Here is a 71,892-nt window from a genome sequence, read left to right on the forward strand (position 1 = left end):
CGCAAAGACGATTGTGCCGCTCACAGTGCTCTCCTTAGCGCGGCTTCTGCCGAAAGACGCCCGGCAGCGGCTCTTACCTCCGGAGAGCATCCTACCTTCGTCTTTCGCGTCTTTTGTAGTCTACATCTTAGCAAAACGCTTTTCCACTATGTCTGGCTAGGAAAAACTGTGCCAGCACAGAAAACATCTCCCATCGTGTTCTAGAAGTTGCACGGATGTCTGCCAAGTGTTTGGCAGGAAGAAAAGAAAAGTTGTCCAAAACAGCTTCCAATCGAATGTTCCTGTGATTGGAAAAGTCAGGAGAGTGCAAAGGTACTGTTTTCTATCAGTTGGCAAGGTGCGCACACAATCCCAGTGTTGTACAGCTTGCTTCTTCACCTTCCCGAAGCTGCCGCTCTCGCCGGCTGCCGGAGCCCAAGAAGCGGCTTCTTCGCGCAAAGACGATTGTGCCGCTCACAGTGCTCTCCTTAGCGCGGCTTCTGCCGAAAGACGCCCGGCAGCGGCTCTTACCTCCGGAGAGCATCCTACCTTCGTCTTTCGCGTCTTTTGTAGTCTACATCTTAGCAAAACGCTTTTCCACTATGTCTGGCTAGGAAAAACTGTGCCAGCACAGAAAACATCTCCCATCGTGTTCTAGAAGTTGCACGGATGTCTGCCAAGTGTTTGGCAGGAAGAAAAGAAAAGTTGTCCAAAACAGCTTCCAATCGAATGTTCCTGTGATTGGAAAAGTCAGGAGAGTGCAAAGGTACTGTTTTCTATCAGTTGGCAAGGTGCGCACACAATCCCAGTGTTGTACAGCTTGCTTCTTCACCTTCCCGAAGCTGCCGCTCTCGCCGGCTGCCGGAGCCCAAGAAGCGGCTTCTTCGCGCAAAGACGATTGTGCCGCTCACAGTGCTCTCCTTAGCGCGGCTTCTGCCGAAAGACGCCCGGCAGCGGCTCTTACCTCCGGAGAGCATCCTACCTTCGTCTTTCGCGTCTTTTGTAGTCTACATCTTAGCAAAACGCTTTTCCACTATGTCTGGCTAGGAAAAACTGTGCCAGCACAGAAAACATCTCCCATCGTGTTCTAGAAGTTGCACGGATGTCTGCCAAGTGTTTGGCAGGAAGAAAAGAAAAGTTGTCCAAAACAGCTTCCAATCGAATGTTCCTGTGATTGGAAAAGTCAGGAGAGTGCAAAGGTACTGTTTTCTATCAGTTGGCAAGGTGCGCACACAATCCCAGTGTTGTACAGCTTGCTTCTTCACCTTCCCGAAGCTGCCGCTCTCGCCGGCTGCCGGAGCCGAAGAAGCGGCTTCTTCGCGCAAAGACGATTGTGCCGCTCACAGTGCTCTCCTTAGCGCGGCTTCTGCCGAAAGACGCCCGGCAGCGGCTCTTACCTCCGGAGAGCATCCTACCTTCGTCTTTCGCGTCTTTTGTAGTCTACATCTTAGCAAAACGCTTTTCCACTATGTCTGGCTAGTAAAAACTGTGCCAGCACAGAAAACATCTCCCATCGTGTTCTAGAAGTTGCACGGATGTCTGCCAAGTGTTTGGCAGGAAGAAAAGAAAAGTTGTCCAAAACAGCTTCCAATCGAATGTTCCTGTGATTGGAAAAGTCAGGAGAGTGCAAAGGTACTGTTTTCTATCAGTTGGCAAGGTGCGCACACAATCCCAGTGTTGTACAGCTTGCTTCTTCACCTTCCCGAAGCTGCCGCTCTCGCCGGCTGCCGGAGCCCAAGAAGCGGCTTCTTCGCGCAAAGACGATTGTGCCGCTCACAGTGCTCTCCTTAGCGCGGCTTCTGCCGAAAGACGCCCGGCAGCGGCTCTTACCTCCGGAGAGCATCCTACCTTCGTCTTTCGCGTCTTTTGTAGTCTACATCTTAGCAAAACGCTTTTCCACTATGTCTGGCTAGGAAAAACTGTGCCAGCACAGAAAACATCTCCGATCGTGTTCTAGAAGTTGCACGGATGTCTGCCAAGTGTTTGGCAGGAAGAAAAGAAAAGTTGTCCAAAACAGCTTCCAATCGAATGTTCCTGTGATTGGAAAAGTCAGGAGAGTGCAAAGGTACTGTTTTCTATCAATTGGCAAGGTGCGCACACAATCCCAGTGTTGTACAGCTTGCTTCTTCACCTTCCCGAAGCTGCCGCTCTCGCCGGCTGCCGGAGCCCAAGAAGCGGCTTCTTCGCGCAAAGACGATTGTGCCGCTCACAGTGCTCTCCTTAGCGCGGCTTCTGCCGAAAGACGCCCGGCAGCGGCTCTTACCTCCTGAGAGTGGCAGCTTCGGGAAGGTGAAGAAGCAAGCTGTACAACACTGGGATTGTGTGCGCACCTTGCCAATTGATAGAAAACAGTACCTTTGCACTCTCCTGACTTTTCCAATCACAGGAACATTCGATTGGAAGCTGTTTTGGACAACTTTTCTTTTCTTCCTGCCAAACACTTGGCAGACATCCGTGCAACTTCTAGAATACGATGGGAGATGTTTTCTGTGCTGGCACAGTTTTTCCTAGCCAGACATAGTGGAAAAGCGTTTTGCTAAGATGTAGACTACAAAAGACGCGAAAGACGAAGGTAGGATGCTCTCCGGAGGTAAGAGCCGCTGCCGGGCGTCATTCGGCAGAAGCCGCGCTAAGGAGAGCCCTGTGAGCGGCACAATCGTCTTTGCGCGAAGAAGCCGCTTCTTGGGCTCCGGCAGCCGGCGAGAGCGGCAGCTTCGGGAAGGTGAAGAAGCAAGCTGTACAACACTGGGATTGTGTGCGCACCTTGCCAACTGATAGAAAACAGTACCTTTGCACTCTCCTGACTTTTCCAATCACAGGAACATTCGATTGGAAGCTGTTTTGGACAACTTTTCTTTTCTTCCTGCCAAACACTTGGCAGACATCCGTGCAACTTCTAGAACACGATGGGAGATGTTTTCTGTGCTGGCACAGTTTTTCCTAGCCAGACATAGTGGAAAAGCGTTTTGCTAAGATGTAGACTACAAAAGACGCGAAAGACGAAGGTAGGATGCTCTCCGGAGGTAAGAGCCGCTGCCGGGCGTCTTTCGGCAGAAGCCGCGCTAAGGAGAGCCCTGTGAGCGGCACAATCGTCTTTGCGCGAAGAAGCCGCTTCTTGGGCTCCGGCAGCCGGCGAGAGCGGCAGCTTCGGGAAGGTGAAGAAGCAAGCTGTACAACACTGGGATTGTGTGCGCACCTTGCCAACTGATAGAAAACAGTACCTTTGCACTCTCCTGACTTTTCCAATCACAGGAACATTCGATTGGAAGCTGTTTTGGACAACTTTTCTTTTCTTCCTGCCAAACACTTGGCAGACATCCGTGCAACTTCTAGAACACGATGGGAGATGTTTTCTGTGCTGGCACAGTTTTTCCTAGCCAGACATAGTGGAAAAGCGTTTTGCTAAGATGTAGACTACAAAAGACGCGAAAGACGAAGGTAGGATGCTCTCCGGAGGTAAGAGCCGCTGCCGGGCGTCTTTCGGCAGAAGCCGCGCTAAGGAGAGCACTGTGAGCGGCACAATCGTCTTTGCGCGAAGAAGCCGCTTCTTGGGCTCCGGTAGCCGGCGAGAGCGGCAGCTTCGGAAAGGTGAAGAAGCAAGCTGTACAACACTGGGATTGTGTGCGCACCTTGCCAACTGATAGAAAACAGTACCTTTGCACTCTCCTGACTTTTCCAATCACAGGAACATTCGATTGGAAGCTGTTTTGGACAACTTTTCTTTTCTTCCTGCCAAACACTTGGCAGACATCCGTGCAACTTCTAGAACACGATGGGAGATGTTTTCTGTGCTGGCACAGTTTTTCCTAGCCAGACATAGTGGAAAAGCGTTTTGCTAAGATGTAGACTACAAAAGACGCGAAAGACGAAGGTAGGATGCTCTCCGGAGGTAAGAGCCGCTGCCGGGCGTCTTTCGGCAGAAGCCGCGCTAAGGAGAGCACTGTGAGCGGCACAATCGTCTTTGCGCGAAGAAGCCGCTTCTTGGGCTCCGGCAGCCGGCGAGAGCGGCAGCTTCGGGAAGGTGAAGAAGCAAGCTGTACAACACTGGGATTGTGTGCGCACCTTGCCAACTGATAGAAAACAGTACCTTTGCACTCTCCTGACTTTTCCAATCACAGGAACATTCGATTGGAAGCTGTTTTGGACAACTTTTCTTTTCTTCCTGCCAAACACTTGGCAGACATCCGTGCAACTTCTAGAACACGATGGGAGATGTTTTCTGTGCTGGCACAGTTTTTCCTAGCCAGACATAGTGGAAAAGCGTTTTGCTAAGATGTAGACTACAAAAGACGCGAAAGACGAAGGTAGGATGCTCTCCGGAGGTAAGAGCCGCTGCCGGGCGTCTTTCGGCAGAAGCCGCGCTAAGGAGAGCACTGTGAGCGGCACAATCGTCTTTGCGCGAAGAAGCCGCTTCTTGGGCTCCGGCAGCCGGCGAGAGCGGCAGCTTCGGGAAGGTGAAGAAGCAAGCTGTACAACACTGGGATTGTGTGCGCACCTTGCCAATTGATAGAAAACAGTACCTTTGCACTCTCCTGACTTTTCCAATCACAGGAACATTCGATTGGAAGCTGTTTTGGACAACTTTTCTTTTCTTCCTGCCAAACACTTGGCAGACATCCGTGCAACTTCTAGAACACGATGGGAGATGTTTTCTGTGCTGGCACAGTTTTTCCTAGCCAGACATAGTGGAAAAGCGTTTTGCTAAGATGTAGACTACAAAAGACGCGAAAGACGAAGGTAGGATGCTCTCCGGAGGTAAGAGCCGCTGCCGGGCGTCTTTCGGCAGAAGCCGCGCTAAGGAGAGCACTGTGAGCGGCACAATCGTCTTTGCGCGAAGAAGCCGCTTCTTGGGCTCCGGCAGCCGGCGAGAGCGGCAGCTTCGGGAAGGTGAAGAAGCAAGCTGTACAACACTGGGATTGTGTGCGCACCTTGCCAACTGATAGAAAACAGTATCTTTGCACTCTCCTGACTTTTCCAATCACAGGAACATTCGATTGGAAGCTGTTTTGGACAACTTTTCTTTTCTTCCTGCCAAACACTTGGCAGACATCCGTGCAACTTCTAGAACACGATGGGAGATGTTTTCTGTGCTGGCACAGTTTTTCCTAGCCAGACATAGTGGAAAAGCGTTTTGCTAAGATGTAGACTACAAAAGACGCGAAAGACGAAGGTAGGATGCTCTCCGGAGGTAAGAGCCGCTGCCGGGCGTCTTTCGGCAGAAGCCGCGCTAAGGAGAGCACTGTGAGCGGCACAATCGTCTTTGCGCGAAGAAGCCGCTTCTTGGGCTCCGGCAGCCGGCGAGAGCGGCAGCTTCGGGAAGGTGAAGAAGCAAGCTGTACAACACTGGGATTGTGTGCGCACCTTGCCAACTGATAGAAAACAGTACCTTTGCACTCTCCTGACTTTTCCAATCACAGGAACATTCGATTGGAAGCTGTTTTGGACAACTTTTCTTTTCTTCCTGCCAAACACTTGGCAGACATCCGTGCAACTTCTAGAACACGATGGGAGATGTTTTCTGTGCTGGCACAGTTTTTCCTAGCCAGACATAGTGGAAAAGCGTTTTGCTAAGATGTAGACTACAAAAGACGCGAAAGACGAAGGTAGGATGCTCTCCGGAGGTAAGAGCCGCTGCCGGGCGTCTTTCGGCAGAAGCCGCGCTAAGGAGAGCACTGTGAGCGGCACAATCGTCTTTGCGCGAAGAAGCCGCTTCTTGGGCTCCGGCAGCCGGCGAGAGCGGCAGCTTCGGGAAGGTGAAGAAGCAAGCTGTACAACACTGGGATTGTGTGCGCACCTTGCCAACTGATAGAAAACAGTACCTTTGCACTCTCCTGACGTTTCCAATCACAGGAACATTCGATTGGAAGCTGTTTTGGACAACTTTTCTTTTCTTCCTGCCAAACACTTGGCAGACATCCGTGCAACTTCTAGAACACGATGGGAGATGTTTTCTGTGCTGGCACAGTTTTTCCTAGCCAGACATAGTGGAAAAGCTTTTTGCCGAGGTGTAGATGAGAAGAGGAGCTAAAGACGAAGGTAGGATGCTCTCCGGAGGTAAGAGCCGCTGCCGGGCGTCTTTCGGCAGAAGCCGCGCTAAGGAGAGCCCTGTGAGCGGCACAATCGTCTTTGCGCGAAGAAGCCGCTTCTTGGGCTCCGGCAGCCGGCGAGAGCGGCAGCTTCGGGAAGGTGAAGAAGCAAGCTGTACAACACTGGGATTGTGTGCGCACCTTGCCAACTGATAGAAAACAGTACCTTTGCACTCTCCTGACTTTTCCAATCACAGGAACATTCGATTGGAAGCTGTTTTGGACAACTTTTCTTTTCTTCCTGCCAAACACTTGGCAGACATCCGTGCAACTTCTAGAACACGATGGGAGATGTTTTCTGTGCTGGCACAGTTTTTCCTAGCCAGACATAGTGGAAAAGCGTTTTGCTAAGATGTAGACGACAAGAGAGGCTAAAGAGTGGATGTTAGCAAATGACACCCATCTTCAAAAAAGGCAATTAAGAGGACTCGCCATAGTACAAACCAGCCAGCCTCTTTTTTATCCCCAGGAAGTTGATGAAGCAGCTCTTCCTGGAAATCCTTGCCAGGCACATGACAGATGACCAAATAATGTAGTTAGCATGATTTTTCAGGGGAATTTCATGCTGAACATCACTTTAAACTCCTCTGATGAATCAACTTGACTGGTAGATGAAGGGAATATTATCTGCCTGGGCTTCAGGGAGGTTTTTGACATACCTCTACATGGCATCACACATACATATGGAAGCAATAGTGCAAAGGGGAGGGAATCAGTGTCTTTTCAGTGATGCTGAGGGAAAAGACAAGAGGCAGTGGGCACACACTGAAATACAGGAGATTGCCTTTGAACATCAGTAAATGTTTCTTTACTGTCAGGGTGACTGAACCACGGCACAGACTGCCCAGAAAGATTGTGGAGCCTGGATCTTTGAAGACATTAAAAGTACACCCAGATAGAATCCTGGGCAAGAGGCTCTAGGTATCCTGGTTTAGGCAGGGGGGTTGGGCCTGGTTAGCCCCACCAACCCCTTCCACTCTCTTTCATTCTGTGCTAGTGAATTCTCTTCAAGATGCATTTCAAAGCACTGGCATGACAAAGTTCTGTGCAGACAGAGATCCAAATGGACATGGCATCTAAGTTCCTTAAGCAGTGTTCAAGAAGAATGTAAAACTCTGGCACAAGTGTCTCTTCCCTAACTGAATCCCTTTCATGGGAAAATTCCCAGCTCTAGAAAGATCTTCTGATACGCATGCTTAAGACTGACACTGGCTGAGCAAATTTCTCCCTATGTATATCTAAGACCAGTTAGGATCTTCACCCAAAGTGCTGTCAACATAGTCACAGAATGCCTATTGTTAAGAAGTGACAGCTTCCATCAGAATGGCAGCTATTGGTCCACAAAATGGATTAATGGATGGGAATTATCTACGTGGGTTAAAAACAAAAATAAAGAGTTGGTCTTTATTTATCAATTTCATGGCAATATTGATAAGGGAAGAAAAAGATCTAAGTCCTTGACTTTCTGGACTCGAGGAAAGATTTTAAAAATTCCTTGTAAAAATGTATGATCACAATCAGACTATTGAAACCATTTTAGTTGGGAACAAAGTTCCAAAATTGTCTAGATAGTGGCAAAGAAGCCAAGAAAATAGGAAAGAAACAAAAAGAGAGCAAAAGAGTCAGCTTCAGTGTACAAGCTCGTTCTAGAAGTAGTCTGCTGGGAAAAGGAACCCCCAGCTAAATTTCCAATGTATTCCTGCGCTTGATTCAGTAACTGGTCAATGTAAAAACCAATCCTTTTGTACAACTTCTTCCAGCAACAAAAACTCCAACAGGTTGACACTACCATCATGCCTGTTCCAGACATATTTAAAAGAGAAATGATGATTTTCTTGAAAACCTACTTACATAAAAGTTGCAAGATGGTGGAGGGATTCCCACATCCTCCTTCCTCCATCTGGCTTGAAAGTATATTTGATAAAATATGCAACAAAGCACATGATTTATAAGGGAGAGTCAAATGGATGATTTGGGAATCGATCTCTTGTTGATAGTAAACTTCATATCCACTCGGTGTGACCTTTTTAAAACAAAATGTGGAGCTGAGGCATGAATCTGCCACAACAATTGTAAAGCAAACATACACACTCCCCTTCATATGCCCCCCCCTCCACACACACCTAGGCACACACAGAGATCAGCATAGCAGATCATGAACACCTTGGAAAAGACTGAAATGCTAAATGCCTCTCTTGATGGGCAAAAGAGCTGGTGCAGTAATTCAAATGCCTGGTACAAAAATTCTGTTTAATATTTAGCTCCTATTTAAAACACAGCTTTTCATTTCATTCTATTTACAGAATATTTTCATTTCATTTGTTTCTTTAAAATTACTTAGTTCTCACCTGTTGTATGTCTAGGAATATTTTCTTCCAAAAATAGAAAAAAATAGATGATATCTTTTCAGCAGAAAACATTGGTTGATACAATTTTAAACCATCATGATATGGAAGAATTCTTCTGTCCCTCTCGAAGGTGGAAGAAGCATTTGGATCACAGATCATCTACAATGAAATACTTGACATGTTTAAGATGCTTTCAATCAATTTTGATTGTCAATTGCTTATTTGTTGTAAACAGTAATTTTTCAGTGAAGGGAAAGTGTGTGTGGTATATCTACATGATATGTTCAAAGGCAGTTCCTACTAATGGCCAGGCTGAATTCCAGTAAATAATGTCCCGAATGATATTTTGCCGCCTTCTTTGGCACTTCATGAAATCTTACCCCGATGAAGTGCTGAAACACAGAGATTTTCTCTTAGAGAGTGTCTCATGTTGTAACCTATCCCATGGATTTTATGCTGTAATTCTTATCTCTTTTAAAATTTACTATCTTCTGTACAGTTTTCATGAAACTTTCTGTTACAGTAGTGAATAGCACAGATAAATGTCATTTTGTACAACTTTGAATTTACCCCAAGAGCTGAGAGAAAACTTGATCCTATACTTCAATCCGAGTTTCTTCTATAGTCCAACTTTGTTTCTCTACCATCAAGCTTCTCCTTTGTTGCTGCTCCAAGCCCCGTCCAGGGTGACCTTGAATACTTTCAGGGATGGGACACCCACAACTTCTCTGGGCAACCTGTTCCAGTGTTCCAGCACTCCCACAGTAAAAAAGGCCTTCCTTTCATCTAATATGTGTAGGAAATCATAAATCTAGGCATAGAAGCTTGGAGTGCAAATTTGAAATTCTTTGGATTTGAAGCACATTTTATATGAATACTGACTTACAGATGACTAAAAGATGTTGATGGGCATTTGAGCTGACAAGTTTTGAAAAAGTGCACGGAAATTAAAATTGAAACCACTAAAATTAAAAACTCCTTGCCATTTTCTTTTTCCTCTCCTATTCAAAATTGCATATGTCAGATATCAGTGCTTCATGCAAACCTCTCAGATGCTCTCAGAGAAAAAGCTTTTCTTTCAGACTAAGTTGCGGTTGACGTAGAACACTAGCAGGAGTGAAAGATTTTCTGGGCATCGGGGCAGCCCGTTCTCCTTGGATTTGTGTGCAGAATGCATTTTATCCAAACTGGAAAATAGATCCCAGCTCTGTTCTATTCATCATCCTTACTTCATCAGGCCAGAAGATTCTGTGAAAAGTAGCCTGTGGACCTTGAAGACAGCGCATGTGAACCAGATGAGAGGTGATAGAGAAGTTGAGGGAGAGAAGAAAGAGCATGAGGCTGAAACCAGAAAGTATTTCTCCACGTGATCATGGAAGATTGCAGGAGCCACTTGGTACTATCAAACCAGCCCAACTTGGCACTTGTGCCACCTTGGGTCTGGGAGCCATGTTGCATATCGTGCATTTTAAGGAGCCAGCTGGCCACACCCAGCCATATGCCCCCAAACACAAACCAAGGCCCTTTTCTCTGGCAAACAAAACTCAACTGCCCCTCTTCTGGATGGCAGATTGCAGGAACCACTTGGTACTATCAAACCAGCCCAACTTGGCACTGGTGCCACCATGGGTCTGGTCACCATCCTGCCTATTGTAGCTTTTCAGGAGCCAGCCGGTCACTCTCAGCCATAGGCCCCCAAACACAAACCTCGGCCCGTTTCCCTGGCAAACAAAAGTAAGCTGCCCCGCTTCTGCATGGCAGATTGCAGGAGCTACTTAGTACTATCAAATCAGCCCGACTTGGCACAGGTGCCACCTTGGATCTGGGAACCATCCTGTGTATCGTGGATTTTCAGGGGCCAGCCGGCCACTCTCAGCCATATGCCCCCAAAAACAAACCACGGACCTTTTCTCTGGCAAACAAAAATCAGCTGCCCCACTTCTGGATGGCAGATTGCAGGAGCCACTTGGGACTATCACACCAGCACAACATGGCACTGCTGCCACCTTGGATCTGGGAACAATCCTGCGTATCGTACATATTCAGGAACCAGCCGAACACTCCCAGCCACAGGCCCCCAAACACAAACAACGGCCCTTTTCTCTGGCAAACAAAACTCAACTGCCCCTCTTCTGGATGGCAAATTGCAGGACGCACTTGGTACTACAAAAAGAGCCCGACTTGGCAGTGGTGCCACCTTGGCTCTGGGAACCATCCTGCGTATCGAGCATTTTAAGGAGCCAGCCGGCAATTCCCAGCCGTATGCCCCAAAAAGAAACCATGGACCTTTTCTCTGGCAAAAAAAACTCAGCTGTCCCGCTTCTGGATGGCAGATTGCAGGAGTTACTTTGAACCATACAACCAGCCTTACTTGGCACTGGTGCCACCTTGGATCTGGGAACCATCCTGCCTATCGTTGATTTTCAGGGGCCAGCCGGCCACTCTCAGCCATAGGCCCCCAAACACAAACCACAGCCCTTTTCTCTAGCAAACAAAATTCAACTGCCCCGCTTCTGGATGGCAAATTGCAGGAGCCACTGGGTACTACAAAAACAGCCTGACTTGGCACTGGTGCCACCTTGCGTCTGGTTACCATGCGGCGTATCGTGCATTTTAAGGAGCCAGGTGGCCACTCCCAGCCATATGCCCCCAAACACAACCCACGGCCCTTTTCTCTGGCAAACAAAACTCAGCTGCCCCGCTTCTGGATGGCAGATTGCAGGAGACACTTGGTACTATCAAACCAGCCCGACTTGGCACTGGTGCCACCTTGGGTCTGGGAACCATGCTGCGTATCGTGGATTTTCAGGAGCCAGCCGGCCACTGCCAGCCACAGGCCCCCAAACACAAACCACAGCCTTTTTCTCTGGCAAACAAAACTCAGCTGCCCCGCTTCTGGATGGCAGATTGCAGGAGCCACTTGGTACTATCAAACCAGCCCGACTTGGCACTGGTGCCACCTTGGGTCTGGGAACCATCCTGCCTATCGTGGATTTTAAGGAGCCAGCCGGCTACTCCCAGCCACAGGCCCCCAACAAAAACCACGGCCCTTTTTTCTCGCAAACAAAACTTAGCTGCCTCACTTCTGGATGGCAGATTGCAGGAGCCACTTGGTGTAATCAAACCAGCCCGACTTGGCACTGGTGCCACCTTGGGTCTGGGAACCATCCTGCGTATCGTGGATTCTAAGGAGCCAGCCGGCCACTCCCAGCCACAGGCCCCCAAACAAAATCAACGGCGCTGTTCCCTGGAAAACAAAACACGCCTGCCAACTTTTTGATGGAGTTTGCAGGAGCCACTTGGTACTATCAAACCAGCCCGACTTGGCACTGGTGCCACCTTGGGTCTGGGAACCATCCTGCGTATCGTGGATTCTAAGGAGCCAGCCGGCCACTCCTAGCCACAGGCCCCCAAACAAAAACCTAGGCCTATTTCTCTGGCAAACAAAAGTAAGCTGCCCTGCTTCTGGATGGCAGATTGCAGGAGACACTTGGTACTATCAAACCAGCCCAACTTGGCACTGGTGCCACCTTGGATCTGGGAACCATGCTCTGTATCGTGGATATTCAGGGGCCAGCCGGCCACTCTCAGCCATATGCCCCCAAAAACAAACCACGGACCTTTTCTCTGGCAAACAAAACTCAACTGCCCCACTTCTGGATGGCAGATTGCAGGAGCCACTTGGGACTATCACACCAGCACAACATGGCACTGCTGCCACCTTGGATCTGGGAACAATCCTGCGTATCGTACATATTCAGGAACCAGCCGAACACTCCCAGCCACAGGCCCCCAAACACAAACAACGGCCCTTTTCTCTGGCAAACAAAACTCAACTGCCCCTCTTCTGGATGGCAAATTGCAGGACGCACTTGGTACTACAAAAAGAGCCCGACTTGGCAGTGGTGCCACCTTGGCTCTGGGAACCATCCTGCGTATCGAGCATTTTAAGGAGCCAGCCGGCAATTCCCAGCCGTATGCCCCAAAAAGAAACCATGGACCTTTTCTCTGGCAAAAAAATCTCAGCTGTCCCGCTTCTGGATGGCAGATTGCAGGAGTTACTTTGAACCATACAACCAGCCTTACTTGGCACTGGTGCCACCTTGGATCTGGGAACCATCCTGCCTATCGTTGATTTTCAGGGGCCAGCCGGCCACTCTCAGCCATAGGCCCCCAAACACAAACCACAGCCCTTTTCTCTAGCAAACAAAATTCAACTGCCCCGCTTCTGGATGGCAAATTGCAGGAGCCACTGGGTACTACAAAAACAGCCTGACTTGGCACTGGTGCCACCTTGCGTCTGGTTACCATGCGGCGTATCGTGCATTTTAAGGAGCCAGGTGGCCACTCCCAGCCATATGCCCCCAAACACAACCCACGGCCCTTTTCTCTGGCAAACAAAACTCAGCTGCCCTGCTTCTGGATGGCAGATTGCAGGAGACACTTGGTACTATCAAACCAGCCCGACTTGGCACTGGTGCCACCTTGGGTCTGGGAACCATCCTGCGTATTGTGGATTGTCAGGAGACAGCCGACCACTCTCGGCCACAGAGCCCAATCAAAAACAAAGGTCCGTTTCCCTGGCAAAAAAAAATCAGCTGCCCCGCTTCTGGATGGGAGATTGCAGGAGCCACTGGGTACTATGAAACCAGCCCTACTTGGCACTGGTGCCACATTGCATCTGGGAACCATGCTGCGTATCGTGGATTTTCAGGAGCCAGCCGGCCACTGCCAGCCACAGGCCCCCAAACACAAACCACAGCCTTTTTCTCTGGCAAACAAAACTCAGCTGCCCCGCTTCTGGATGGCAGATTGCAGGAGCCACTTGGTACTATCAAACCAGCCCGACTTGGCACTGGTGCCACCTTGGGTCTGGGAACCATCCTGCCTATCGTGGATTCTAAGGAGCCAGCCGGCTACTCCCAGCCACAGGCCCCCAACAAAAACCACGGCCCTTTTTTCTCGCAAACAAAACTTAGCTGCCCCGCTTCTGGATGGCAGATTGCAGGAGCCACTTGGTACTATCAAACCAGCCCGACTTGGCACTGGTGCCACCTTGGGTCTGGGAACCATCCTGCGTATCGTGGATTCTAAGGAGCCAGCCGGCCACTCCTAGCCACAGGCCCCCAAACAAAAACCTAGGCCTATTTCTCTGGCAAACAAAAGTAAGCTGCCCTGCTTCTGGATGGCAGATTGCAGGAGACACTTGGTACTATCAAACCAGCCCAACTTGGCACTGGTGCCACCTTGGATCTGGGAACCATGCTCTGTATCGTGGATATTCAGGGGCCAGCCGGCCACTCTCAGCCATATGTCCCCAAACAGAAACCTCGGCCCGTTTCTCTGGCAAACAAAACTCAACTGCCCCTCTTCTGGATGGCAAATTGCAGGATGAACTTGATACTAAAACCGCAGGCCGACTTGGTAGTGGTGACACCTTGGGCCTGGGAACCATCATGCGTATCGAGCATTTTAAGGAGCCAGCCGGCCACTCCCAGCAATATGCCCCCAAAAACAATCCACGGAATTTTCCTCTGGCAAACAAAAATCAGCTGCCTCGCTTCTGGATGGCAGATTGCAGGAGCCACTTTGCACCATCAAACCAGCCCGACTTGGCACTGGTGCCACATTGCATCTGGGAACCATGCTGCCTAGCGTGGATTTTCAGGAGCCAGCCGGCCACTCTCAGCTATATGCCCCCAAACAAAACCCACGGCCCGTTTCCCTGGCAAACAAAATTAAGCTGCCCCGCTTCTGGATGGCAGATTGCAGGACGCACTTGGTAGTATCAAACCAGCAAAACTTGGCACTGGTGCCACCTTGGGTCTGGGAACCATCCTGTGTATCGTGGGTTCAAAGGAGCCAGCCGGTCACTCCCAGCCACAGGCCCCCAAATACAAACAATGTCGCTTTTCCCTGGAAAACAAAACTCGCCTGCCAACTTTTTGATGGCAGATTGCAGGAGCCACTTGGTACTATCAAACCAGCCCAACTTGGCACTGGTGCCACCATGGGTCTGGTAACCATCCTGCCTATTGTAGCTTTCCAGGAGCCAGCCGGACACTCCCAGCCATAGGTCCCCAGTCACAAACCTCGGCCCGTTTCCCTGGCAAACAAAAGTAAGCTACCCCGCTTCTGGATGGCAGATTGCAGGAGCCACTTGGTACTATCAAACCAGCCCAACTTGGCACTGGTGCCACCTTGGGTCTGGGAACCATGCTGCGTAACACAGATTCTAAGGCGCCAGTCGGCCACTACGAGCCACAAGCCCCCAAACACAAACAACGGCGCTATTCTCTGGCAAACAAAACTCAACTGCCCCTCTTCTGGATGGCAAATTGCAGGACGCACTTGGTACTATAAAAACAGCCCGACTTGGCACTGGTGCCCCCTTGGGTCTGGGAACCATCCTGCGTATCGATCTTTTTAATGAGACAGCCGGCCACTCCCAGCCATATGCCCCCAAACACAACCCACGGCCCTTTTCTCTGGCAAACAAAACTCAACTGCACCGCTTCTGGATGGCAGATTGCAGGAGCCACTTGGTACTATCAAACCAGCCCGACTTGGCACTGGTGCCACCTTGGGTCTGGGAACCATCCTGCGTATTGTGGGTTATCAGGAGCCAGCCGAACACTCTCGGCCACAGACCCCAATTAAAAACAACGGCCGGTTTCACAGGCAAACAAAACTCAGCTGCCCCGCTTCTGGATGGGAGATTGCAGGAGGCACTTGGTGTAATCAAACCAGCCCGACTTGGCACTGGTGCCACCTTGGGTCTGGGAACCATCCTGCGTATCGTGGATTCTAAGGAGCCAGCCGGCCACTCCTAGCCACAGGCCCCCAAACAAAAACCTAGGCCTATTTCTCTGGCAAACAAAAGTAAGCTGCCCTGCTTCTGGATGGCAGATTGCAGGAGACACTTGGTACTATCAAACCAGCCCGACTTGGCACTGGTGCCACCTTGGATCTGGGAACCATGCTCTGTATCGTGGATATTCAGGGGCCAGCCGGCCACTCTCAGCCATATGTCCCCAAACAGAAACCTCGGCCCGTTTCTCTCGCAAACAAAACTCAACTGCCCCTCTTCTGGATGGCAAATTGCAGGATGAACTTGATACTAAAACCGCAGGCCGACTTGGTAGTGGTGACACCTTGGGCCTGGGAACCATCATGCGTATCGAGCATTTTAAGGAGCCAGCCGGCCACTCCCAGCAATATGCCCCCAAAAACAATCCACGGAATTTTCCTCTGGCAAACAAAAATCAGCTGCCTCGCTTCTGGATGGCAGATTGCAGGAGCCACTTTGCACCATCAAACCAGCCCGACTTGGCACTGGTGCCACATTGCATCTGGGAACCATGCTGCCTAGCGTGGATTTTCAGGAGCCAGCCGGCCACTCTCAGCTATATGCCCCCAAACAAAACCCACGGCCCGTTTCCCTGGCAAACAAAATTAAGCTGCCCCGCTTCTGGATGGCAGATTGCAGGACGCACTTGGTACTATCAAACCAGCAAAACTTGGCACTGGTGCCACCTTGGGTCTGGGAACCATCCTGCGTATCGTGGGTTCAAAGGAGCCAGCCGGTCACTCCCAGCCACAGGCCCCCAAATACAAACAATGTCGCTTTTCCCTGGAAAACAAAACTCGCCTGCCAACTTTTTGATGGCAGATTGCAGGAGCCACTTGGTACTATCAAACCAGCCCAACTTGGCACTGGTGCCACCATGGGTCTGGTCACCATCCTGCCTATCGTAGCTTTCCAGGAGCCAGCCGGTCACTCCCAGCCATAGGTCCCCAGTCACAAACCTCGGCCCGTTTCCCTGGCAAACAAAAGTAAGCTACCCCGCTTCTGGATGGCAGATTGCAGGAGCCACTTGGTACTATCAAACCAGCCCAACTTGGCACTGGTGCCACCTTGGGTCTGGGAACCATGCTGCGTAACACAGATTCTAAGGCGCCAGTCGGCCACTACGAGCCACAAGCCCCCAAACACAAACAACGGCGCTATTCTCTGGCAAACAAAACTCAACTGCCCCTCTTCTGGATGGCAAATTGCAGGACGCACTTGGTACTATAAAAACAGCCCGACTTGGCACTGGTGCCCTCTTGGGTCTGGGAACCATCCTGGGTATCGATCTTTTTAATGAGACAGCCGGCCACTCCCAGCCATATGCCCCCAAACACAACCCACGGCCCTTTTCTCTGGCAAACAAAACTCAACTGCACCGCTTCTGGATGGCAGATTGCAGGAGCCACTTGGTACTATCAAACCAGCCCGACTTGGCACTGGTGCCACCTTGGGTCTGGGAACCATCCTGCGTATTGTGGGTTATCAGGAGCCAGCCGAACACTCTCGGCCACAGACCCCAATTAAAAACAACGGCCCGTTTCACAGGCAAACAAAACTCAGCTGCCCCGCTTCTGGATGGGAGATTGCAGGAGCCACTGGGTACTATGAAACCAGCCCTACTTGGCACTGATGCCACCTTGGGTCTGGGAACCATGCTGCGTATCATGGATTTTCAGGAGCCAGCCGGCCACTGCCAGCCACAGGCCCCGAAACACAAAAAACAGCCTTTTTCTCTGGCAAACAAAATTCAGCTGCCCCGCTTCTGGATGGCAGATTGCAGGAACCACTTGGTACTAACAAACCAGCCCGACTTGGCACTGATGCCACCTTGGGTCTGGGAACCATCCTGCGTATCGTGGATTCTAAGGAGCCAGCTGGCCACTCCCAGCCACAGGCCCCAAAACACACACAACGGTGCTTTTCCCTGGAAAACAAAACTCGCCTGCCAAACTTTTGATGGCAGATTGCAGGAGCCACTTGGTATTATCAAACCAGCCCAACTTGGCACTGGTGCCACCATGGGTCTGGTCACCATCCTGCCTATCGTAGCTTTTCAGGAGCCAGCCAGCCACCCCCAGCCAGAGGCCCCCAGACAAATATTTCGGCCCGTTTCCCTGGCAAACAAAAGTAAGCTGCCCTGCTTCTGGATGGCAGATTGCAGGAGCCACTTGGTACCATCAAACCAGCCCAACTTGGCACTGGTGCCAACTCAGGTCTGGGAACCATGCTGCGTATCGTGGGTTCTAAGGAGCCAGCTGGCCACTCCCAGCCACAGGCACCCAAACACAAACAACGGCGCTTTTCCCTGGAAAACAAAACTCGCCTGCCAACTTTTTGATGGCAGATTGCAGGAGCCACTTGGTACTATCAAACCAGCCCAACTTGGCACTGGTGCCACCATGGGTCTGGTCACCATCCTGCCTATCGTAGCTTTTCAGGAGCCAGCCGGTCACTCCCAGCCATAGGCCCCCAGACACAAACCTCGGCCCGTTTCCCTGGCAAACAAAAGTAAGCTGCCCCGCTTCTGCATGGCAGATTGCAGGAGCTACTTAGTACTATCAAACCAGCCCGACTTGGCACTGGTGACACCTCTGGTCTGGGAACCATCCTGCCTATCGTGGATTTTCAGGGGCCAGCCGGCCACTCTCAGCCATATGCCCCAAAAACAAACCACGGCCCTTTTCTCTGGCAAACAAAACTCAACTGCCCCTCTTCTGGATGGCAAATTTTAGGACGCACTTTGTACTACGAAAACCGCCCGACGTGGCACTGGTGCCACCTTGTGTCAGGGAACCATCCTGCATATCGAGCTTTTTAAGGAGCCAGCCGGCCACGCCCAGCCATACACCCCCAAAAACAAACCACGGACCATATCTCTTGGAAACAAAAATCCGCTGCCCCGCGTCTGGATGGCAGATTGCAGGAGCCACTTTGCACCATCAAACTAGCCCGACTTGGCACTGGTGCCAACTCAGGTCTGGGAACAATCCTGCATATCGTGGATTCTAAGGAGCCAGCCGGCCACTCCCTGCCACAGGCCCCCAAACAAAAACAACGGCGCTTTTCCCTGGAAAACAAAATTCGCCTGCCAGCATTTTGATGGCAGATTGCAGGAGCCACTTGGTACTATCAAACCAGCCCAACTTGGCACTGGTGCCACCATGGGTCTGGTCACCATCCTGCCTATCGTAGCTTTTCAGGACCTAGACGGTCACTCCCAGCCATAGGCCCCGTGACACAAAGCTCAGCCCGTTTCCCTGACAAAAAAAAGTAAGCTGCCCCGCTTCTGGATGGCAGATTGCAGGACGCACTTGGTACTATCAAACCAGCCCGACTTGGCACTGGTGCTACCTCAGGTCTGGGAACCATCCTGCGTATCGTGGAGTCTAAGGAGCCAGCCGGCCACTCCCAGCCTCAGGCCCCCAAACACAAACATCGGCGCTTTTCCCTGGAAAACAAAACTCGCCTGCCAACTTTTTGATGGCAGATTGCCGGAGCCACTTGGTACTATCAAACCAGCCCAACTTGGCACTGGTGCCACCTTGGGTCTGGGAACCATCCGGCGTATCGTGTGTTTAAAGGAGCCAGCCGGCCACTCCAGCCACAGGCCCGCAGACACAAACAACGGCGCTTTTCCCTGGAAAACAAAGCTTGCCTGCTGACTTTTGATGGCAGATTGCAGGAGCCACTTTGTACTTTGAAATCAGCCGAACATGGCTCTGGTGCCACCATGGGTCTGGTCACCATCCTGCCTATCGTAGCTTTTCAGGAGCCAGCCGGTCACTCCCAGCCATAGGCCCCCAGACACAAAGCTCGGCCCGTTTCCCTGGCAAACAAAAGTAAGCTACCCCGCTTCTGGATGGCAGATTGCAGGACGCACTTGGTACTATCAAACCAGCCCAACTTATCACTGGTGCCACCTCAGGTCAGGGAACCATCCTGCGTATTGTGGATTCTAAGGAGCCAGCCGGCCACTCCCAGCCACAGGCCCCCAAACACAAACAACGGCGCTTTTCCCTGGAAAACAAAACTCGCCTGCCAACTTTTTGATGGCAGATTGCAGGAGCCACTTGGTACTATCAAACCAGCCCAACTTGGCACTGGTGCCACCATGGGTCTGGTCACCTTCCTGCCTATCGTAGCTTTTCAGGAGCCAGCCGGTCACTCCCTGCCATAGGCCCCCAAACACAAACCTCGGCCCGTTTCCCTGGCAAACAAAAGTAAGCTGCCCCGCTTCTGGATGGCAGATTGCAGGACGCACTTGGTACTATCAAACCAGCCCGACTTGGCACTGGTGCTACCTCAGGTCTGGGAACCATCCTGCGTATCGTGGAGTCTAAGGAGCCAGCCGGCCACTCCCAGCCTCAGGCCCCCAAACACAAACATCGGCGCTTTTCCCTGGAAAACAAAACTCGCCTGCCAACTTTTTGATGGCAGATTACAGGAGCCACTTGGTACTATCAAACCAGCCCAACTTGGCACTGGTGCCACCATGGGTCTGGTCACCATCCTGCCTATCGTAGCTTTTCAGGAGCCAGCCGGTCACTCCCAGCCATAGACCCCAGACACAAACCTCGGCCCGTTTCCCTGGCAAAAAAAAGTAAGCTGCCCCGCTTCTGGATGGCAGATTGCAGGAGCCACTTTGCACCATCAAACTAGCCCGACTTGGCACTGGTGCCACCTCAGGTCTGGGAACCATCCTGCGTATCGTGGATTCTAAGGAGCCAGCCGGACACTCCCAGCCACAGGCCCTCAAACACAAACAGCGGCGCTTTTCCCTGGAAAACAAAACTCGCCTGCCAAATTTTGATGGCAGATTGCCGGAGCAACTTGGTACTATCAAACCAGCCCAACTTGGCACTGGTGCCACCATGGGTCTGGTCACCATCCTGCCTATCGTAGCTTTTCAGGAGCCATCCGGTCAATCCAAGCCATAGGCCCCCAGACAAAACCTCGGCCATTTTCCCTGGCAAACAAAAGTAAGCCACCCCGCTTCTGCATGGATGATTGCAGGAGCCACTTTGCAGCATCCAACTAGCCCGACTTGGCACTGGTGCCACGTCAGGTCTGGGAACCATCCTGCGTATCGTGGATTCCAATTATAAAGCCGGCCACTCCCAGCCACAGGCCCCCAAACACAAACAACGGCGCTTTCCCCTGGAAATCAAAACTCGCCTGCCAAATTTTTGATGGCAGATTGCAGGAGCCACTTGCTACTATCAAACCAGCCCAACTTGGCACTGGTGCCACCATGGGTCTGGTCACCATCCTGCCTATCGTAGCTTTTCAGGACCTAGACGGTCACTCCCAGCCATAGGCCCCCAGACACAAAGCTCGGCCCGTTTCCCTGGCAAACGAGTAAGCTGCCCCGCTTCTGGATGGCAGATTGCAGGAACCACTTGGTACTATCAAACCAGCCCAACTTGGCACTGGTGCCACCTCAGGTCTGGGAACCATCCTGCCTATCGTGGATTCTAAGGAGCCATCCGGCCACTCCCACCCACAGGCACCCAAACACAAACAACGGCGCTTTTCCCTGGAAAACAAAACTCGCCTGCCAACTTTTTGATGGCGGATTGCAGGAGCCACTTGGTACTATCAAACCAGTCCAACTTGGCACTGGTGCCACCATGGATATGGTCACCATCCTGCCTATCGTAGCTTTTCAGGACCTAGCAGGTCACTCCCAGCCATAGGCCCCCAGACACAAAGCTCTGCCCGTTTCCCTGGCAAACAAAAGTAAGCTGTCCCGCTTCTGGATGGCAGATTGCAGGATCCAATAGGTATTATCAAACCTGCCCGACTTGGCACTGGTGCCACCTCTGGTCTGGGAACCATGCTGCGTATCGTGGATTCTAATTAGCCAGCCGGCCACTCCCACCCACAGGCGCCCAAACACAAACAACGGCGCTTTCCCCTGGAAAACAAAACTCGCCTGCCAACTTTTTGATGGCAGATTGCAGGAGCCACTTGGTACTATCAAACCAGCCCAACTTGGCACTGGTGCCACCATGGGTCTGGTCACCATCCTGCCTATCGTAGCTTTTCAGGAGCCAGCCTGTCACTCCATGCCATAGGCCCCCAGACACAAACCTCGGCCCGTTTCCCTGGCAAACAAAAGTAAGCTGCCCCGCTTCTGGATGGAAGATTGCAGGAGCCACTTGGTACTATAAAACCAGCCCTACTTGGCACTGGTGCCACCTCTGGTCTGGGAACCATGCTGCGTATCGTGGATTCTAAGGAGCCAGCCGGCCACTCCCAGCCACAGGCCCCCAAACACAAACAACGGCGCTTTTCCCTGGAAAACAAAAATCGCCTGCCAACTTTTTGATGGCAGATTGCAGGAGCCACTTGGTACTATCAAACCAGCCCAACTTGGCACTGGTGCCACCTTGGGTCTGGTCACCATCCTGCCTATCGTAGCTTTTCAGGAGCCAGCCGGTCACTCTCAGCCATAGGCCCCCAGACACAAACCTCGGCCCGTTTCCCTGGCAAACAAAAGTAAGCTGCCCCGCTTCTGGACGGCAGATTGCAGGAATAACTTGGTACTATGAAACCAGCCCAACTTGGCACTGGTGCCACCTTGGGTCTGGGAACCATCCTGCGTATCGTGGATTCTAAGGAGCCAGCCGGTCACTCCCAGCCACAGGCCCCCAAACACAAACAACGGCGCTTTTCCCTGGAAAACAAAACTGGCCTGCCAATATTTTGATGGCAGATTGCAGGAGCCACTTGGTACTATCAAATCAGCCCAACATGCCACTGGTGCCACCATGGGTCTGGTCACCATCCTGCCTATCGTAGCTTTTCAGGAGCCAGCCGGTCCCTCCCTGCCATAGGCCCCCAGAGAAAAACCTCCGCCCGTTTCCCTGGCAAACAAAAGTAAGCTGCTCCGCTTCTGGATGGCAGATTGCAGGAGCCACTTTGCACCATCAAACTAGCCCGACTTGGTACTGGTGCCACCTCTGGTCTGGGAACCATCCTGCGTATCGTGGAGACTAAGGAACCAGACGGCCACTCCAGCCACAGGCCCCCAGACACAAACAACGGCGCTTTTCCCTGGAAAACAAAACTCGCCTGCCAAGTTTTTGATGGCAGATTGCAGGAGCCACTTGGTACTATCAAACCAGCCCAACTTGGCACTGGTGCCACCATGGGTCTGGTCACCATCCTGCCTATCGTAGCTTTTCAGGAGCCAGCCGGTCACTCGCAGCCATAGGCCCCCAGACACAAAGCTCGGCCCGTTTCCCTGGCAAACAAAAGTAAGCTACCCCGCTTCTGGATGGCAGATTGCAGGAGCCACTTTGCACCATCAAACTAGCCCGACTTGGCACTGGTGCCACCTCAGGTCTGGGAATGAGCCTGGGTATGGTGGATTCTAAGGAGCCAGCCGGCCACTCCCAGCCACAGGCCCCCAAACACAAACAACGGCGCTTTCCCCTGGAAAACAAAACTCGCCTGCCAACTTTTTGATGGCAGATTGCAGGAGTCACTTGGTACTATCCAACCAGCCCAACTTGGCACTGGTGCCACCATGGGTCTGGTCACCTTCCTGCCTATCGTACCTTTTCAGGAGCCAGCCGGTCACTCCCAGCCATAGGCCCCCAGACACAAAGCTCGGCCCGTTTCCCTGGCAAACAAAAGTAAGCTGCCCCGCTTCTGGATGGCAGATTGCAGGAGCCACTTTACACCATCAAACTAGCCCGACTTGGCACTGGTGCCACCTCAGGTCTGGGAACCATGCTGCGTATCGTGGATTCTAATTAGCCAGCCGGTCAGTCCCTGCCATAGGCCCCCAAACACAAACAAGGGCGCTATTCACTGGAAAACAAAACTCGCCTGCCAAATTTTGATGGCAGATTGCCGGAGCCACTTGGTACTATCAAACCAGCCCAACTTGACAGTGGTGCCACCATGGGTCTGGTCACCATCCTGCCTATCGTAGCTTTTCAGGAGCCAACCGGTCACTCCCAGCCATAGGCCCTTAGACACAAACCTCGGCCCGTTTCCCTGGCAAACAAAAGTTAGCTGCCCCGCTTCTGGATGGCAGATTGCAGGACGCACTTGGTACTATCAAACCAGCCCGACTTGGCACTGGTGCCACGACAAGTCTGGGAACCATCCTGCGTATCGTGGATTCTAAGGAGCCAGCCGGCCACTCCCTGCCACAGGCACCCAAACACAAACAACGGCGCTTTTCCCTGGAAAACAAAACTCGCCTGCCAACTTTTTGATGGCGGATTGCAGGAGCCACTTGGTACTATCAAACCAGCCCAACTTGGCACTGGTGCCACCATGGATGTGGTCACCATCCTGCCTATCGTAGCTTTTCAGTACCTAGCAGGTCACTCCCAGCCATAGGCGCCCAGACACAAAGCTCGGCCCGTTTCCCTGGCAAACAAAATTAAGCTGCCCCGCTTCTGGATGGCAGATTGCATGAACCACTTGGTAGTATAAAACCAGCCCGACTTGGCACTGGTGCCACCTCTGGTCTGGGAACCATCCTGTGTATCGTGGATTCTAAGGAGCCAGCCGGTCACTCCCAGCCACAGGCCCCCAAACACAAACAACAGCGCTTTTCCCTGGAAAACAAAACTCGCCTGCCAACATTTTGATGGCAGATTGCAGGAGCCACTTGGTACTATCAAATCAGCCCAACTTGGCACTGGTGCCACCTTGGGTCTGGTCACCATCCTGCCTATCGTAGCTGTTCAGGCGCCACCCGGTCACTCCCAGCCATAGGCCCCCAGAGAAAAACCTCGGCCCGTTTCCCTGGCAAAGAAAAGTAAGCTACCCCGCTTCTGGATGGCAGATTGCAGGAGCCACTTTGCACCATCAAACTGGCCCGACTTGTCACTGGTGCCACCTCAAGTCTGGGAACCATCCTGCGTATCGTGGATTCCAATTAGCAAGCCGGCCACTCCCAGCCACAGGCCCCCAAACACAAACAACGGCGCTTTTCCCTGGAAAACAAAACTCGCCTGCCAAATTTTTGATGGCAGATTGCAGGAGCCACTTGGTACTATCAAACCAGCCCAACTTGGCACTGGTGCCACCATGGGTCTGGTCACCATCCTGCCTATCGTAGCTTTTCAGGACCTAGACGGTCACTCCCAGCCATAGGCCCCGTGACACAAAGCTCAGCCCGTTTCCCTGACAAAAAAAAGTAAGCTGTCCCGCTTCTGGATGGCAGATTGCAGGACGCACTTGGTAGTATCAAACCAGCCCGACTTGGCACTGGCGCCACCTCACGTCTGGGAACCATCCTGCGTATCGTGGATTCTAAGCAGCCAGCCGGCCACTCCCAGCCACAGGCCCCCAAACACAAACAACGGCGCTTTTCCCTGGAAAACAAAACTCGCCTGCCAAGTTTTTGATGGCAGATTGCAGGAGCCACTTGGTACTATCAAACCAGCCCAACTTGGCACTGGTGCCACCATGGGTCTGGTCACCATCCTGCCTATCGTAGCTTTTCAGGAGCCAGCCGGTCACTCGCAGCCATAGGCCCCCAGACACAAAGCTCGGCCCGTTTCCCTGGCAAACAAAATTAAGCTGCCCCGCTTCTGGATGGCAGATTGCATGAACCACTTGGTAGTATAAAACCAGCCCGACTTGGCACTGGTGCCACCTCTGGTCTGGGAACCATCCTGTGTATCGTGGATTCTAAGGAGCCAGCCGGTCACTCCCAGCCACAGGCCCCCAAACACAAACAACAGCGCTTTTCCCTGGAAAACAAAACTCGCCTGCCAACATTTTGATGGCAGATTGCAGGAGCCACTTGGTACTATCAAATCAGCCCAACTTGGCACTGGTGCCACCTTGGGTCTGGTCACCATCCTGCCTATCGTAGCTGTTCAGGCGCCACCCGGTCACTCCCAGCCATAGGCCCCCAGAGAAAAACCTCGGCCCGTTTCCCTGGCAAAGAAAAGTAAGCTACCCCGCTTCTGGATGGCAGATTGCAGGAGCCACTTTGCACCATCAAACTGGCCCGACTTGTCACTGGTGCCACCTCAAGTCTGGGAACCATCCTGCGTATCGTGGATTCCAATTAGCAAGCCGGCCACTCCCAGCCACAGGCCCCCAAACACAAACAACGGCGCTTTTCCCTGGAAAACAAAACTCGCCTGCCAACTTTTTGATGGCAGATTGCAGGAGCCACTTGGTACTATCAAACCAGCCCAACTTGGCACTGGTGCCACCATGGGTCTGGTCACCATCCTGCCTATCGTAGCTTTTCAGGACCTAGACGGTCACTCCCAGCCATAGGCCCCGTGACACAAAGCTCAGCCCGTTTCCCTGACAAAAAAAAGTAAGCTGTCCCGCTTCTGGATGGCAGATTGCAGGACGCACTTGGTAGTATCAAACCAGCCCGACTTGGCACTGGCGCCACCTCACGTCTGGGAACCATCCTGCGTATCGTGGATTCTAAGCAGCCAGCCGGCCACTCCCAGCCACAGGCCCCCAAACACAAACAACGGCGCTTTTCCCTGGAAAACAAAACTCGCCTGCCAAGTTTTTGATGGCAGATTGCAGGAGCCACTTGGTACTATCAAACCAGCCCAACTTGGCACTGGTGCCACCATGGGTCTGGTCACCATCCTGCCTATCGTAGCTTTTCAGGAGCCAGCCGGTCACTCGCAGCCATAGGCCCCCAGACACAAAGCTCGGCCCGTTTCCCTGGCAAACAAAAGTAAGCTACCCCGCTTCTGGATGGCAGATTGCAGGAGCCACTTTGCACCATCAAACTAGCCCGACTTGGCACTGGTGCCACCTCAGGTCTGGGAATGAGCCTGGGTATGGTGGATTCTAAGGAGCCAGCCGGCCACTCCCAGCCACAGGCCCCCAAACACAAACAACGGCGCTTTCCCCTGGAAAACAAAACTCGCCTGCCAACTTTTTGATGGCAGATTGCAGGAGCCACTTGGTACTATCCAACCAGCCCAACTTGGCACTGGTGCCACCATGGGTCTGGTCACCTTCCTGCCTATCGTAGCTTTTCAGGAGCCAGCCGGTCACTCCCAGCCATAGGCCCCCAGACACAAAGCTCGGCCCGTTTCCCTGGCAAACAAAAGTAAGCTGCCCCGCTTCTGGATGGCAGATTGCAGGAGCCACTTTACACCATCAAACTAGCCCGACTTGGCACTGGTGCCACCTCAGGTCTGGGAACCATGCTGCGTATCGTGGATTCTAATTAGCCAGCCGGTCAGTCCCTGCCATAGGCCCCCAAACACAAACAAGGGCGCTATTCACTGGAAAACAAAACTCGCCTGCCAAATTTTGATGGCAGATTGCCGGAGCCACTTGGTACTATCAAACCAGCCCAACTTGACAGTGGTGCCACCATGGGTCTGGTCACCATCCTGCCTATCGTAGCTTTTCAGGAGCCAGCCGGTCACTCCCAGCCATAGGCCCCCAGACAAAAACCTCGACCCGTTTCCCTGGCAAACAAAAGTAAGTTATCCCGCATGTGGATGGCAGATTGCAGGAGCCAGTTTTCTCCATCAAACCAGCAAAACTTGGCACTGGTACCACCACTGGTCTGGGAACCATCCTCCGTATCGTGGATTCTAAGGAGCCAGCCGGCCACTCCCAGCCACAGGCCCCCAAACACAAACAACGGCGCTTTTCCCTGGATAACAAACTCGCCTGCCAACTTTTTGATGGCAGATTGCAGGAGCCACTAGGTACTATCAAACCAGCCCAACTTGGCACTGGTGCCACCATGGGTCTGGTCACCATCCTGCCTATCGTAGCTTTTCAGGAGCCAACCGGTCACTCCCAGCCATAGGCCCTTAGACACAAACCTCGGCCCGTTTCCCTGGCAAACAAAAGTTAGCTGCCCCGCTTCTGGATGGCAGATTGCAGGACGCACTTGGTACTATCAAACCAGCCCGACTTGGCACTGGTGCCACGACAAGTCTGGGAACCATCCTGCGTATCGTGGATTCTAAGGAGCCAGCCGGCCACTCCCTGCCACAGGCACGCAAACACAAACAACGGCGCTTTTCCCTGGAAAACAAAACTCGCCTGCCAACTTTTTGATGGCGGATTGCAGGAGCCACTTGGTACTATCAAACCAGCCCAACTTGGCACTGGTGCCACCATGGATGTGGTCACCATCCTGCCTATCGTAGCTTTTCAGTACCTAGCAGGTCACTCCCAGCCATAGGCGCCCAGACACAAAGCTCGGCCCGTTTCCCTGGCAAACAAAATTAAGCTGCCCCGCTTCTGGATGGCAGATTGCATGAACCACTTGGTAGTATAAAACCAGCCCGACTTGGCACTGGTGCCACCTCTGGTCTGGGAACCATCCTGTGTATCGTGGATTCTAAGGAGCCAGCCGGTCACTCCCAGCCACAGGCCCCCAAACACAAACAACAGCGCTTTTCCCTGGAAAACAAAACTCGCCTGCCAACATTTTGATGGCAGATTGCAGGAGCCACTTGGTACTATCAAATCAGCCCAACTTGGCACTGGTGCCACCTTGGGTCTGGTCACCATCCTGCCTATCGTAGCTGTTCAGGCGCCACCCGGTCACTCCCAGCCATAGGCCCCCAGAGAAAAACCTCGGCCCGTTTCCCTGGCAAAGAAAAGTAAGCTACCCCGCTTCTGGATGGCAGATTGCAGGAGCCACTTTGCACCATCAAACTGGCCCGACTTGTCACTGGTGCCACCTCAAGTCTGGGAACAATCCTGCGTATCGTGGATTCCAATTAGCAAGCCGGCCACTCCCAGCCACAGGCCCCCAAACACAAACAACGGCGCTTTTCCCTGGAAAACAAAACTCGCCTGCCAAATTTTTGATGGCAGATTGCAGGAGCCACTTGGTACTATCAAACCAGCCCAACTTGGCACTGGTGCCACCATGGGTCTGGTCACCATCCTGCCTATCGTAGCTTTTCAGGACCTAGACGGTCACTCCCAGCCATAGGCCCCGTGACACAAAGCTCAGCCCGTTTCCCTGACAAAAAAAAGTAAGCTGTCCCGCTTCTGGATGGCAGATTGCAGGACGCACTTGGTAGTATCAAACCAGCCCGACTTGGCACTGGCGCCACCTCACGTCTGGGAACCATCCTGCGTATCGTGGATTCTAAGCAGCCATCCGGCCGCTCCCACCCACAGGCCCCCAAACACAAACAACGGCGCTTTTCCCTGGAAAACAAAACTCGCCTGCCAACTTTTTGATGGCAGATTGCAGGAGCCACTTGGTACTATCAAACCAGCCCAACTTGGCACTGGTGCCACCATGGGTCTGGTCACCATCCTGCCTATCATAGCTTTTCAGGAGCCAGCCGGTCACTCCCAGCCATAGGCCCCCAGACACAAACCTCGGCCCGTTTCCCTGGCAAACAAAAGCAAGCTGCCCCGCTTCTGGATGGCAGATTGCAGGAGCCACTTCGCACCATCAAACTAGCCCGACTTGGCACTGGTGCCACCTCAGGTCTGGGAACCATGCTGCGTATCGTGGATTCTAATTAGCCATCCGGCCACTCCCACCCACAGGCCCCCAAACACAAACAACGGCGCTTTTCCCTGGAAAACAAAACTCGCCTGCCAAATTTTGATGGCAGATTGCCGGAGCCACTTGGTACTATCAAACCAGCCCAACTTGGCACTGGTGCCACCATGGGTCTGGTCACCATCCTGCCTATCGTAGCTTTTCAGGAGCCAGCCGGCAACTCCCTGCCACAGGCCCCCAAACACAAACAACGGCGCTTTTCCCTGGATAACAAAATTCGCCTGCCAATTTTTTGATGGCAGATTGCAGGAGCCACTTGGTACTATCAAATCAGCCCAACTTGGCACTGGTGCCACCATGGGTCTGGTCACCATACTGCCTATCGTAGCTTTTCAGGAGCCAACCGGTCACTCCCAGCCATAGGCCCCCAGACACAAACCTCGGCCCGTTTCCCTGGCAAACAAAAGTAAGCTGCCCCGCTTCTGGATGGCAGATTGCAGGAGCCACTTGGTACTATCAAACCAGCCCAACTTGGCACTGGTGCCACCTCTGGTCTGGGAACCATGCTGAGTATCGTGGATTCTAAGGAGCCATCCGGCCACTCCCAGCCACAGGCCCCCAGACACAAACAACGGCGCTTTTCCCTGGAAAACAAAACTCGCCTGCCAAGTTTTTGATGGCAGATTGCAGGAGCCACTTGGTACTATCAAACCAGCCCAACTTGGCACTGGTGCCGTCATGGGTCTGGTCACCATCCTGCCTATCGTAGCTTTTCACGAGCCAGCCGGTCACTTCCAGGCTTAGGCCCCCAGACACAATCCTCGGACCGTTTCCCTGGCAAACAAAAGTAAGCTGCCCCGCTTCTGGATGGCAGATTGCAGGAACCACTTGGTACTATCAAACCAGCCCAACTTGGCACTGGTGCCACCATGGGTCTGGGAACCATCCTGCGTATCGTGGATTCTAAGGAGCCATCCGGCCACTCCCACCCACAGGCCCCCAAACACAAACAACGGCGCTTTTCCCTGGAAAACAAAAGTAAGCTGCCCCGCTTCTGGATGGCAGATTGCAGGAGCCACTTTGCACCATCCAACTAGCCCGACTTGGCACTGGTGCCACCTCAGGTCTGGGAACCATCCTGCGTATCGTGGATTCTAATTAGCCATCCGGCCACTTCCACCCACAGGCCCCTAAACACAAACAACGGCGCTTTTCCCTGGAAAACAAAACTCGCCTGCCAATTTTTGATGGCAGATTGCAGGAGCCACTTGGTACTATCAAACCAGCCCAACTTGGCACTGGTGCCACCATGGGTCTGGTCACCATCCTGCCTATCGTAGCTTTTCAGGAGCCAGCCGGTCACTCCCAGCCATAGGCCCCCAGACACAAAGCTCGGCCCGTTTCCCTGGCAAGGAAAAGTAAGCTGTCCCGCTTCTGGATGGCAGATTGCAGGAGCCACTTTGCACCATCAAACTAGCCCGACTTGGCACTGGTGCCACCTCAGGTCTGGGAATGAGCCTGGGTATCGTGGATTCTAAGGAGCCAGCCGGCCACTCCCAGCCACAGGCCCCCAAACACAAACAACGGCGCTTTTCCCTGGAAAACAAAACTCGCCTGCCAACTTTTTGATGGCAGATTGCAGGAGCCACTTGGTACTATCAAACCAGCCCAACTTGGCACTGGTGCCACCTTGGGTCTGGTCACCATCCTGCCTATCGTAGCTTTTCAGGAGCCAGCCGGTCACTCCCAGCCATAGGCCCCAGACACAAACCTCGGCCCGTTTCCCTGGCAAACAAAAGCAAGCTGCCCCGCTTCTGGATGGCAGATTGCAGGAGCCACTTTGCACCATCAAACTAGCCCGACTTGGCACTGGTGCCACCTCAGGTCTGGGAACCATGCTGCGTATCGTGGATTCTAATTAGCCATCCGGCCACTCCCAGCCACAGGCCCCCAAACACAAACAACGGCGCTTTTCCCTGGAAAACAAAACTCGCCTGCCAAATTTTGATGGCAGATTGCCGGAGCCACTTGGTACTATCAAACCAGCCCACCTTGACACTGGTGCCACCATGGGTCTGGTCACCATCCTGCCTATCGTAGCTTTTCAGGAGCCAGCCGGTCACTCCCAGCCATAGGCCCCCAGACACAAAGCTCGGCCCGTTTCCCTGGCAAACAAAAGTAAGCTGCCCCGCTTCTGGATGGCAGATTGCAGGAGCCACTTTTCACCATCAAACCAGCCCAACTTGGCACTGGTGCCACCACTGGTCTGGGAACCATCCTGCGTATCATGGATTCTAAGGAGCCCGCCGGCCACTCCCAGCCACAGGCCCCCAAACACAAACAACGGCGCTTTTCCCTGGATAACAAACTCGCCTGCCAAGTTTTTGATGGCAGATTGCAGGAGCCACTTGGTACTATCAAACCAGCCCAACTTGGCACTGGTGCCACCATGGGTCTGGTCACCATCCTGCCTATCGTAGCTTTTCAGGAGCCAGCCGGTCACTCCCAGCCATAGGCCCCGAGACACAAACCTCGGCCCGTTTCCCTGGCAAACAAAAGTAAGCTGCCCCGCTTCTGGATGGCAGATTGCAGGACGCACTTGGTACTATCAAACCAGCCCAACTTGGCACTGGTGCCACCTCTGGTCTGGGAACCATCCTGCGTATCGTGGATTCTAAGGAGCCAGCCGGCCACTCCCAGCCATAGGCCCCCAAAAAAAAACAACGGCACTTTTCCCTGGAAAACAAAACTTGCCTGCCAAATTTTTGATGGCAGATTGCAGGAGCCACTTGGTACTATCAAACCAGCCCAACTTGGCACTGGTGCCACCATGGGTCTGGTCACCATCCTGCCTATCGTAGCTTTTCAGGAGCCAGCCGGTCACTCCCAGCCGTAGGCCCACAGACACAAAGCTCGGCCCGTTTCCCTGACAAACAAAAGTAAGCTGTCCCGCTTCTGGATGGCAGATTGCAGGACGCACTTGGTACTATCAAACCAGCCCGACTTGGCACTGGTGCCACCTCTGGTCTGGGAACCATCCTGCGTATGGTAGATTCTAAGCAGCCAGCCGGCCACTCCCAGCCACAGGCCCCCAAACACAAACAACGGCGCTTTTCCCTTGAAAACAAAACTCGTCTGCCAACTTTTTGATGGCAGATTGCCGGAGCCACTTGGTACTATCAAACCAGCCCAACTTGGCACTAATGCCACCATGGGTCTCGTCACCATCCTGCCTATCGTAGCTTTTCAGGAGCCAGCCGGCCACTCCCTGCCACAGGCCCCCAAACACAAACAACGGCGCTTTTCCCTGGAAAACAAAATTCGCCTGCCAACTTTTTGATGGCAGATTGCAGGAGCCACTTGGTACAATCAAATCAGCCCAACTTGGCACTGGTGCCACCATGGGTCTGGTCACCATCCTGCCTATTGTAGCTTTTCAGGAGCCAGCCGGTCACTCCCAGCCATAGGCCCCCAGACACAAACCTCGGCCCGTTTCCCTGGCCAACAAATGTAAGCTGCCCCGCTTCTGGATGGCAGATTGCAGGAACCACTTGGTACTATCAAACCAGCCCAACTTGGCACTGGTGCCACCTTTGGTCTGGGAACCATGCTGAGTATCGTGGATTCTAAGGAGCCAGCCGGCCAGTCCCAGCCACAGGCCCCCAAACAAAAACAACGGCGCTTTTCCCTGGAAAACAAAACTCGCCTGCCAAGTTTTTGATGGCAGATTGCAGGAGCCACTTGGTACTATCAAACCAGCCCAACTTGGCACTGGTGCCGTCATGGGTCTGGTCACCATCCTGCCTATCGTAGCTTTTCACGAGCCAGCCGGTCACTTCCAGGCTTAGGACCCCAGACACAAACCTCGGACCGTTTCCCTGGCAAACAAAAGTAAGCTGCCCCGCTTCTGGATGGCAGATTGCAGGACGCACTTGGTACTATCAAACCAGCCCAACTTGGCACTGGTGCCACCATGGGTCTGGGAACCATCCTGTGTATCGTGGATTCTAATTAGCCATCCGTCCACTCCAGGCGATAGGGCCCCAGGCACAAACAACGGCGCTTTTCCCTGGATAACAAACTCGCCTGCCAACTTTTTGATGGCAGATTGCAGGAGCCACTTGGTACTATCAAACCAGCCCAACTTGGCACTGGTGCCACCATGGGTCTGGTCACCATCCTGCCTATCGTAGCTTTTCAGGAGCCAGCCGGTCACTCCCAGCCATATGCCCCGAGACACAAACCTCGGCCCGTTTCCCTGGCAAACAAAAGTAAGCTACCCCACTTCTGGATGGCAGATTGCAGGACGCACTTGGTACTATCAAACCAGCCCAACTTGGCACTGGTGCCACGTCAAGTCTAGGAACCATCCTGCGTATCGTGGATTCTAAGGAGCCAGCCGGCCACTCCCAGCCATAGGCCCCCAAACAAAAACAACGGCGCTTTTCCCTGGTAAAGAAAACTTGCCTGCCAACTTTTTGATGGCAGATTGCAGGAGCCACTTGGTACTATCAAACCAGCCCAACTTGGCACTGGTGCCACCATGGGTCTGGTCACCATCCTGCCTATCGTAGCTTTTCAGGAGCCAGCCGGTCACTCCCAGCCATAGGCCCCCAGACACAAAGCTCGGCCCGTTTCCCTGGCAAACAAAAGTAAGCTGCCCCGATTCTGGATGGCAGATTGCAGGAGCCACTTGGTACTATCAAACCAGCCCGACTTGGCACTGGTGCCACCTCTGGTCTGGGAACCATCCTGCGTATCGTGGATTCTAAGGAGCCAGCCGACCACTCCCAGCCACAGGCCGCCAAACACAAACAACGGCGCTTTTCCCTGGAAAACAAAACTCGCCTGCCAACTTTTTGATGGCAGATTGCAGGAGCCACTTGCTACTATCAAACCAGCCCAACTTGGCACTGGTGCCGCCATGGGTCTGGTCACCATCCTGCCTATCGTAGCTTTTCACGAGCCAGCCGGTCACTCCCAGCCATAGGCCCCCAGACAAAAACCTCGGCCCGTTTCCCTGGCAAACAAAAGTAAGCTGCCCCGCTTCTGGATGGCAGATTGTAGGACGCACTTGTTACTATCTAACCCGCCCGACTTGGCACTGGTGCCACCACTGGTCTGGGAACCATCCTGCGTATCGTGGATTCTAAAGAGCCAGCCGGCCACTCCCAGCCACAGGCACCCAAACACAAACAACGGCGCTTTTCCCTGGAAAACAAAACTCGCCTGCCAACTTTTTGATGGCAGATTGCAGGAGCCACTTGGTACTATCAAACCAGCCCAACTTGGCACTGCTGCCACCATGGGTCTGGTCACCATCCTGCCTATCGTAGCTTTTCAGGAGCCAGCCGGTCACTCCCAGCCATAGGCCCCCAGACAAAAACCTCGGCCCGTTTCCCTGGCAAACAAAAGTAAGCTGCCCCGCTTCTGGATGGCAGATTGCAGGATCCACTTGGTACTATCAAACCAGCCCGACTTGGCACTGGTGCCACCTCTGGTCTGGGAACCATCCTGCGTATCGTGGATTTTATGGAGCCAGCCGGTCAGTCCCAGCCATAGGCCCCCAAACACAAACAACGATCCGTTTCCCTGGCAAACAAAAGTAAGCTGCCCCGCTTCTGGATGGCAGATTGCAGGAACCACTTGGTAGTATCAAACCAGCCCAACTTGGCACTGGTGGCACCTCTTGTCTGGGAACCATGCTGCGTATCGTGGTTTCTAAGGAGCCAGCCGGCCACTCCCAACCATAGACCCCCAGACACAAACCTCGGCCCGTTTCCCTGGAAAACAAAAGTAAGCTACCCCGATTCTGGATGGCAGATTGCAGGAGCCACTTGGTACTATCAAATCAGCCCAACTTGGCACTGGTGCCACCATGGGTCTGGTAAACATCCTGCCTATCGTAGCTTTTCAGGAGCCAGCCGGCCACTCTCAGCCATATGCCCCCAAAAACAAACCACGTCCCTTTTCTCTGGCAAACAAAACTCAACTGCCCCTCTTCTGGATGGCAAATTTTAGGACGCACTTTGTACTACGAAAACCGCCCGACGTGGCACTGGTGCCACCTTGTGTCAGGGAACCATCCTGCATATCGAGCTTTTTAAGGAGCCAGCCGGCCACACCCAGCCATAAACCCCCAAAAACAAACCACGGACCATTTCTCTTGGAAACAAAAATCCGCTGCCCCGCGTCTGTATGGCAGATTGCAGGAGCCACTTTGCACCATCAAACCAGCCCGACTTGGCACTGGTGCCACCTTGGGTCTGGGAACAATCCTGCATATCGTGGATTCTAAGGAGCCAGCCGGCCACTCCCAGCCACAGGCCCCCAAACACAAACAACGGCGCTTTTCCCTGGAAAACAAAATTCGCATGCCAAATTTTGATGGCAGATTGCAGGAGCCACTTGGTACTATCAAATCATCCCAACTTGGCACTGGTGCCACTCTGGGTCTGGGAACCATCCTGCCTATTGTAGCATTTCAGGAGCCAGCCGGTCACTCCCAGCCATAGGCCCCCAGACACAAACCTCGGACCGTTTCCCTGGCAAACAAAATTAAGCTGCCCTGATTCTGGATGGCAGATTGCAGGAGCCACTTGGTTGTGTCAAACCAGCCCGACTTGGCACTGGTGCCACCTTGGGTCTGGGAACCATCCTGCGTATCGTGGATTCTAAGCAGCCACCCGGCCACTCTGAGCCACAGGCCCCCAAACAAAAACTACGGCGCTTTTCCCTGGAAAACAAAACTCGCCTGCCAACTTTTTGATGGCAGATTGCAGGAGCCACTTGGTACTATCAAACCAGCCCAACATTGGCACTGGTGCCACCACTGGTCTGGGAACCATCCTGCCTATCGTAGCTTTTCACGAGCCAGCCGGTCACTCCCAGCCATAGACCCCCAGACACAAACCTCGGCCCGTTTCCCTGGCAAACAAAAGTAAGCTGCCCCGCTTTTGGATGGCAGATTGCAGGAGCCACGTTGCACCATCAAACCAGCCCCACTTGGCACTGGTGCCACCTTGGGTCTGGGAACAAGTTGGGCTGGTTTGATAGTACCAAGTGGCTCCTGCAATCTGCCATCCAGAAGCGGGACAGCTTACTTTTGTTTCCCAGGGAAACGGGCCGAGGTATTTGTCTGGGGGCCTATGGCTGGGAGTGACCGGCTGACTACTGAAAAGCTACGATAGGCAGGATGGTTACCAGACTCATGGTGCCACCAGTGCCAAGTCGGGCTGGTTTGATAATACTAAATAGCTCCTGCAATCTGCCATCCAGACGCGGGGCAGCGGATTTTTGTTTGCTGGAGGAAAGTTCCGTGGTTTTTTTTTTGGGGGTATATGACTGGACGTGGCCGGCTGGCTCCATAAAAAGCTCTATACACAGGATTGTTCCCTGACCCAAGGTGGCATCAGTGCCAAGTCGGGCTGTTTTCGTAGTACCAAGTGCGTCCTGCAATTTGCCATCCAGAAGCGGGGCAGCCTACTTTTGTTTGCCAGGGAAACGTGCCGAGGTATTTGTCTGGGGGCCTATGGCTGGGAGTGAGCGGCTGGCTCCTGAAAAGCTACGATAGGCAGGATGGTGACCAGACCCATGGTGGCACCAGTGCCAAGTTGGGCTGGTTTGATAGTACCAAGTGGCTCCTGCAATCTGCCATCAAGAAGTTGGCAGGCGAGTTTTGTTTTCCAGGGAAAAGCGCCGTTGTTTTTGTTTAGAGGCCTGTGGCTGGGAGTGGCCGCCTGTCCTCGTAGAATCTACGTTACGCAGCATGGTTCCCAGACCAGAGGTGGCACCAGGGCCAAGTCGGGCTGGTTTGTAAGTACCAACTGCATCCTGCAATCTGCCATCCAAAAGCGGGGCAGCTTACTTTTGTTTGCCAGGGAAACGGGCCGAGGTTTGTGTCCGGGGGCCTATGGCAGGGAGTGACCGGCTGGCTCCTGAAAAGCTACGATAGGCAGGATGTTTACCAGACCCATGGTGGCACCAGTGCCAAGTTGGGCTGATTTGATAGTACCAAGTGGCTCCTGCAATCTGCCATCCAGAATCGGGGTAACTTACTTTTGTTTTCCTGGGAAACGGGCCGAGGTTTGTGTCTGGGGGTCTATGGCTGGGAGTGACCGGCTGGCTCCTGAAAAGCTACGATAGGCAGGATGGTTCCCAGACCAGAGGTGGCACCAGTGCCAAGTTGGGCTGGTTTGATAGTACCAAGTGGCTCCTGCAATCTGCCATCAAAAAGTTGGCAGGCGAGTTTTGTTTTCCAGGGAAAAGCGCCGTTGTTTGTGTTTGGGGGCCTGTGGCTCAGAGTGGCCGGGTGGCTGCTTAGAATCCACGTTACGCAGGATGGTTCCCAGACCCAAGGTGGCACCAGTTCCAAGTCGGGCTGGTTTGACACAACCAAGTGGCTCCTGCAATCTGCCATCCAGAATCGGGGCAGCTTAATTTTGTTTGCCAGGGAAACGGTCCGAGGTTTGTGTCTGGGGGCCTATGGCTGGGAGTGACCGGCTGGCTCCTGAAATGCTACAATAGGCAGGATGGTTCCCAGACCCATAGTGGCACCAGTGCCAAGTTGGGATGATTTGATAGTACCAAGTGGCTCCTGCAATCTGCCATCAAAATGCTGGCAGGCGAATTTTGTTTTCCAGGGAAAAGCGCCATTGTTTTTGTTTGGGGGCCTATGGCAGGGAGTGGCCGGCTGGCTCCTTAGAATCCACGATATGCAGGATTGTTCCCAGACCCAAGGTGGCACCAGTGCCAAGTCGGGCTGGTTTGATGGTGCAAAGTGGCTCCTGCAATCTGCCATCCAGACGCGGGGCAGCGGATTTTTGTTTCCAAGAGAAATGGTCCGTGGTTTGTTTTTGGGGGTATATGGCTGGGCGTGGCCGGCTGGCTCCTTAAAAAGCTCGATATGCAGGATGGTTCCCTGACACAAGGTGGCACCAGTGCCACGTCGGGCGGTTTTCGTAGTACAAAGTGCGTCCTAAAATTTGCCATCCAGAAGAGGGGCAGTTGAGTTTTGTTTGCCAGAGAAAAGGGCCGTGGTTTGTTTTTGGGGCATATGGCTGAGAGTGGCCGGCTGGCCCCTGAAAATCCACGATAGGCAGGATGGTTCCCAGACCAGAGGTGTCACCAGTGCCAAGTCGGGCTGGTTTGATAGTACTAAGTAGCTCCTGCAATCTGCCATCCAGAAGCGGGGCAGCTTACTTTTGTTTGCCAGGGAAACGGGCCGAGGTTTGTGTCTGGGGGCCTATGGCTGGGAGTGACCGGCTGGCTCCTGAAAAGCTACGATAGGCAGGATGGTGACCAGACCCATGGTGGCACCAGTGCCAAGTTGGGCTGGTTTGATAGTACCAAGTGGCTCCTGCAATCTGCCATCAAAAAGTTGGCAGGCGAGTTTTGTTTTCCAGGGAAAAGCGCCGTTGTTTGTGTTTGGGGGCCTGTGGCTGGGAGTGGCCAGCTGGCTCCTTAGAACCCACGATAGGCAGGATGGTTCCCAGACCTGAGTTGGCACCAGTGCCAAGTTGGGCTCGTTTGATGGTACCAAGTGGCTCCTGCAATCTGCCATCCAGAAGCGGGGCAGCTTACTTTTGTTTGCCAGGGAAACGGGCCGAAATATTTGTCTGGGGGCCTCTGGCTGGGGGTGGCTGGCTGGCTCCTGAAAAGCTACGATAGGCAGGATGGTGACCAGACCCATGGTGGCACCAGTGCCAAGTTGGGCTGGTTTGATAATACCAAGTGGCTCCTGCAATCTGCCATCAAAAGTTTGGCAGGCGAGTTTTGTTTTCCAGGGAAAAGCACCGTTGTGTGTGTTTTGGGGCCTGTGGCTGGGAGTGGCCAGCTGGCTCCTTAGAATCCACGATACGCAGGATGGTTCCCAGACCCAAGGTGGCATCAGTGCCAAGTCGGGCTGGTTTGTTAGTACCAAGTGGTTCCTGCAATCTGCCATCCAGAAGCGGGGCAGCTGAATTTTGTTTGCCAGACAAAAAGGCTGTTGTTTGTGTTTCGGGGCCTGTGGCTGGCAGTGGCCGGCTGGCTCCTGAAAATCCATGATACGCAGCATGGTTCCCAGATGCAATGTGGCACCAGTGCCAAGTAGGGCTGGTTTCATAGTACCCAGTGGCTCCTGCAATCTCCCATCCAGAAGCGGGGCAGCTGAGTTTTGTTTGCCTGTGAAACGGGCCGTTGTTTTTAATTGGGGTCTGTGGCCGAGAGTGTTCGGCTGGCTCCTGACAACCCACAATACGCAGGATGGTTCCCAGACCCAAGGTGGCACCAGTGCCAAGTCGGGCTGGTTTGATAGTACCAAGTGGCTCCTGCAATCTGCCATCCAGAAGCGGTGCAGTTGAGTTTTGTTTGCCAGAGAAAAGGGCCGTGGGTTGTGTTTGGGGGCATATGGCTGGGAGTGGCCGGCTGTCTCATTAAAAAGATCGATACGCAGGATGGTTCCCAGACCCAAGGGGGCACCAGTGCCAAGTCGGGCTGTTTTTTATAGTACCAAGTGCGTCCTGCAATTTGCCATCCAGAAGAGGGGCAGTTGAGTTTTGTTTGCCAGAGAATAGCGCCGTTGTTTGTGTTTGGGGGCTTGTGGCTCGTAGTGGCCGACTGGCGCCTTAGAATCTGTGTTACGCAGCATGGTTCCCAGACCCAAGGTGGCACCAGTGCCAAGTTGGGCTGGTTTGATAGTACCAAGTGGCTCCTGCAATCTGCCATCCAGAAGCGGGGTAGCTTACTTTTGTTTGCCAGGGAAACGGGCCGAGGTTTGTGACTGGGGACCTATGGCTGGGAGTGAGCGGCTGGCTCCTGGAAAGCTACGATAGGCAGGATGGTTACCAGACCCATGGTGGCACCAGTGCCAAGTTGGGCTGGTTTGATAGTACCAAGTGGCTCCTGCAATCTGCCATCAAAAAGTTGGCAGGCGAGTTTTGTTTTCCAGGGAAAAGCGACATTGTTTGTATTTGGGGGCCTGTGGCTGGGAGTGACCGGCTGGCTCCTTTGAACCCACGATACGCAGGATGGTGCCCAGACCCAAGGTGGCACCAGTGCCAAGTTTTGCTGGTTTGATACTACCAAGTGCGTCCTGCAATCTGCCATCCAGAAGCGGGGCAGCTTAATTTTGTTTGCCAGGGAAACGGGCCGTGGGTTTTGTTTGGGGGCATATAGCTGAGAGTGGCCGGCTGGCTCCTGAAAATCCACGCTAGGCAGCATGGTTCCCAGATGCAATGTGGCACCAGTGCCAAGTCGGGCTGGTTTGATGGTGCAAAGTGGCTCCTGCAATCTGCCATCCAGAAGCGAGGCAGCTGATTTTTGTTTGCCAGAGGAAAATTCCGTGGATTGTTTTTGGGGGCATATTGCTGGGAGTGGCCGGCTGGCTCCTTAAAATGCTCGATACGCATGATGGTTCCCAGGCCCAAGGTGTCACCACTACCAAGTCGGCCTGCGGTTTTAGTATCAAGTTCATCCTGCAATTTGCCATCCAGAAGAGGGGCAGTTGAGTTTTGTTTGCCAGAGAAACGGGCCGAGGTTTCTGTTTGGGGACATATGGCTGAGAGCGGCCGGCTGGCCCCTGAATATCCACGATACAGAGCATGGTTCCCAGATCCAAGGTGGCACCAGTGCCAAGTTGGGCTGGTTTGATAGTACCAAGTGTCTCCTGCAATCTGCCATCCAGAAGCAGGGCAGCTTACTTTTGTTTGCCAGAGAAATAGGCCTAGGTTTTTGTTTGGGGGCCTGTGGCTAGGAGTGGCCGGCTGGCTCCTTAGAATCCACGATACGCAGGATGGTTCCCAGACCCAAGGTGGCACCAGTGCCAAGTCGGGCTGGTTTGATAGTACCAAGTGGCTCCTGCAAACTCCATCAAAAAGTTGGCAGGCGTGTTTTGTTTTCCAGGGAACAGCGCCGTTGATTTTGTTTGGGGGCCTGTGGCTAGGAGTGGCCGGCTGGCTCCTTAGAATCCACGATACGCAGGATGGTTCCCAGACCCAAGGTGGCACCAGTGCCAAGTCGGGCTGGTTTGATTACACCAAGTGGCTCCTGCAATCTGCCATCCAGAAGTGAGGCAGCTAAGTTTTGTTTGCGAGAAAAAAAGGGCCGTGGTTTTTGTTGGGGGCCTGTGGCTGGGAGTAGCCGGCTGGCTCCTTAAAATCCACGATAGGCAGGATGGTTCCCAGACCCAAGTTGGCACCAGTGCCAAGTCGGGCTGGTTTGATAGTACCAAGTGGCTCCTGCAATCTGCCATCCAGAAGCGGGGCAGCTGAGTTTTGTTTGCCAGAGAAAAAGGCTGTGGTTTGTGTTTGGGGGCCTATGGCTGGCAGTGGCCGGCTGGCTCCTGAAAATCCACGATACGCAGCATGGTTCCCAGACCCAAGGTGGCACCAGTGCCAAGTGGGGCTCGTTTGACAGTGTCAAGTGCCTCCTGCAATCTCCCATCCAGAAGCGGGGCAGCTGAGTTTTTTTTGCCAGGGAAACGGACCTTTGTTTTTGATTGGGCTCTGTGGCCGAGAGTGGTCGGCTGTCTCCTGACAATCCACAATACGCAGGATGGTTCCCAGACCCAAGGTGGCACCAGTGCCAAGTCGGGCTGGTTTGATAGTACCCAAGTGTCTCCTGCAATCTGCCATCCAGAAGCGGGGCAGCTGAGTTTTGTTTGCCAGAGAAAAGGGCCGTGGTTGTGTTTGGGGGCATATGGCTGGGAGTGGCCACCTGGCTCCTTAAAATGCACGATACGCCGCATGGTAACCAGACGCAAGGTGGCACCAGTGCCAAGTCAGGCTGTTTTTGTAGTACCCAGTGGCTCCTGCAATTTGCCATCCAGAAGCGGGGCAGTTGAATTTTGTTTGCTAGAGAAAAGGGCTGTGGTTTGTGTTTGGGGGCCTATGGCTGAGAGTGGCCGGCTGGCCCCTGAAAATCAACGATAGGCAGGATGGTTCCCAGATCCAAGGTGGCACCAGTGCCAAGTAAGGCTGGTTGTATGGTTCAAAGTAACTCCTGCAATCTGCCATCCAGAAGCGGGACAGCTGAGTTTTTTTGCCAGAGAAAAGGTCCATGGTTTCTTTTTGGGGCATACGGCTGGGAATTGCCGGCTGGCTCCTTAAAATGCTCGATACGCAGGATGGTTCCCAGAGCCAAGGTGGCACCACTGCCAAGTCGGGCTCTTTTTGTAGTACCAAGTGCGTCCTGCAATTTGCCATCCAGAAGAGGGGCAGTTGAGTTTTGTTTGCCAGAGAAAAGGGCCGTTGTTTGTGTTTGGGGGCCTGTGGCTGGGAGTGTTCGGCTGGTTCCTGAATATGTACGATACGCAGGATTGTTCCCAGATCCAAGGTGGCAGCAGTGCCATGTTGTGCTGGTGTGATAGTCCCAAGTGGCTCCTGCAATCTGCCATCCAGAAGTGGGGCAGCTGATTTTTGTTTGCCAGAGAAAAGGTCCGTGGTTTGTTTTTGGGGGCATATGGCTGAGAGTGGCCGGCTGGCCCCTGAAAATCCACGATACACAGGATGGTTCCCAGATCCAAGGTGGCACCTGTGCCAAGTCGGGCTGATTTGATAGTACTAAGTAGCTCCTGCAATCTGCCATGCAGAAGCGGGGCAGCTTACTTTTGTTTGCCAGGGAAACGGGCCGAGGTTTGTGTTTGGGGGCCTATGGCTGAGAGTGACCGGCTGGCTCCTGAAAAGCTACAATAGGCAGGATGGTGACCAGACCCATGGTGGCACCAGTGCCAAGTTGGGCTGGTTTGATAGTACCAAGTGGTTCCTGCAATCTGCCATCCAGAAGCAGGGCAGCTGAGTTTTGTTTGCCAGAGAAAAGGGCCTTGGTTTGTGTTTGGGGGCATATGGCTGGGTGTGGCCAGCTGGCTCCTTAAAATGCACGATATGCAACATGGCTCCCAGACCCAAGGTGGCACAAGTGCCAAGTTGGGCTGGTTTGATAGTACCAAGTGGCTCCTGCAATCTTCCATGATCACGTGGAGAAATACTTTCTGGTTTCAGCCTCATGCTCTTTCTTCTCTCCCTCAACTTCTCTATCACCTCTCATCTGGTTCACATGCGCTGTCTTCAAGGTCCACAGGCTACTTTTCACAGAATCTTCTGGCCTGATGAAGTAAGGATGATGAATAGAACAGAGCTGGGATCTATTTTCCAGTTTGGATAAAATGCATTCTGCCACAAATCCAAGGAGAACGGGCTGCCCCGATGCCCAGAAAATCTTTCACTCCTGCTAGTGTTCTACGTCAACCGCAACTTAGTCTGAAAGAAAAGCTTTTTCTCTGAGAGCATCTGAGAGGTTTGCATGAAGCACTGATATCTGACATATGCAATTTTGAATAGGAGAGGAAAAAGAAAATGGCAAGGAGTTTTTAATTTTAGTGGTTTCAATTTTAATTTCCGTGCACTTTTTCAAAACTTGTCAGCTCAAATGCCCATCAACATCTTTTAGTCATCTGTAAGTCAGTATTCATATAAAATGTGCTTCAAATCCAAAGAATTTCAAATTTGCACTCCAAGCTTCTATGCCTAGATTTATGATTTCCTACACATATTAGATGAAAGGAAGGCCTTTTTTACTGTGGGAGTGCTGGAACACTGGAACAGGTTGCCCAGAGAAGTTGTGGGTGTCCCATCCCTGAAAGTATTCAAGGTCACCTTGGACGGGGCTTGGAGCAGCAACAAAGGAGAAGCTTGATGGTAGAGAAACAAAGTTGGACTATAGAAGAAACTCGGATTGAAGTATAGGATCAAGTTTTCTCTCAGCTCTTGGGGTAAATTCAAAGTTGTACAAAATGACATTTATCTGTGCTATTCACTACTGTAACAGAAAGTTTCATGAAAACTGTACAGAAGATAGTAAATTTTAAAAGAGATAAGAATTACAGCATAAAATCCATGGGATAGGTTACAACATGAGACACTCTCTAAGAGAAAATCTCTGTGTTTCAGCACTTCATCGGGGTAAGATTTCATGAAGTGCCAAAGAAGGCGGCAAAATATCATTCGGGACATTATTTACTGGAATTCAGCCTGGCCATTAGTAGGAACTGCCTTTGAACATATCATGTAGATATACCACACACACTTTCCCTTCACTGAAAAATTACTGTTTACAACAAATAAGCAATTGACGATCAAAATTGATTGAAAGCATCTTAAACATGTCAAGTATTTCATTGTAGATGATCTGTGATCCAAATGCTTCTTCCACCTTCGAGAGGGACAGAAGAATTCTTCCATATCATGATGGTTTAAAATTGTATCAACCAATGTTTTCTGCTGAAAAGATATCATCTATTTTTTTCTATTTTTGGAAGAAAATATTCCTAGACATACAACAGGTGAGAACTAAGTAATTTTAAAGAAACAAATGAAATGAAAATATTCTGTAAATAGAATGAAATGAAAAGCTGTGTTTTAAATAGGAGCTAAATATTAAACAGAATTTTTGTACCAGGCATTTGAATTACTGCACCAGCTCTTTTGCCCATCAAGAGAGGCATTTAGCATTTCAGTCTTTTCCAAGGTGTTCATGATCTGCTATGCTGATCTCTGTGTGTGCCTAGGTGTGTGTGGAGGGGGGGGCATATGAAGGGGAGTGTGTATGTTTGCTTTACAATTGTTGTGGCAGATTCATGCCTCAGCTCCACATTTTGTTTTAAAAAGGTCACACCGAGTGGATATGAAGTTTACTATCAACAAGAGATCGATTCCCAAATCATCCATTTGACTCTCCCTTATAAATCATGTGCTTTGTTGCATATTTTATCAAATATACTTTCAAGCCAGATGGAGGAAGGAGGATGTGGGAATCCCTCCACCATCTTGCAACTTTTATGTAAGTAGGTTTTCAAGAAAATCATCATTTCTCTTTTAAATATGTCTGGAACAGGCATGATGGTAGTGTCAACCTGTTGGAGTTTTTGTTGCTGGAAGAAGTTGTACAAAAGGATTGGTTTTTACATTGACCAGTTACTGAATCAAGCGCAGGAATACATTGGAAATTTAGCTGGGGGTTCCTTTTCCCAGCAGACTACTTCTAGAACGAGCTTGTACACTGAAGCTGACTCTTTTGCTCTCTTTTTGTTTCTTTCCTATTTTCTTGGCTTCTTTGCCACTATCTAGACAATTTTGGAACTTTGTTCCCAACTAAAATGGTTTCAATAGTCTGATTGTGATCATACATTTTTACAAGGAATTTTTAAAATCTTTCCTCGAGTCCAGAAAGTCAAGGACTTAGATCTTTTTCTTCCCTTATCAATATTGCCATGAAATTGATAAATAAAGACCAACTCTTTATTTTTGTTTTTAACCCACGTAGATAATTCCCATCCATTAATCCATTTTGTGGACCAATAGCTGCCATTCTGATGGAAGCTGTCACTTCTTAACAATAGGCATTCTGTGACTATGTTGACAGCACTTTGGGTGAAGATCCTAACTGGTCTTAGATATACATAGGGAGAAATTTGCTCAGCCAGTGTCAGTCTTAAGCATGCGTATCAGAAGATCTTTCTAGAGCTGGGAATTTTCCCATGAAAGGGATTCAGTTAGGGAAGAGACACTTGTGCCAGAGTTTTACATTCTTCTTGAACACTGCTTAAGGAACTTAGATGCCATGTCCATTTGGATCTCTGTCTGCACAGAACTTTGTCATGCCAGTGCTTTGAAATGCATCTTGAAGAGAATTCACTAGCACAGAATGAAAGAGAGTGGAAGGGGTTGGTGGGGCTAACCAGGCCCAACCCCCCTGCCTAAACCAGGATACCTAGAGCCTCTTGCCCAGGATTCTATCTGGGTGTACTTTTAATGTCTTCAAAGATCCAGGCTCCACAATCTTTCTGGGCAGTCTGTGCCGTGGTTCAGTCACCCTGACAGTAAAGAAACATTTACTGATGTTCAAAGGCAATCTCCTGTATTTCAGTGTGTGCCCACTGCCTCTTGTCTTTTCCCTCAGCATCACTGAAAAGACACTGATTCCCTCCCCTTTGCACTATTGCTTCCATATGTATGTGTGATGCCATGTAGAGGTATGTCAAAAACCTCCCTGAAGCCCAGGCAGATAATATTCCCTTCATCTACCAGTCAAGTTGATTCATCAGAGGAGTTTAAAGTGATGTTCAGCATGAAATTCCCCTGAAAAATCATGCTAACTACATTATTTGGTCATCTGTCATGTGCCTGGCAAGGATTTCCAGGAAGAGCTGCTTCATCAACTTCCTGGGGATAAAAAAGAGGCTGGCTGGTTTGTACTATGGCGAGTCCTCTTAATTGCCTTATTTGAAGATGGGTGTCATTTGCTAACATCCACTCTTTAGCCTCTCTTGTCGTCTACATCTTAGCAAAACGCTTTTCCACTATGTCTGGCTAGGAAAAACTGTGCCAGCACAGAAAACATCTCCCATCGTGTTCTAGAAGTTGCACGGATGTCTGCCAAGTGTTTGGCAGGAAGAAAAGAAAAGTTGTCCAAAACAGCTTCCAATCGAATGTTCCTGTGATTGGAAAAGTCAGGAGAGTGCAAAGGTACTGTTTTCTATCAGTTGGCAAGGTGCGCACACAATCCCAGTGTTGTACAGCTTGCTTCTTCACCTTCCCGAAGCTGCCGCTCTCGCCGGCTGCCGGAGCCCAAGAAGCGGCTTCTTCGCGCAAAGACGATTGTGCCGCTCACAGGGCTCTCCTTAGCGCGGCTTCTGCCGAAAGACGCCCGGCAGCGGCTCTTACCTCCGGAGAGCATCCTACCTTCGTCTTTAGCTCCTCTTCTCATCTACACCTCGGCAAAAAGCTTCTCCACTATGTCTGGCTAGGAAAAACTGTGCCAGCACAGAAAACATCTCCCATCGTGTTCTAGAAGTTGCACGGATGTCTGCCAAGTGTTTGGCAGGAAGAAAAGAAAAGTTGTCCAAAACAGCTTCCAATCGAATGTTCCTGTGATTGGAAAAGTCAGGAGAGTGCAAAGGTACTGTTTTCTATCAGTTGGCAAGGTGCGCACACAATCCCAGTGTTGTACAGCTTGCTTCTTCACCTTCCCGAAGCTGCCGCTCTCGCCGGCTGCCGGAGCCCAAGAAGCGGCTTCTTCGCGCAAAGACGATTGTGCCGCTCACAGTGCTCTCCTTAGCGCGGCTTCTGCCGAAAGACGCCCGGCAGCGGCTCTTACCTCCGGAGAGCATCCTACCTTCGTCTTTCGCGTCTTTTGTAGTCTACATCTTAGCAAAACGCTTTTCCACTATGTCTGGCTAGGAAAAACTGTGCCAGCACAGAAAACATCTCCCATCGTGTTCTAGAAGTTGCACGGATGTCTGCCAAGTGTTTGGCAGGAAGAAAAGAAAAGTTGTCCAAAACAGCTTCCAATCGAATGTTCCTGTGATTGGAAAAGTCAGGAGAGTGCAAAGGTACTGTTTTCTATCAGTTGGCAAGGTGCGCACACAATCCCAGTGTTGTACAGCTTGCTTCTTCACCTTCCCGAAGCTGCCGCTCTCGCCGGCTGCCGGAGCCCAAGAAGCGGCTTCTTCGCGCAAAGACGATTGTGCCGCTCACAGTGCTCTCCTTAGCGCGGCTTCTGCCGAAAGACGCCCGGCAGCGGCTCTTACCTCCGGAGAGCATCCTACCTTCGTCTTTCGCGTCTTTTGTAGTCTACATCTTAGCAAAACGCTTTTCCACTATGTCTGGCTAGGAAAAACTGTGCCAGCACAGAAAACATCTCCCATCGTGTTCTAGAAGTTGCACGGATGTCTGCCAAGTGTTTGGCAGGAAGAAAAGAAAAGTTGTCCAAAACAGCTTCCAATCGAATGTTCCTGTGATTGGAAAAGTCAGGAGAGTGCAAAGGTACTGTTTTCTATCAGTTGGCAAGGTGCGCACACAATCCCAGTGTTGTACAGCTTGCTTCTTCACCTTCCCGAAGCTGCCGCTCTCGCCGGCTGCCGGAGCCCAAGAAGCGGCTTCTTCGCGCAAAGACGATTGTGCCGCTCACAGTGCTCTCCTTAGCGCGGCTTCTGCCGAAAGACGCCCGGCAGCGGCTCTTACCTCCGGAGAGCATCCTACCTTCGTCTTTCGCGTCTTTTGTAGTCTACATCTTAGCAAAACGCTTTTCCACTATGTCTGGCTAGGAAAACCCGTGCCAGCACAGAAAACATCTCCCATCGTTTTCTAGAAGTTGCACGGATGTCTGCCAAGTGTTTGGGAGGAAGAAAAGAAAAGTTGTCCAAAACAGCTTCCAATCGAATGTTCCTGTGATTGGAAAAGTCAGGAGAGTGCAAAGGTACTGTTTTCTATCAGTTGGCAAGGTGCGCACACAATCCCAGTGTTGTACAGCTTGCTTCTTCACCTTCCCGAAGCTGCCACTCTCAGGAGGTAAGAGCCGCTGCCGGGCGTCTTTCGGCAGAAGCTGCGCTAAGGAGAGCACTGTGAGCGGCACAATCGTCTTTGCGCGAAGAAGCCGCTTCTTGGGCTCCGGCAGCCGGCGAGAGCGGCAGCTTCGGGAAGGTGAAGAAGCAAGCTGTACAACACTGGGATTGTGTGCGCACCTTGCCAATTGATAGAAAACAGTACCTTTGCACTCTCCTGACTTTTCCAATCACAGGAACATTCGATTGGAAGCTGTTTTGGACAACTTTTCTTTTCTTCCTGCCAAACACTTGGCAGACATCCGTGCAACTTCTAGAACACGATGGGAGATGTTTTCTGTGCTGGCACAGTTTTTCCTAGCCAGACATAGTGGAAAAGCGTTTTGCTAAGATGTAGACTACAAAAGACGCGAAAGACGAAGGTAGGATGCTCTCCGGAGGTAAGAGCCGCTGCCGGGCGTCTTTCGGCAGAAGCCGCGCTAAGGAGAGCCCTGTGAGCGGCACAATCGTCTTTGCGCGAAGAAGCCGCTTCTTGGGCTCCGGCAGCCGGCGAGAGCGGCAGCTTCGGGAAGGTGAAGAAGCAAGCTGTACAACACTGGGATTGTGTGCGCACCTTGCCAACTGATAGAAAACAGTACCTTTGCACTCTCCTGACTTTTCCAATCACAGGAACATTCGATTGGAAGCTGTTTTGGACAACTTTTCTTTTCTTCCTGCCAAACACTTGGCAGACATCCGTGCAACTTCTAGAACACGATGGGAGATGTTTTCTGTGCTGGCACAGTTTTTACTAGCCAGACATAGTGGAAAAGCGTTTTGCTAAGATGTAGACTACAAAAGACGCGAAAGACGAAGGTAGGATGCTCTCCGGAGGTAAGAGCCGCTGCCGGGCGTCTTTCGGCAGAAGCCGCGCTAAGGAGAGCACTGTGAGCGGCACAATCGTCTTTGCGCGAAGAAGCCGCTTCTTGGGCTCCGGCAGCCGGCGAGAGCGGCAGCTTCGGGAAGGTGAAGAAGCAAGCTGTACAACACTGGGATTGTGTGCGCACCTTGCCAATTGATAGAAAACAGTACCTTTGCACTCTCCTGACTTTTCCAATCACAGGAACATTCGATTGGAAGCTGTTTTGGACAACTTTTCTTTTCTTCCTGCCAAACACTTGGCAGACATCCGTGCAACTTCTAGAACACGATGGGAGATGTTTTCTGTGCTGGCACAGTTTTTCCTAGCCAGACATAGTGGAAAAGCGTTTTGCTAAGATGTAGACTACAAAAGACGCGAAAGACGAAGGTAGGATGCTCTCCGGAGGTAAGAGCCGCTGCCGGGCGTCTTTCGGCAGAAGCCGCGCTAAGGAGAGCACTGTGAGCGGCACAATCGTCTTTGCGCGAAGAAGCCGCTTCTTGGGCTCCGGCAGCCGGCGAGAGCGGCAGCTTCGGGAAGGTGAAGAAGCAAGCTGTACAACACTGGGATTGTGTGCGCACCTTGCCAACTGATAGAAAACAGTACCTTTGCACTCTCCTGACTTTTCCAATCACAGGAACATTCGATTGGAAGCTGTTTTGGACAACTTTTCTTTTCTTCCTGCCAAACACTTGGCAGACATCCGTGCAACTTCTAGAACACGATGGGAGATGTTTTCTGTGCTGGCACAGTTTTTCCTAGCCAGACATAGTGGAAAAGCGTTTTGCTAAGATGTAGACTACAAAAGACGCGAAAGACGAAGGTAGGATGCTCTCCGGAGGTAAGAGCCGCTGCCGGGCGTCTTTCGGCAGAAGCCGCGCTAAGGAGAGCCCTGTGAGCGGCACAATCGTCTTTGCGCGAAGAAGCCGCTTCTTGGGCTCCGGCAGCCGGCGAGAGCGGCAGCTTCGGGAAGGTGAAGAAGCAAGCTGTACAACACTGGGATTGTGTGCGCACCTTGCCAACTGATAGAAAACAGTACCTTTGCACTCTCCTGACTTTTCCAATCACAGGAACATTCGATTGGAAGCTGTTTTGGACAACTTTTCTTTTCTTCCTGCCAAACACTTGGCAGACATCCGTGCAACTTCTAGAACACGATGGGAGATGTTTTCTGTGCTGGCACAGTTTTTCCTAGCCAGACATAGTGGAAAAGCGTTTTGCTAAGATGTAGACTACAAAAGACGCGAAAGACGAAGGTAGGATGCTCTCCGGAGGTAAGAGCCGCTGCCGGGCGTCTTTCGGCAGAAGCCGCGCTAAGGAGAGCACTGTGAGCGGCACAATCGTCTTTGCGCGAAGAAGCCGCTTCTTGGGCTCCGGCAGCCGGCGAGAGCGGCAGCTTCGGGAAGGTGAAGAAGCAAGCTGTACAACACTGGGATTGTGTGCGCACCTTGCCAACTGATAGAAAACAGTACCTTTGCACTCTCCTGACTTTTCCAATCACAGGAACATTCGATTGGAAGCTGTTTTGGACAACTTTTCTTTTCTTCCTGCCAAACACTTGGCAGACATCCGTGCAACTTCTAGAACACGATGGGAGATGTTTTCTGTGCTGGCACAGTTTTTCCTAGCCAGACATAGTGGAAAAGCGTTTTGCTAAGATGTAGACTACAAAAGACGCGAAAGACGAAGGTAGGATGCTCTCCGGAGGTAAGAGCCGCTGCCGGGCGTCTTTCGGCAGAAGCCGCGCTAAGGAGAGCACTGTGAGCGGCACAATCGTCTTTGCGCGAAGAAGCCGCTTCTTGGGCTCCGGCAGCCGGCGAGAGCGGCAGCTTCGGGAAGGTGAAGAAGCAAGCTGTACAACACTGGGATTGTGTGCGCACCTTGCCAACTGATAGAAAACAGTACCTTTGCACTCTCCTGACTTTTCCAATCACAGGAACATTCGATTGGAAGCTGTTTTGGACAACTTTTCTTTTCTTCCTGCCAAACACTTGGCAGACATCCGTGCAACTTCTAGAACACGATGGGAGATGTTTTCTGTGCTGGCACAGTTTTTCCTAGCCAGACATAGTGGAAAAGCGTTTTGCTAAGATGTAGACTACAAAAGACGCGAAAGACGAAGGTAGGATGCTCTCCGGAGGTAAGAGCCGCTGCCGGGCGTCTTTCGGCAGAAGCCGCGCTAAGGAGAGCACTGTGAGCGGCACAATCGTCTTTGCGCGAAGAAGCCGCTTCTTGGGCTCCGGCAGCCGGCGAGAGCGGCAGCTTCGGGAAGGTGAAGAAGCAAGCTGTACAACACTGGGATTGTGTGCGCACCTTGCCAACTGATAGAAAACAGTACCTTTGCACTCTCCTGACTTTTCCAATCACAGGAACATTCGATTGGAAGCTGTTTTGGACAACTTTTCTTTTCTTCCTGCCAAACACTTGGCAGACATCCGTGCAACTTCTAGAACACGATGGGAGATGTTTTCTGTGCTGGCACAGTTTTTCCTAGCCAGACATAGTGGAAAAGCGTTTTGCTAAGATGTAGACGACAAGAGAGGCTAAAGAGTGGATGTTAGCAAATGACACCCATCTTCAAAAAAGGCAATTAAGAGGACTCGCCATAGTACAAACCAGCCAGCCTCTTTTTTATCCCCAGGAAGTTGATGAAGCAGCTCTTCCTGGAAATCCTTGCCAGGCACATGACAGATGACCAAATAATGTAGTTAGCATGATTTTTCAGGGGAATTTCATGCTGAACATCACTTTAAACTCCTCTGATGAATCAACTTGACTGGTAGATGAAGGGAATATTATCTGCCTGGGCTTCAGGGAGGTTTTTGACATACCTCTACATGGCATCACACATACATATGGAAGCAATAGTGCAAAGGGGAGGGAATCAGTGTCTTTTCAGTGATGCTGAGGGAAAAGACAAGAGGCAGTGGGCACACACTGAAATACAGGAGATTGCCTTTGAACATCAGTAAATGTTTCTTTACTGTCAGGGTGACTGAACCACGGCACAGACTGCCCAGAAAGATTGTGGAGCCTGGATCTTTGAAGACATTAAAAGTACACCCAGATAGAATCCTGGGCAAGAGGCTCTAGGTATCCTGGTTTAGGCAGGGGGGTTGGGCCTGGTTAGCCCCACCAACCCCTTCCACTCTCTTTCATTCTGTGCTAGTGAATTCTCTTCAAGATGCATTTCAAAGCACTGGCATGACAAAGTTCTGTGCAGACAGAGATCCAAATGGACATGGCATCTAAGTTCCTTAAGCAGTGTTCAAGAAGAATGTAAAACTCTGGCACAAGTGTCTCTTCCCTAACTGAATCCCTTTCATGGGAAAATTCCCAGCTCTAGAAAGATCTTCTGATACGCATGCTTAAGACTGACACTGGCTGAGCAAATTTCTCCCTATGTATATCTAAGACCAGTTAGGATCTTCACCCAAAGTGCTGTCAACATAGTCACAGAATGCCTATTGTTAAGAAGTGACAGCTTCCATCAGAATGGCAGCTATTGGTCCACAAAATGGATTAATGGATGGGAATTATCTACGTGGGTTAAAAACAAAAATAAAGAGTTGGTCTTTATTTATCAATTTCATGGCAATATTGATAAGGGAAGAAAAAGATCTAAGTCCTTGACTTTCTGGACTCGAGGAAAGATTTTAAAAATTCCTTGTAAAAATGTATGATCACAATCAGACTATTGAAACCATTTTAGTTGGGAACAAAGTTCCAAAATTGTCTAGATAGTGGCAAAGAAGCCAAGAAAATAGGAAAGAAACAAAAAGAGAGCAAAAGAGTCAGCTTCAGTGTACAAGCTCGTTCTAGAAGTAGTCTGCTGGGAAAAGGAACCCCCAGCTAAATTTCCAATGTATTCCTGCGCTTGATTCAGTAACTGGTCAATGTAAAAACCAATCCTTTTGTACAACTTCTTCCAGCAACAAAAACTCCAACAGGTTGACACTACCATCATGCCTGTTCCAGACATATTTAAAAGAGAAATGATGATTTTCTTGAAAACCTACTTACATAAAAGTTGCAAGATGGTGGAGGGATTCCCACATCCTCCTTCCTCCATCTGGCTTGAAAGTATATTTGATAAAATATGCAACAAAGCACATGATTTATAAGGGAGAGTCAAATGGATGATTTGGGAATCGATCTCTTGTTGATAGTAAACTTCATATCCACTCGGTGTGACCTTTTTAAAACAAAATGTGGAGCTGAGGCATGAATCTGCCACAACAATTGTAAAGCAAACATACACACTCCCCTTCATATGCCCCCCCCTCCACACACACCTAGGCACACACAGAGATCAGCATAGCAGATCATGAACACCTTGGAAAAGACTGAAATGCTAAATGCCTCTCTTGATGGGCAAAAGAGCTGGTGCAGTAATTCAAATGCCTGGTACAAAAATTCTGTTTAATATTTAGCTCCTATTTAAAACACAGCTTTTCATTTCATTCTATTTACAGAATATTTTCATTTCATTTGTTTCTTTAAAATTACTTAGTTCTCACCTGTTGTATGTCTAGGAATATTTTCTTCCAAAAATAGAAAAAAATAGATGATATCTTTTCAGCAGAAAACATTGGTTGATACAATTTTAAACCATCATGATATGGAAGAATTCTTCTGTCCCTCTCGAAGGTGGAAGAAGCATTTGGATCACAGATCATCTACAATGAAATACTTGACATGTTTAAGATGCTTTCAATCAATTTTGATCGTCAATTGCTTATTTGTTGTAAACAGTAATTTTTCAGTGAAGGGAAAGTGTGTGTGGTATATCTACATGATATGTTCAAAGGCAGTTCCTACTAATGGCCAGGCTGAATTCCAGTAAATAATGTCCCGAATGATATTTTGCCGCCTTCTTTGGCACTTCATGAAATCTTACCCCGATGAAGTGCTGAAACACAGAGATTTTCTCTTAGAGAGTGTCTCATGTTGTAACCTATCCCATGGATTTTATGCTGTAATTCTTATCTCTTTTAAAATTTACTATCTTCTGTACAGTTTTCATGAAACTTTCTGTTACAGTAGTGAATAGCACAGATAAATGTCATTTTGTACAACTTTGAATTTACCCCAAGAGCTGAGAGAAAACTTGATCCTATACTTCAATCCGAGTTTCTTCTATAGTCCAACTTTGTTTCTCTACCATCAAGCTTCTCCTTTGTTGCTGCTCCAAGCCCCGTCCAGGGTGACCTTGAATACTTTCAGGGATGGGACACCCACAACTTCTCTGGGCAACCTGTTCCAGTGTTCCAGCACTCCCACAGTAAAAAAGGCCTTCCTTTCATCTAATATGTGTAGGAAATCATAAATCTAGGCATAGAAGCTTGGAGTGCAAATTTGAAATTCTTTGGATTTGAAGCACATTTTATATGAATACTGACTTACAGATGACTAAAAGATGTTGATGGGCATTTGAGCTGACAAGTTTTGAAAAAGTGCACGGAAATTAAAATTGAAACCACTAAAATTAAAAACTCCTTGCCATTTTCTTTTTCCTCTCCTATTCAAAATTGCATATGTCAGATATCAGTGCTTCATGCAAACCTCTCAGATGCTCTCAGAGAAAAAGCTTTTCTTTCAGACTAAGTTGCGGTTGACGTAGAACACTAGCAGGAGTGAAAGATTTTCTGGGCATCGGGGCAGCCCGTTCTCCTTGGATTTGTGTGCAGAATGCATTTTATCCAAACTGGAAAATAGATCCCAGCTCTGTTCTATTCATCATCCTTACTTCATCAGGCCAGAAGATTCTGTGAAAAGTAGCCTGTGGACCTTGAAGACAGCGCATGTGAACCAGATGAGAGGTGATAGAGAAGTTGAGGGAGAGAAGAAAGAGCATGAGGCTGAAACCAGAAAGTATTTCTCCACGTGATCATGGAAGATTGCAGGAGCCACTTGGTACTATCAAACCAGCCCAACTTGGCACTTGTGCCACCTTGGGTCTGGGAGCCATGTTGCATATCGTGCATTTTAAGGAGCCAGCTGGCCACACCCAGCCATATGCCCCCAAACACAAACCAAGGCCCTTTTCTCTGGCAAACAAAACTCAGCTGCCCTGCTTCTGGATGGCAGATTGCAGGAACCACTTGGTACTATCAAACCAGCCCAACTTGGCACTGGTGCCGCCATGGGTCTGGTCACCATCCTGCCTATTGTAGCTTTTCAGGAGCCAGCCGGTCACTCTCAGCCATAGGCCCCCAAACACAAACCTCGGCCCGTTTCCCTGGCAAACAAAAGTAAGCTGCCCCGCTTCTGGATGGCAGATTGCAGGAGCTACTTAGTACTATCAAATCAGCCCGACTTGGCACAGGTGCCACCTTGGATCTGGGAACCATCCTGTGTATCGTGGATTTTCAGGGGCCAGCCGGCCACTCTCAGCCATATGCCCCCAAAAACAAACCACGGACCTTTCCTCTGGCAAACAAAAATCAGCTGCCCCACTTCTGGATGGCAGATTGCAGGAGCCACTTGGGACTATCACACCAGCACAACATGGCACTGCTGCCACCTTGGATCTGGGAACAATCCTGCGTATCGTACATATTCAGGAACCAGCCGAACACTCCCAGCCACAGGCCCCCAAACACAAACAACGGCCCTTTTCTCTGGCAAACAAAACTCAACTGCCCCTCTTCTGGATGGCAAATTGCAGGACGCACTTGGTACTACAAAAAGAGCCCGACTTGGCAGTGGTGCCACCTTGGCTCTGGGAACCATCCTGCGTATCGAGCATTTTAAGGAGCCAGCCGGCAATTCCCAGCCGTATGCCCCAAAAAGAAACCATGGACCTTTTCTCTGGCAAAAAAAACTCAGCTGTCCCGCTTCTGGATGGCAGATTGCAGGAGTTACTTTGAACCATACAACCAGCCTTACTTGGCACTGGTGCCACCTTGGATCTGGGAACCATCCTGCCTATCGTTGATTTTCAGGGGCCAGCCGGCCACTCTCAGCCATAGGCCCCCAAACACAAACCACAGCCCTTTTCTCTAGCAAACAAAATTCAACTGCCCCGCTTCTGGATGGCAAATTGCAGGAGCCACTGGGTACTACAAAAACAGCCTGACTTGGCACTGGTGCCACCTTGCGCCTGGTTACCATGCGGCGTATCGTGCATTTTAAGGAGCCAGGTGGCCACTCCCAGCCATATGCCCCCAAACACAACCCACGGCCCTTTTCTCTGGCAAACAAAACTCAGCTGCCCCGCTTCTGGATGGCAGATTGCAGGAGACACTTGGTACTATCAAACCAGCCCGACTTGGCACTGGTGCCACCTTGGGTCTGGGAACCATCCTGCGTATTGTGGATTGTCAGGAGACAGCCGACCACTCTCGGCCACAGAGCCCAATCAAAAACAAAGGTCCGTTTCCCTGGCAAAAAAAACTCAGCTGCCCCGCTTCTGGATGGGAGATTGCAGGAGGCACTTGACACTGTCAAACGAGCCCCACTTGGCACTGGTGCCACCTTGGGTCTGGGAACCATGCTGCGTATCGTGGATTTTCAGGAGCCAGCCGGCCACTGCCAGCCACAGGCCCCCAAACACAAACCACAGCCTTTTTCTCTGGCAAACAAAACTCAGCTGCCCCGCTTCTGGATGGCAGATTGCAGGAGCCACTTGGTACTATCAAACCAGCCCGACTTGGCACTGGTGCCACCTTGGGTCTGGGAACCATCCTGCCTATCGTGGATTTTAAGGAGCCAGCCGGCTACTCCCAGCCACAGGCCCCCAACAAAAACCACGGCCCTTTTTTCTCGCAAACAAAACTTAGCTGCCTCACTTCTGGATGGCAGATTGTAGGAGCCACTTGGTGTAATCAAACCAGCCCGACTTGGCACTGGTGCCACCTTGGGTCTGGGAACCATCCTGCGTATCGTGGATTCTAAGGAGCCACCCGGCCACTCTGAGCCACAGGCCCCCAAACAAAATCAACGGCGCTGTTCCCTGGAAAACAAAACACGCCTGCCAACTTTTTGATGGAGTTTGCAGGAGCCACTTGGTACTATCAAACCAGCCCGACTTGGCACTGGTGCCACCTTGGGTCTGGGAAACATCCTGCGTATCGTGGATTCTTAGGAGCCAGCCGGCCACTCCTAGCCACAGGCCCCCAAACAAAAACCTAGGCCTATTTCTCTGGCAAACAAAAGTAAGCTGCCCTGCTTCTGGATGGCAGATTGCAGGAGACACTTGGTACTATCAAACCAGCCCAACTTGGCACTGGTGCCACCTTGGGTCTGGGAACCATCCTGCGTATCGTGGATTCTAAGGAGCCAGCTGGCCACTCCCAGCCACAGGCCCCCAAACACAAACAACGGCGCTTTTCCCTGGAAAACAAAACTCGCCTGCCAACTTTTTGATGGCAGATTGCAGGAGCCACTTGGTACTATCAAATCAGCCCAACTTGGCACTGGTGCCACCATGGGTCTGGTCACCATCCTGCGTATCGTAGCTTTTCAGGAGCCAGCCGGTCACTCCCAGCCATAGGCCCCCAGACAAAAACCTCGGCCCGTTTCCCTGGCAAACAAAAGTAAGCTGCCCCGCTTCTGGATGGCAGATTGCAGTACGCACTTGGTACTATCAAACCAGCCCGACTTGGAAATGGTGCCACCTTGGGTCTGGGAACCATCCTGCGTATCGTGGATTCTAAGGAGCCAGCGGGCCACTCCCAGCCACAGGCCCCCAAATACAAACAACGGCGCTTTTCCCTGGAAAACAAAACTCGCCTGCCAAATTTTTGATGGCAGATTGCAGGAGCCACTTGGTACTATCAAATCAGCCCAACTTGGCACTGGTGCCACCATGGATCTGGTCACCATCCTGCCTATCGTAGCTTTTCAGGTGCCAGCCGGTCACTCCCAGCCATAGGAACCCAGACACAAACCTCGGCCCGTTTCCCTGGCAAACAAAAGTAAGCTGCCCCGCTTCTGGATGGCAGATTGCAGGAGCCACTTTGCACCATCAAACTGGCCCGACTTGTCACTGGTGCCACCTCAGGTCTGGGAACCCTCCTGCGTATCGTGGATTCCAATTAGCAAGACGGCCACTCCCAGCCACAGGCCCCCAAACACAAACAACGGCGCTTTTCCCTGGAAAACAAAACTCGCCTGCCAACTTTTTGATGGCAGATTGCAGGAGCCACTTGGTACTATCAAACCAGCCCAACTTGGCACTGCTGACACCATGGGTCTGGTCACCATCCTGCCTTTCGTAGCTTTTCAGGAGCCAGCCGGTCACTCCCAGCCATAGGCCCCCAGACACAAAGCTCGGCCCGTTTCCCTGGCAAACAAAAGTAAGCTGCCCCGCTTCTGGATGGCAGATTTCAGGATCCACTTGTTATTATCAAACCAGCCCGACTTGGTACTGGTGCCACCTCTGGTCTGGGAACCATCCTGCGTATCTTGGATTCTAAGGAGCCAGCCGGCCACTCCCAGCCACAGGCCCCCAAAAAAAAACATCGGCGCTTTTCCCTGGAAAACAAAACTCGCCTGCCAACATTTTGATTGCAGATTGCAGGAACCACTTGGTACTATCAAACCAGCCCAACTTGGCACTGGTGCCAACTTGGGTCTGGGAACCATCCGGCGTATCGTGTGTTTAAAGGAGCCAGCCGGCCACTCCAGCCACAGGCCCGCAGACACAAACAACGGCGCTTTTCCCTGGAAAACAAAACTCGCCTGCCAACTTTTGATGGCAGATTGCAGGAGCCACTTGGTACTATCAAACCAGCCCAACTTGGCACTGGTGCCACCATGGGTCTGGTCACCATCCTGCCTATCGTAGCTTTTCAGGAGCCAGCCGGTCACTCCCAGCCATAGGCCCCCAGACACAAACCTCGGCCCGTTTCCCTGGCAAACAAAAGTAAGCTGCCCCGCTTCTGGATGGCAGATTGCAGGACGCACTTGGTACTATCAAACCAGCCCGACTTGGCACTGGTGCTACCTCAGGTCTGGGAACCATCCTGCGTATCGTGGATTCTAAGGAGCCAGCCGGCCACTCCCAGCCACAGGCCCCCAAACACAAACATCGGCGCTTTTCCCTGGAAAACAAAACTCGCTTGCCAACTTTTTGATGGCAGATTGCCGGAGCCACTTGGTACTATCAAACCAGCCCAACTTGGCACTGGTGCCACCATGGGTCTGGTCACCATCCTGCCTATCGTAGCTTTTCAGGAGCCAGCCGGTCACTCCCAGCCATAGACCCCAGACACAAACCTCGGCCCGTTTCCCTGGCAAAAAAAAGTAAGCTGCCCCGCTTCTGGATGGCAGATTGCAGGAGCCACTTTGCACCATCAAACTAGCCCGACTTGGCACTGGTGCCACCTCAGGTCTGGGAACCATCCTGCGTATCGTGGATTCTAAGGAGCCAGCCGGACACTCCCAGCCACAGGCCCTCAAACACAAACAGCGGCGCTTTTCCCTGGAAAACAAAACTCGCCTGCCAAATTTTGATGGCAGATTGCCGGAGCAACTTGGTACTATCAAACCAGCCCAACTTGGCACTGGTGCCACCATGGGTCTGGTCACCATCCTGCCTATCGTAGATTTTCAGGACCTAGCCGGTCACTCCCAGCCATAGGCCCCCAGACACAAACCTCGGACCGTTTCCGTGGCAAACAAAACTAAGCGGCGCCGCTTGTGGATGGCAGATTGCAGGACGCACTTGGTACTATCAAACCAGCCCGACTTGGCACTGGTGCCACCTCTGGTCTGGGAACCATCCTGCGTATCGTGGATTCCAATTAGCAAGCTGGCCACTCCCAGCCACAGGCCCCCAAACACAAACAACGGCGCTTTTCCCTGGAAAACAAAACTCGCCTGCCAACATTTTGATGGCAGATTGCAGGAGCCACTTGGTACTATCAAATCAGCCCAACATGGCACTGGTGCCACCATGGGTCTTGGAACCATCCTGCCTATCGTAGCTGTTCAGGCGCCAGCCGGTCACTCCCAGCCATAGGCCCCCAGAGAAAACCTCGGCCCTTTTCCCTGGAAAACAAAAGTAAGCTGCCCCGCTTCTGGATGGCAGATTGCAGGAGCCACTTTGCACCATCAAACTGGCCCGACTTGTCACTGGTGCCACCTCAGGTCTGGGAACCATCCGGCGTATCGTGGATTCCAATTAGAAGCTGGCCACTCCCAGCCACAGGCCCCCAAACACAAACAACGGCGCTTTTCCCTGGAAAACAAAACTCGCCTGCCAACATTTTGATGGCAGATTGCAGGAGCCACTTGGTACTATCAAACCAGCCCAACTTGGCACTGGTGCCACCATGGGTCTGGTCACCATCCTGCCTATCGTAGCTTTTCAGGACCTAGACGGTCACTCCCAGCCATAGGCCCCCAGACACAAAGCTCTGCCCGTTTCCCTGGCAAACAAAAGTAAGCTGTCCCGCTTCTGGATGGCAGATTGCAGGATCCACTTGGTAGTATCAAACTGGCCCGACTTGGCACTGGTGCCACCTCTGGTCTGGGAACCATCCTGCGTATCGTGGATTCTAAGCAGCCAGCCGGCCACTCCCAGCCACAGGCCCCCAAACACAAACAACGGCGCTTTTCCCTGGAAAACAAAACTCGCCTGCCAACTTTTTGATGGCAGATTGCAGGAGCCACTTGGTACTATCAAACCAGCCCAACTTGGCACTGGTGCCACCATGGGTCTGGTCACCATCCTGCCTATCGTAGCTTTTCAGGAGCCAGCCGGTCACTCCCAGCCATAGGCCCCCAGACACAAACCTCGGCCCGTTTCCCTGGCAAACAAAAGTAAGCTGCCCCGCTTCTGGATGGCAGATTGCAGGAGCCACTTTGCACCATCAAACTAGCCCGACTTGGCACTGGTGCCACCTCAGGTCTGGGAACCATGCTGCGTATCGTGGATTCTAATTAGCCAGCCGGTCACTCCCTGCCATAGGCCCCCAAACACAAACAAGGGCGCTATTCGCTGGAAAACAAAACTCGCCTGCCAACTTTTTGATGGCAGATTGCCGGAGCCACTTGGTACTATCAAACCAGCCCAACTTGGCACTGGTGCCACCATGGGTCTGGTCACCATCCTGCCTATCGTAGCTTTTCAGGAGCCAGCCGGTCACTCCCAGCCATAGGCCCCCAGACACAAACCTCGGCCCGTTTCCCTGGCAAACAAAAGTAAGCTGCCCCGCTTCTGGATGGCAGATTGCAGTACGCACTTGGTACTATCAAACCAGCCCGACTTGGCACTGGTGCCACCTCTGGTCTGGGAACCATCCTGCGTATCGTGGATTCTAAGGAGCCAGCCGGCCACTCCCAGCCATAGGCCCCCAAACAAAAACAACGGCGCTTTTCCCTGGAAAACAAAACTCGCCTGCCAACTTTTTGATGGCAGATTGCAGGAGCCACTTGGTACTATCAAACCAGCCCAACTTGGCACTGGTGCCACCATGGGTCTGGTCACCATCCTGCCTATCGTAGCTTTTCAGGACCTAGACGGTCACTCCCAGTCATAGGCCCCCAGACACAAAGCTCTGCCCGTTTCCCTGGCAAACAAAAGTAAGCTGTCCCGCTTCTGGATGGCAGATTGCAGGACGCACTTGGTAGTATCAAACCAGCCCGACTTGGCACTGGTGCCACCTCTGGTCTGGGAACCATCCTGCGTATCGTGGATTCTAAGCAGCCAGCCGGCCACTCCCAGCCACAGGCCCCCAAACACAAACAACGGCGCTTTTCCCTGGAAAACAAAACTCGCCTGCCAACTTTTTGATGGCAGATTGCAGGAGCCACTTGGTACTATCAAACCAGCCCAACTTGGCACTGGTGCCACCATGGGTCTGGTCACCATCCTGCCTATCGTAGCTTTTCAGGAGCCAGCCGGTCACTCCCAGCCATAGGCCCCCAGACACAAACCTCGGCCCGTTTCCCTGGCAAACAAAAGTAAGCTGCCCCGCTTCTGGATGGCAGATTGCAGGAGCCACTTTGCACCATCAAACTAGCCCGACTTGGCACTGGTGCCACCTCAGGTTTGGGAACCATGCTGCGTACCATGGATTCTAATTAGCCAGCCGGTCACTCCCTGCCATAGGCCCCCAAACACAAACAAGGTCGCTATTCACTGGAAAACAAAACTCGCCTGCCAAATTTTGATGGCAGATTGCCGGAGCCACTTGGTACTATCAAACCAGCCCAACTTGACAGTGGTGCCACCATGGGTCTGGTCACCATCCTGCCTATCGTAGCTTTTCAGGAGCCAGCCGGTCACTCCCAGCCATAGGCCCCCAGACACAAACCTCGGCCCGTTTCCCTGGCAAACAAAAGTAAGCTGCCCCGCTTCTGGATGGCAGATTGCAGTACGCACTTGGTACTATCAAACCAGCCCGACTTGGCACTGGTGCCACCTCTGGTCTGGGAACCATCCTGCGTATCGTGGATTCTAAGGAGCCAGCCGGCCACTCCCAGCCACAGGCCCCCAAACAAAAACAACGGCGCTTTTCCCTGGAAAACAAAACTCGCCTGCCAACTTTTTGATGGCAGATTGCAGGAGCCACTTGGTACTATCAAACCAGCCCAACTTGGCACTGGTGCCACCATGGGTCTGGTCACCATCCTGCCTATCGTAGCTTTTCAGGAGCCAGCCGGTCACTCCCAGCCATAGGCCCCCAGACACAAACCTCGGCCCGTTTCCCTGGCAAACAAAAGTAAGCTGCCCCGCTTCTGGATGGCAGATTGCAGGAGCCACTTTGCACCATCAAACTAGCCCGACTTGGCACTGGTGCCACCTCAGGTCTGGGAACCATCCTCCCGATCGTGGATTCTAAGGAGCCAGCCGGCCACTCCCAGTCACAGGCCCCCAAACACAAACAACGGCGCTTTTCCCTGGATAACAAACTCGCCTGCCAACTTTTTGATGGCAGATTGCAGGAGCCACTTGGTACTATCAAACCAGCCCAACTTGGCACTGGTGCCACCATGGGTCTGGTCACCATCCTGCCTATCGTAGCTTTTCAGGATCTAGACGGTCACTCCCAGCAATAGGCCCCGTGACACAAAGCTCAGCCGGTTTCCCTGACAAAAAAAAGTAAGCTGTCCCGCTTCTGGATGGCAGATTGCAGGATCCACTAGGTAGTATCAAACCAGCCCGACTTGGCACTGGTGCCACGTCAGGTCTGGGAACCATCCTGCGTATCGTGGATTCTAAGCATCCAGCCGGCCACTCCCAGCCACAGGCCCCCAAACAAAAACAACGGCGCTTTTCCCTGGAAAACAAAACTCGCCTGCCAACATTTTGATGGCAGATTGCAGGAACCACTTGTTACTATCAAACCAGCCCAACTTGGCACTGGTGCCACCATGGGTCTGGTCACCATCCTGCCTATCGTAGCTTTTCAGGAGCCAGCCGGTCACTCCCTGCCATAGGCCCCGAGATACAAACCTCGGCCCGTTTCCCTGGCAAACAAAAGTAAGCTGCCCCGCTTCTGGATGGCAGATTGCAGGAGCCACTTGGTACTATCAAACCAGCCCGACTTGGCACTGGTGCCACCTCTGGTCTGGGAACCATCCTGCGTATCGTGGATTTTATGGAGCCAGCCGGTCATTCCCAGCCATAGGCCCCCAAACACAAACAACGGTCCGTTTCCCTGGCAAACAAAAGTAAGCTGCCCCGCTTCTGGATGGCAGATTGCAGCAGCCACTTGGTAGTATCAAACCAGCCCAACTTGGCACTGGTGGCACCTCTTGTCTGGGAACCATGCTGCGTATCGTGGTTTCTAAGGAGCCAGCCGGCCACTCCCAACCATAGACCCCCAGACACAAACCTCGGCCCGTTTCCCTGGAAAACAAAAGTAAGCTACTCCGATTCTGGATGGCAGATTGCAGGAGCCACTTGGTACTATCAAATCAGCCCAACTTGGCACTGGTGCCACCATGGGTCTGGTAAACATCCTGCCTATCGTAGCTTTTCATGAGCCAGCCGGCCACTCTCAGCCATATGCCCCCAAAAACAAACCACGGCCCTTTTCTCTGGCAAACAATACTCAACTGCCCCTCTTCTGGATGGCAAATTTTAGGACGCACTTTGTACTACGAAAACCGCCCGACGTGGCACTGGTGCCACCTTGTGTCAGGGAACCATCCTGCATATCGAGCTTTTTAAGGAGCCAGCCGGCCACGCCCAGCCATAAACCCCCAAAAACAAACCACGGACCATTTCTCTTGGAAACAAAAATCCGCTGCCCCGCGTCTGGATGGCAGATTGCCGGAGCCACTTTGCACCATCAAACCAGCCCGACTTGGCACTGGTGCCACCTTGGGTCTGGGAACAATCCTGCATATCGTGGATTCTAAGGAGCCAGCCGGCCACTCCCAGCCACAGGCCCCCAAACACAAACAACGGCGCTTTTCCCTGGAAAACAAAATTCGCCTGCCAACTTTTTGATGGCAGATTGCAGGAGCCACTTGGTACTATCAAATCATCCCAACTTGGCACTGGTGCCACTATGGGTCTGGGAACCATCCTGCCTATTGTAGCATTTCAGGAGCCAGCCGGTCACTCCCAGCCATAGGCTCCCAGACACAAACCTCGGACCGTTTCCCTGGCAAACAAAATTAAGCTGCCCCGATTCTGGATGGCAGATTGCAGGAGCCACTTGGTTGTGTCAAACCAGCCCGACTTGGCACTGGTGCCACCTTGGGTCTAGGAACCATCCTGCGTATCGTGGATTCTAAGAAGCCACCCGGCCACTCTGAGCCACAGGCCCCCAAACAAAAACTACGGCGCTTTTCCCTGGAAAACAAAACTCGCCTGCCAACTTTTTGATGGCAGATTGCAGGAGCCACTTGGTACTATCAAACCAGCCCAACTTGGCACTGGTGGCACCTCTTGTCTGGGAACCATCCTGCCTATCGTAGCTTTTCAGGAGCCAGCCGGTCACTCCCAGCCATAGACCCCCAGACACAAACCTCGGCCCGTTTCCCTCGCAAACAAAAGTAAGCTGCCCCGCTTTTGGATGGCAGATTGCAGGAGCCACGTTGCACCATCAAACCAGCCCCACTTGGCACTGGTGCCACCTTGGGTCTGGGAACAAGTTGGGCTGGTTTGATAGTACCAAGTGGCTCCTGCAATCTGCCATCCAGAAGCGGGACAGCTTACTTTTGTTTCCCAGGGAAACGGGCCGAGGTATTTGTCTGGGGGCCTATGGCTGGGAGTGACCGGCTGACTACTGAAAAGCTACGATAGGCAGGATGGTTACCAGACTCATGGTGCCACCAGTGCCAAGTCGGGCTGGTTTGATAATACTAAATAGCTCCTGCAATCTGCCATCCAGACGCGGGGCAGCGGATTTTTGTTTGCTGGATAAAAGTTCCGTGGGTTTTTTTTGGGGGTATATGACTGGACGTGGCCGGCTGGCTCCTTAAAAAGCTCTATACGCAGGATTGTTCCCTGACCCAAGGTGGCATCAGTGCCAAGTCGGGCTGTTTTCGTAGTACCAAGTGCGTCCTGCAATTTGCCATCCAGAAGCGGGGCAGCCTACTTTTGTTTGCCAGGGAAACGTGCCGAGGTATTTGTCTGGGGGCCTATGGCTGGGAGTGAGCGGCTGGCTCCTGAAAAGCTACGATAGGCAGGATGGTGACCAGACCCATGGTGGCACCAGTGCCAAGTTGGGCTGGTTTGATAGTACCAAGTGGCTCCTGCAATCTGCCATCAAGAAGTTGGCAGGCGAGTTTTGTTTTCCAGGGAAAAGCGCCGTTGATTTTATTTAGAGGCCTGTGGCTGGGAGTGGCCGCCTGTCCTCGTAGAATCTACGTTACCCAGCATGGTTCCCAGAGCCAAGGTGGCACCAGGGCCAAGTCGGGCTGGTTTGTAAGTACCAAGTGCATCCTGCAATCTGCCATCCAAAAGCGGGGCAGCTTACTTTTGTTTGCCAGGGAAACGGGCAGAGGTTTGTGTCCGGGGGCCTATGGCAGGGAGTGACCGGCTGGCTCCTGAAAAGCTACGATAGGCAGGATGTTTACCAGTCCCATGGTGGCACCAGTGCCAAGTTGGGCTGATTTGATAGTACCAAGTGGCTCCTGCAATCTGCCATCCAGAATCGGGGTAACTTACTTTTGTTTTCCAGGGAAACGGGCCGAGGTTTGTGTCTGGGGGTCTATGGCTGGGAGTGACCGGCTGGCTCCTGAAAAGCTACGATAGGCAGGATGGTTCCCAGACCAGAGGTGGCACCAGTGCCAAGTTGGGCTGGTTTGATAGTACCAAGTGGCTCCTGCAATCTGCCATCAAAAAGTTGGCAGGCGAGTTTTGTTTTCCAGGGAAAAGCGCCGTTGTTTGTGTTTGGGGGCCTGTGGCTCAGAGAGGCCGGGTGGCTGCTTAGAATCCACGTTACGCAGGATGGTTCCCAGACCTGAGTTGGCACCAGTGCCAAGTTGGGCTGGTTTGATGGTGCAAAGTGGCTCCTGCAATCTGCCATCCAGAAGCGGGGCAGCTTACTTTTGTTTGCCAGGGAAACGGGCCGAAATATTTGTCTGGGGGCCTCTGGCTGGGGGTGGCTGGCTGGCTCCTGAAAAGCTACGATAGGCAGGATGGTGACCAGACCCATGGTGGCACCAGTGCCAAGTTGGGCTGGTTTGATAATACCAAGTGGCTCCTGCAATCTGCCATCAAAAGTTTGGCAGGCGAGTTTTGTTTTCCAGGGAAAAGCACCGTTGTGTGTGTTTTGGGGCCTGTGGCTGGGAGTGGCCAGCTTGCTAATTGGAATCCACGATACGCCGGATGGTTCCCAGACCTGAGGTGGCACCAGTGCCAAGTCGGGCTGGTTTGTTAGTACCAAGTGGTTCCTGCAATCTGCCATCCAGAAGCGGGGCAGCTGAATTTTGTTTGCCAGAGAAAAAGGCTGTTGTTTGTGTTTCGGGGCCTGTGGCTGGCAGTGCCCGGCTGGCTTCTGAAAATCCATGATACGCAGCATGGTTCCCAGACCTGAGGTGGCATCAGTGCCAAGTTGGGCTGGTTTGATAGTACCAAGTGGTTCCTGCAATCTGCCATCCAGAAGCGGGGCAGCTTACTTTTGTTTGCCAGGGAAACGGTCCGAGGTTTGTGTCTGGGGGCCTAAGCCTGGAAGTGACCGGCTGGCTCGTGAAAAGCTACGATAGGCAGGATGGTGACCAGACCCATGACGGCACCAGTGCCAAGTTGGGCTGGTTTGATAGTACCAAGTGGCTCCTGCAATCTGCCATCAAAAACTTGGCAGGCGAGTTTTGTTTTCCAGGGAAAAGCGCCGTTGTTTGTGTTTGGGGGCCTGTGGTTGGGAGTGGCCGGCTGGCTCCTTAGAATCCACGATACTCAGCATGGTTCCCAGACCAGAGGTGGCACGAGTGCCAAGTTGGGCTGGTTTGATAGTACCAAGTGGCTCCTGCAATCTGCCATCAAAAAGTTGGCAGGCAAGTTTTGTTTTCCAGGGAAAAGTGCCGTTGTTTTTGTTTGGGGGCCTATGGCTGGGAGTGGCCGGCTGGCTCCTTAGAATCCACGATACGCAGGATGGTTCCCAGACCTGAGGTGGCACCAGTGCCAAGTTGGGCTGGTTTGATACTCCCAAGTGCGTCCTGCAATCTGCCATCCAGAAGCGGGGTAGCTTACTTTTTTTTGCCAGGGAAACGGGCCGAGCTTTTTGTCTCGGGGTATATGGCTGGGGGTGACCGGCTGGCTCCTGAAAAGCTACGATAGGCAGGATGGTGACCAGACCCATGGTGGCACCAGTGCCAAGTTGGGCTCGTTTGATAGTACCAAGTGGCTCCTGCAATCTGCCATCAAAAATTTGGCAGGTGAGTTTTGTTTTCCAGGGAAAAGCGCCGTTGTTTGTGTTTGGGGGCCTGTGGCTGGGAGTGGCCGGCTGGCTGCTTAGAATCCACGATACGCAGGATGGTTCCCAGACCAGAGGTGACACCAGTGACAAGTCGGGCTGGTTTGATACTACCAAGTGCGTCCTGCAATCTGCCATCCAGAAGCGGGGTAGCTTACTTTTGTTTGCCAGGGAAACGGGCCGAGGTTTTTCTCTGGGGGCCTATGGCTGGGAGTGACCGGCTGGCTCCTGAAAAGCTACGATAGGCAGGATGGTGACCAGACCCATGGTGGCACCAGTGCCAAGTTGGGCTGGTTTGATAGTACCAAGTGGCTCCTGCAATCTGCCCTCAAAATTTGGCAGGCGAGTTTTGTTTTCCAGGGAAAAGCGCCGTTGTTTGTGTTTGGGGGACTGTGGCAGGGAGTGGCCGGCTGGCTCCTTAGAATCCACGATACGCAGGATGGTTCCCAGACCTGACGTGGCACCAGTGCCAAGTCGGGCTGGTTTTATAGTACCAAGTGGTTCCTGCAATCTGCCATCCAGAAGCGGGGCAGCTTACTTTTGTTTGCCAGGGAAACGGGCCAAGCTTTGTGTCTGGGCGCCTATGGCTGGGAGTGACCTGCTAGGTCCTGAAAAGCTACGATAGGCAGGATGGTGACCATATCCATGGTGGCACCAGTGCCAAGTTGGGCTGGTTTGATAGTACCAAGTGGCTCCTGCAATCCGCCATCAAAAAGTTGGCAGGCGAGTTTTGTTTTCCAGGGAAAAGCGCCGTTGTTTGTGTTTGGGTGCCTGTGGCACGGAGTGGCTGGCTGGCTGCTTAGAATCCACGATACGCAGGATGGTTCCCAGACGTGAGGTGGCACCAGTGCCAAGTTGGGCTGGTTTGATACTACCAAGTGCGTCCTGCAATCTGCCATCCAGAAGCTGGGTAGCTTACTTTTTTTTGCCAGGGAAACGGGCCGAGGTTTTTGTCTCGGGGCCTGTGGCTGGGGGTGACCGGCTGGCTCCTGAAAAGCTACGATAGGCAGGATGGTGACCAGACCCATGGTGGCACCAGTGCCAAGTTGGGCTGATTTGATAGTACCAAGTGGCTCCTGCAATCTGCCATCAAAAATTTGGCAGGCGAGTTTTGTTTTCCAGGGAAAAGCGCCGTTGTTTGTGTTTGGGGGCCTGTGGATGGGAGTGGCCGGCTGGCTAATTAGAATCAACGATACGCAGGATGGTTCCCAGACCAGAGGTGGCACCAGTGACAAGTCGGTCTGGTTTGATACTACCAAGTGCGTCCTGCAATCTGCCATCCAGAAGCGGGGCAGCTTACTTTTGTTTGCTAGGGAAACGGGCCGAGGTTTGTGTCTGGGGGCCTATGGCTGGGAGTGACCGGCAGGCTCCTGAAAATCTACGATAGGCAGGATGGTGACCAGACCCATGGTGGCACCAGTGCCAAGTTGGGCTGGTTTGATAGTACCAAGTGGCTCCTGTAATCTGCCATCAAAAAGTTGGCAGGCGAGTTTTGTTTTCCAGGGAAAAGCGCCGTTGTTTTTGTTTGGGGGCCTGTGGCTGGGAGTGGCCGGCTGGCTCCTTAGAATCCACGATACGCAGGATGGTTCCCAGACCAGACGTTGCACCAGTGCCAAGTCGGGCTAGTTTGATGGTGCAAAGTGACTCCTGCAATCTGCCATCCAGAAGCGGGGTAGCTTAATTTTGTTTGCCAGGGAAACGGGCCGAGCTTTGTGTCTGGGGGCCTATGGCTGGGAGTGACCGGCTGGCTCCTGAAAAGCTATGATAGGCAGGATGGTGACCAGACCCAAGGTGGCACCAGTGCCAAGTTGGGCTGATTTGATAGTACCAAGTGGCTCCTGCAATCTGCCATCAAAAAGTTGGCACGCGAGTTTGTTATCCAGGGAAAAGCGCCGTTGTTTTTGTTTGGGGGCCTGTGGCTGGGAGTGGCCGGCTGGCTCCTTAGAATCCACGATACGGAGGATGGTTCCCAGACCAGAGGTGGCACCAGTGCCAAGTTTTGCTGGTTTGATGGTGCAAAGTGGCTCCTGCAATCTGCCATCCACATGCGGGATAACTTAGTTTTGTTTGCCAGGGAAACGGGCCGAGGTTTGTGTCTGGGGGCCTATGGCTGGGAGTGACCGGCTGGCTCCTGAAAAGCTACGATAGGCAGGATGGTGACCAGACCCATGGTGGCACCAGTGCCAAGTTGGGCTGGTTTGATAGTACCAAGTGGCTCCTGCAATCTGCCATCAAAAAGCTTGCAGGCGAGTTTTGTTTTCCAGGGAAAAGCACCGTTGTTTGTATTTGGGGGCCTGTGGCTGGGAGTGGCCGCCTGGCGCCTTAGAATCTACGTTACGCAGCATGGTTCCCAGACCCAAAGTGGCACCAGTGTCAAGTTGGGCTGGTTTGATAGTACCAAGTGGCTCCTGCAATCTGCCATCCAGAAGCGGGGTAGCTTACTTTTGTTTGCCAGGGAAACGGGCAGAGCTTTCTGTCTGGGGGCCTATGGTTGGGAGTAACCGGCTGGCTCCTGAAAAGCTACGATAGGCAGGATGGTTCCCAGATCCAAGATGGCACCAGTGCCAAGTCGGGGTGGTTTGATGGTGCAAAGTGGCTCCTGCAATCTGCCATCCTGACGCGGGGCAGCGGATTTTTGTTTCCAAGAGAAATGGTCCGTGGTTTGTTTTTGGGGGTATATGGCTGGGCGTGGCCTGCTGGCTCCTTAAAAAGCTACGATAGGCAGGATGGTTCCCTGACCCAAGGTGGCACCAGTGCCAAGTCGGGCGGTTTTCGTAGTACAAAGTGCGTCCTAAAATTTGCCATCCAGAAGAGGGGCAGTTGAGTTTTGTTTACCAGAGAAAAGGGCCGTGGTTTGTTTTTGGGGGCATATGGCTGATAGTGGCCGTCTGGCCCCTGAAAATCCACGATGGGCAGGATGGTTCCCAGACCTGAGGTGGCACCAGTGCCAGGTCGGGCTGGTTTGATAGTACTAAATAGCACCTGCAATGTGCCATGCAGAAGCGGGGCAGCTTACTTTTGTTTGCCAGGGAAACGGGCCGAGGTTTGTGTCTGGGGGCCTATGGCTGGGAGTGACCGCCTGGCTCCTGAAAAGCTACGATAGGCAGGATGGTGACCAGACCCATGGTGGCACCAGTGCCAAGTTGGGCTGGTTTGATAGTACCAAGTGGCTCCTGCAATCTGCCATCAAAAAGTTGGCAGGCGAGTTTTGTTTTCCAGGGAAAAGCGCCGTTGTTTGTGTTTGGGGGACTGTGGCTGGGAGTGGCCGGCTGGCTCCTTAGAACACACGATACGCAGGATGGTTCCCAGACCCAAGGTGGCACCAGTGCCACGTCGGGCTGGTTTGATGGTGCCAAGTGGTTCCTGCAATCTGCCATCCTGAAGCGGGGTAGCTTACCTTTGTGTGCCAGGGAAACGGGCCGAGGTTTATGACTGGGGGCCTAGGGCTAGGAGTGACCGGCTGGCTCCTGAAAAGCTACGATAGGCAGGATGGTGACCAGATCCATGGTGGCACCAGTGCCAAGTTGGGCTGGTTTGATAGTACCAAGTGGCTCCTGCAATCTGCCATCAAAAAGTTGGCAGGCGAGTTTTGTTTTCCAGGGAAAAGCGCCGTTGTTTGTGTTTGGGGGACTGTGGGTGGGAGTGGCCGGCTGGCTCCTTAGAACACACGATACGCAGGATGGTTCCCAGACCCAAGGTGGCACTAGTGCCAAGTCGGGCTGGTTTGATAGTACCAAGTGGCTCCTGCAATCTGCCATCCAGAAGCGGGGAAGCTTACTTTTGTTTGCCAGGGAAACGGACCGAGGTTTTTTTTGGGGGCCTATGGCTGGGAGTGACCGGCTGGCTCCTTAGAATCCACGATACGCAGCATGGTTCCCAGACCAGAGGTGGCACCAGTGCCAAGTCGGGCTGGTTTGATGGTGCAAAGTGGCTCCTGCAATCTGCCATCCAGAAGTGCGGTAGCTTACTTTTGTGTGCCAGGGAAACAGGCCGAGCTTTGTGTCTGGGGGCCTATGGCTGGGAGTGACCGGCTGGCTCCTGAAAAGCTACGATAGGCAGGATGGTGACCAGACCCATGGTGGCACCAGTGCCAAGTTGGGCTGGTTTGATAGTACCAAGTGGCT

This window comes from Melospiza melodia, chromosome 1, assembly GCF_035770615.1.
Source record: "Melospiza melodia melodia isolate bMelMel2 chromosome 1, bMelMel2.pri, whole genome shotgun sequence".
In the NCBI taxonomy this organism is placed as follows: Eukaryota; Metazoa; Chordata; class Aves; order Passeriformes; family Passerellidae; genus Melospiza; species Melospiza melodia.